Source organism: Martes martes (assembly GCF_963455335.1).
Source record: "Martes martes genome assembly, chromosome: 4".
Classification (NCBI taxonomy): domain Eukaryota; kingdom Metazoa; phylum Chordata; class Mammalia; order Carnivora; family Mustelidae; genus Martes; species Martes martes.
This window is the reverse complement of record NC_137891.1, coordinates 99,183,031-99,248,478: the sequence shown is the minus strand read 5'-3', so window position 1 is coordinate 99,248,478 and position 65,448 is coordinate 99,183,031. Positions and strand designations below refer to the sequence as shown.

Sequence of the window (65,448 nt, the reverse complement as noted above, 5' to 3'; positions counted from 1 at the left end):
GGCTGGTGGGGTCATTCACTGAAATGCAGCAGATTTGCCAGAGGAGAGTCAAAGGAGCAATAGGTAAGTTTTCAGAGGGTAAGTATGAGAAGGCTGAATATGAGACATGTAAAGGGATATGCCAAAAAGGCAGTTGAATATAGACAGAGGCATGGCTTTCAGAAGAGAGGTCTGGGCTAGAAAAGTTAGAGTCATGAACACACAGATTGTATGTAAAGCCATAAGAATTAATAAGAGAGCCTACGGAGAGATTGTAGCATGAGAAGAAAAGAGGATTACAGATGATGTGGAGCTGAGAAAAAATTCGTTGAATTGGAGATAATAAGAATATGAAACTAAGAAGCCATATGGACCTTAATGTTACCCAGGAGAATGGCAGAAGTAGAGGAGGAGAGGAAAGCTATGAGCCAGGTGCTTTTTAAAGAATGAGGAAAAGGGGTGCCTGGGTGGCTCAGTGGTTTAAAGCCTCTGCCTTTGGCTCCGGTCATAATCTCAGGGTCCTGGGATCGAGCCCCGCATTGGGCTCTCTGCTCAGCAGGGAGCCTGCTTCCTCCTCTCTCTCTCTGCCTGCCTCTCTGCCTACTTGTGATCTCTGTCTGTCAAATAAATAAATAAAAATCTTTAAAAAAAAAAAAAAGAATGAGGAAAATGACCAAGAGTTTGAAGGATAATTGCATTGGGAGGGGAGAAAAGATGAGTGGATGAATGATAAGAACCTCAGAAAGACATTTTACAAGAAGGAGAAGGAGTAATGAGAAACAGCCTAAATATCTCAACTATCTACTGTTTTAGATACGAGGATCTTCAGGAATGTCTTCAGAATGTTCAGGTTAAATAGGCTCAAAGAAATTCTACCCCTGCTGTTCCAGAATAAGCCAGTCCCCTGGGGCTTAATCAAAGCAGGGGAGGAGAGGGTGTGAGGCCTAAGCTGTGGGAAGGTGGCATGGAATGAGAGTGGGAACAAAGTGGGTCGTAGGAGAATGAACTAACACCGAGGCAGAAGGGATGAAAAGGAGGAACAGCTTGAGGAAACATCTCTAACATAGCTGGAGATTGAGTTTAGCCAACTAGACAAACATGCTTACGTAAAATCTCAGTAAAATCTCTGGACTCTGCGGCTCAGAGAAGTTCCTGGTTAGTGAGCATAGGGGTGCTAGGAAGGTGGTGCATCTGGATTCCACAGGGAGAAGGCATGGAAGTTCTGTGTTTAAGACCCTCCCATGGGACGCCTGGGTGGTGCTATTGGTTAAGCAGTTGACTCTTGGTTTCTGCTCAGGTCCTGATCTGAAGGTTGTGAGATTGAGAGGCACGTCGGGCTCTATGCAGAGTGTGGAGTCTGCCTAAGACTCTCCTTTTCCCTCTGCCCCTTCCCCACCTTTCTAAAAATAAATTTTTTTAAAAGACCCACCCAGACCTCACCCTGTTTGTCTCTTCATTTGGCTGACCCTGATTTGTATTTTTTAAATAAAACTAATTGTAAGTATAGCACTTTCCTGAGTTCTGTGAGTCATTCTTGCGAATTTCTGAATGTGAAGGAGTCACGAATTTTCACCAAATGGTCAAAAATATGGCTGGCCTGGGGGTCCCAAGCGCGGCCGATGTCTGAAGCAAGGGCAGTCTTGCTGAGGACTGTGCCCTTAAGCCTGCAATGTCTGACACTAAGTCTGGGTGGTTAGCATCAGAATTGCTTTGCAGTTAGAGTTGGTGTCAGAATAACTGGTAACAGAATTCTACTCAAACTCACTTTAAAAAGTAAAAGGAATTTATTGGTGCATATTACCAAAAAGTGAACAAGTATATCATTTCAGGCATGGCATGATCCAGCAACTCAATGTGACCAGCACAACTCAAATCCAGCAACTCAAACAGTGTGACCAGGTTTTCGGTTTTAGTTTTTCTTGAGACTGGCTTCATTCTCAGGCAAACTCTCCCTTCCTGATGGAGATAGGACATGGCTCCAATAGGAGCCATCCTATTGGCAGGATGGCTGCCAATAGTTCCTGAGATTATGTGCTTGTGAATTTATGTCCAGAAAAAAAGGGTGGTGGGAGAGGAAAGAGAAATTCTTATACATTCAAATAGGTGTCCAAAAATTGAGATAATTGGCTTGAATTGGGGCATTTCCATCCTTGAATGAACTGTCATAACCAGGAGCATTGCCATAAATTAATTAGACCCTACCTCAAAAGCCAGAGGTGGGATTTATCATACCCGAACCTTTGGCTATGAATGCCTTTCTTAGGCAAAATGTGGGTGCTATCATTAGAAAAATGGGATATGAATACTGTGAAAGCAATAGGTAGTGAAAGTGTTCCGTTGATAGTTATTGAAGTGACTCTTCCTTTTGAAAATTAGCTGCATCCTGGAAAGAAATCCCAGATTCTTTTAGTTCTTAAATTCTATGCTTAGGAATTGTTCTATCTGTACTCCAGGTGGCTTGAGTATCCTGCAAGGTTCTCTTGGAAACCTAATGATTTGCTGGTGCAATTCTGAAAGGGAGAAATACAGCTTGTCAGATTATGGTACAACTCATCTTCTCCAGAGATCGTTTATGTGACAACTTAATTATTCAGAGAATAAAACCCTAAAAAATGCTTGCACTTAAAGAGCTGACAGAGGAAGATGACTCTGCAAGAACAGCTCTATGCCCACAGGTCTGTAAAACAACTTGGAACTACCAAGATATATGGCATAAAGTTTATATATCAGAATTGATGGACTTTATTTTTGGGACACATTCCTAGATCCTCACTTAGAGCAAATTTGCCATGGCTCTAGATGCAGTTCTAAAGGTTTAGTTATCTGGTGTAATGAATGTCTATTGTTTTTGCTTGTTAACTGTCTATTCTTTCTTCTTCTTCTTTTTTTAAAAAGATTTTATTTATTTATTTGACAGACAGAGATCACAAGTAGGCAGAGAGAGAGAGCAGGAAGCAGACTCCCCGATGAGCAGAGAGCCCGATGCGGGGCTCAATCCCAAGACCCTGGGATCATGACCGGAGCCGAAGGCAGAGGCTTTAACCCACTGAGCCATCCAGGCGCCCCATATTCTTTCTTCTTTAGGCAAAAACACCCTGATTTGCTTTGAGGGAAGCTAGGTCTCTCTAACTTTGAGTTTTGTGGTTTTGGTAGGACTGATATTACCCACAAGGTCCAAGAATGAGCATGTGGCCAAGATCTGGCCAGTACTTGGCCACAGTGACTGATTTTGAAATGGGAATGTGGCCCAAATTGGGACATTGAGAGCCCTACCCAGAACTTTGCTTACAGCCCTTATGGGATTGCTAGATTGTTAAGATGTAATAAGGCCGGATCAGCTTCCTTCGCTGCTTCCTACCACCACAGGAACAGCAGGAGTAAAAGTTTGTTTCTGGTCCTTTCTTTAGGATTAAGTCCTAAAAGTGGTGTTGCTAAGCTCAGAAATGTGTATATTCTAAAGACTTTGGGTACACACTGTCAAGTTGTCCTCTGTATGGACACAACATTTGGCTTCCCAGCACTCCTGCCTTTGGAGGATCCTTTCCCATTCTACAGTAATCCTACCACAAACATGTGGCTCAGATGGAGCTGATCCAGCTCCCAGGCTCCAGAGCTGTCATGGTGACCTGGCCTGGCCATCAAGAGAACTCCATCCCCTTGACCCAGACAGTAAGCAAGAAGGACAATGTGAACTTGGGTCTGTGGCACCTATCTCTTCACCATGTAAAGAGAGCCTGCCTGAGAATATAGCCACACAGAGGCAAGCAATGAAAGGGACAGAGGCAGAGGTAGAGACAGAATGAATCATTTGAACTACTAGATCCATCTGCATAAAGCCACTTCCATTCCTTGAGCTTCTCAATGCATAAGCCAAAAAATTCCCTTTTTCTGCTTAAACTAGTTTAAGCTTAGTTTCTGTTACAACAAATTCCTGCTACTGCTTTCCTGAAAGATTGTCTAAATGTGTTCCTTACCAGCTGTGAATGAGTGTCCGGCCCCCCAAAATCCTTACACACTGAGAATTAACTTTAATAATAGCTTTGTTCATACATAAGCCAAAAAAAAAAAAAAACTAGATTTTTAGCAAGTTTGAATATTAGTATCAACCCTTATCTTTTATTTCATTAAATTGTCAATTTTTACATGAAGTATATCCTATAGAATAATGTTATTTTAAAAAAAAAGATGAAAAGTCAGACTGATGTAGGATAGCATAGTGAGAATCCAGCTGGGAATGAAACCAACATAAAGGAAATCAGAGCAAGGAGTTGGAGAGGCAGAGACAGAGGAAGAACCCAGCTCTGATGGTATAATTTGGGCCTCTGGGACCAGTCATGACTAAAACTCAGACTTTTCAGTTACAGGAGGCAATAAATTATTTTTTCCTTAAGCCTGGTTGAGCTGGGTTTCTGCACTGAAAGAGTCTTAACAAACTCATCTGGTTTTCTGGTCAAACAAATTAGAAGCAACAATAGAAGAGGAATTTTGGCTTGGAGGAATGTGAGTTAGCAGCAGCTTCTCCAATTTTTTTGCGCATTATAAATTCTGAACACTTGGGGGCACCTGGGTGGCTCAGTGGGTTAAGCCTCTGCCTTCGGCTGGGGTCATGATCTCAGGGTCCTGGGATCAAGCCCCCCATCGGGCTCTCTGCTTGGCGGGGAGCCTGCTTCCCCTCTCTTTCTGCCTGCCTCTCTGCCTACTTGTGATCTCTCTGTCAAATAAATAAATAAAATCTTTAAAAAATAAATTCTGAACACTTAATGAAATAGATACCAAGTACCAGTTTTTGGTATTTGGTACTGATAGCAAAGGAAGGCAAAGGAAAACTACAGAATCTCCCTCCCTCTTTCTCTCTGAGAAAGGAAGAAGCGGGGGCGGGGTGGGCGGGGGGTGGGGGGAAGGAAAGAAAGGGAAGGGAAGGGGAGGCGAGGAAAGGAAACAATTTGGGACCCTAGTTATGATATCATATCTTACAGTATGGGACAATGTTCGATAGTACTGATGGCATTCCTTATCTTTATAACTGTCCTCAGTGGTCTCTCATACTTCTTTGGTTCCACTCTCAGTGAGTAATTATGATACTAGGGCAAATTGTATTATTAATGTTTCTCTTTTAATTTCCTGCAAAACCAAAATACTGGATTTTACTTTTTACATGTTCACAATTCATAAAGTTTTTTTAAAAAACTAATAAAACTAAGCATTATTTAATACATTTTATTTTATTTTTTAAGATTTTATTTATTTATTTGATAGAGAGGTCACAAGTAGGCAGAGAGGCAGGCAGAGAGAGGAGGAAGCAGGCTCCCTGCTGAGCAGAGATCCTGATGCGGGGCTCCATCCCAGGACCCCAAGACCATGACCTGAGCCGAAGGCAGAGGCTTTAACCCACTGAGCCACCCAGGCGCCCCTATTTAACACATTTTAAAACAAAAATTGTAAACACATTGCAAAATGTCCTTTTGGTCACTCCTGGCAATGTGACTTTCTTGCAACTTTACTGCTCCCCTACTCCCTGCCACACACATCCATCATCTCTGATATAGCTGGTCTGAAAGAGCTTCAAGGCTTTCTTGCCCAGTTTAGCTCCTCAAGGGATTTTCAGGACTACAGTCTCTGAAAATGATTTCTCCTCCATTAGCCCAAGAGAGATGACCCAAACTGGGTCTGACTTTCCCATCCCCTGTGGGGAGACTTCCTACTTCACAGCCTCCTCCTCCCTAGTCCTTGCTCAGCACTTTTGCTGTGAGAGTGTGGTGAAGGATGAGGGAGTTTGGAAGAGGTGAGGAATTGCTGGAACTGGGTGGTAAAGAGGGAATGGGGGCTTGTGGTTACAGTGATGGGGGAGGGGGGGCAGGAGAAGGAAGGAGGGTTTGAAGAGAGCTAAAAAGAGTAAATGAAGCTGCTGACCAGTGTTCAAAATAATGGTATTGCACCAACAAGGACATCTGCCTTTTGGTACTTAAAAATAGTACAGGACACCAGAACACAGAAATAGAGAAAACAGTAATGCAATCAAGAAGACTCTTTCTTCTCTGATCTTCAGTCAGAGCACCCTCTAACTCTTGTTAATTCAACTTTAGAGACATGAAATTCCACCTCAAGATTCCATCTTCTGAAATGTTCTTGTCACAGACCTGGGAAGACCCTGGTTCTATTTTAAAAAGGAAAAACATATGCTTATACCATCTATGCACACAGCTGCCAGATCAATATTCCTGAAACACAGTTCTAACCAAGTAGTCACTAATATTTATTGAATAGTTGCTATGTGCTGGGCATCAGGCTCATCATACATCATCTTATTTAATCTTCACAATAATACTTTGTAGTAGGTACTATCACTAACCCTATTCTGGAGATAAGAAAACAAAAGCTTAAAGAAACTACATCTCTCTCTTTTTTAAAAAAAGATTTTATTTATTTATTTGACAGACAGAGATCACAAGTAGGCAGAGAGGCAGGCAGAGAGGGGAGGGGGAAGCAGGCTCCCTGCTGAGCAGAGAGCCCGATGCGGGGCTCGATCCCAGGACCCCGGGATCATGACCTGAGCCGAAGGCAGAGGCTTTAACCCACTGAGCCACCCAGGTGCCCCAGAAACTACATCTCTTGAAACCGAATCTCTTGAAAAAGAATAACTACTAAATGGCAGAACTAGGTGGAGAACTTGGTCCTTCACCACTTCTATATTACCTCTTCTACTCAAAACCTGAAAGTAAGTGGTCAATGATATCTAAGGGTTTATCATGCAAGGCCCTTATCTCCAACTGCCTTTCCAATTTTATTTTCAACTACTCCCCTTCATACACCCTATTTTCAGGGCAAGATCTGCTGATCGCCAATATCCCTCAATATTCACACTTCTATGCTTTTATTTGTATAAAATCGCTCTCTCTGTGTCACTAGCTCCAGAGGAAAAAAATTTCTTTAGGTCGTTGTTTTTCACAGTAATTGTCATGACTTTTATTTTTCAGTACAACAGCAGCTATTGACTTTTATTCTCAAATATGTATTTTCCCTTGAACTATTTTCTTCCGAAGCATGAAGATTAAGTGATTTTTGATATTAGGACTTTACAAGTTGTTTATAAATCTCAATCCAACAGAATTAGGATTCCAGACAGTAGAAGTCATTTTACCAAAGTCCGAAGAATTTTTTCATTGTTAAAGATTTATTTATTCATTGAAGGAAGACTTCCAAACTCATTTTATGAGGCCAGCATTACCTTGATCCCAAAACCAGACAAAGATCCCATCAAAAAAGAGAATTACAGACCAATATCCTTGATGAACACAGATGGGAAAATTCTCACCAAAATACTAGCCAATAGGATCCAACAGTACATTAAAAGGATTATTCACCACAACCAAGTGGAATTTATTCCTGGGCTGCAAGTTTGGTTCAACATCCACATATCAATCAATGTGATACAATACATTAATAAAAGAAAGAATAAGAATCATATGATACTCTCAATAGATGCTGAAAAAGCATTTGACAAAGTACAGCATCTTTTCTTGATCAAAACTCTTCAAAGTGTAGGGATAAGGGGCACATACCTTAATATCATCAAAGCCATCTAGGAAAAACCCACAGCAAATATCATTCTCAGTGGAGAAAAACTGAGAGCTTTTCTGCTAAGGTCAGGAACATGGTAGGGATGTTCATTATCACCACTGCTATTCAACATAGTACTAGAAGTCCTAGCCTCAGCAATCAGACAACAAAAAGAAATTAAAGGCATCCAAATCAGCAAAGAAGAAGTCAAACTATCACTCTTTGCAGATGATATGATACTTTATGTGGAAAACCCAAAAGATTCCACTCCAAATCTGCTAGAACTCATACAGGAATTCAGTAAAGTGTCAAGATATAAACTCAATGCACAGAAATCAGTTTCATTTCTATACACCAAGAATACAGAAGAAAGAGAAATTAAGGAGTCAATCCCATTTACAATTGCACCCAAAACCATAAGATACCTAGGAATAAACCTAACAAAAGAGGCAAAGAATCTGTATTCAGAAAACTATAGAATATTCATGAAAGAAATTGAGGAAGACACACAAAAAAATGGAAAAATGTTCCATGCTCATGGATTGGAAGAACAAATACTGTGAAAATGTCTATGTTACCTAAAGCAATGTACACATTTAAAACAATCCCTATCAAAATACCACCAATTTTTTTTCAAGGAAATGCAACAAATAATCCTAAAATTTATATGGAAACAGAAAAGACCTTGAATAGCCAGAGGAATGTTGAAAAACAAAGCCAAAGTTGGTGACATCACAATTCCAGACTTCAAGCTCTATTACAAAGCTGTCATCATCAAGACAGTATGGTCCTGGCGCAAAAACAGACACATAGATCAATAGAACAGAATAGAGAGTCCAGAAATAGACCCTCAACTCTATGGTCAACTAATCTTCGACAAAGCAGGAAAGAATGTCCAGTGGAAAAAAGACAGTCTCTTCAACAAATGGTGTTGGGAAAATTGGACAGCCACATGCAGAAGAATGAAACTGGACCACTTCCTTACACCACATACAAAAATAGACTAAAAATGGATGAAGGACCTCAATGTGAGAAAGGAATCCATCAAAATCCTTGAGGAGGACACAGGCAGCAACCTCTTCAACCTCAGCCGCAGCAACTTCTTTCCAGAAACATCGTCAAAGGCAAGGGAAGCAAGGGCAAAAATGAACTATTGGGACTTCATCAGGATCAAAAGCTTCTGCACAGCAAATGAAACAGTTGACAAAACCAAAAGACAACTGACAGAATGGGAGAAGATATTTGCAAATGACATATCAGATAAAGGGCTTAGTATCCAAAATCTATAAAGAACTTATCAAATTTAATATGCAAAGAACAAATAGTCCAATCAAGATATGGGCAGAAGACATGAACAGACATTTCTGCAAAGAAGACATCCAGATGGCCAACAGACACATGAAAAAGTGCTCCAAATCACTCGGCATCAGGGAAATACAAATCAAAACCACAGTGAGATACCACCTCACACCAGTCAGAATGGCTAAAATTAACAAGTCAGGAAACGACAGATGCTGGCAAGGATGGGGAGAAAGGGGAACCCTCCTACACTGTTGGTGGGAATGCAAGCTGGTGCAACCACTCTGGAAAACAGCATGGAGTTTCCTCAAAAAGTTGAAAACAGAGCTACCCTATGACCCAGCAATTGCACTACTGGGTATTTACCCCAAAGATACAAATGTAGTGATCCAAAGGGGCAGGTGCACCCGATTGTTTATAGCAGCATGTCCACAACATCCAAATTAGGGAAAGAATCTAGATGTCCATCAACAGATGAATGGATAAAGAAGATGTGGTATATATATATATATAGGGAAGGAAAAAATGAAACAAGATGGGATCGAGAGGGAGACAAACCATAAGAGACACTTAATCTCACAAAACAAACTGAGGTTGCTGGGGGAAGGGGGGTAAGGAGATGGTGGTTGGGTTATGGACATTGGGGAGGGTATATGCTATGGTGAGTGTTGTGAAGTGTGTAAACCTGTTGATTCACAGACCTGTACCCCTGGGGCTAATAATACATTATATGTTAATAAAAAATTTAAAAATTAAATTAAAAAATTACAAAAATAGGTTTTATTTATTCATTTGAGAGAGGGAGAGGGACAAGCAGACTCCCCACTGAGCAGGGAGCCTGACAAGGGCTCAATCCCAGTACCCCGAGAGCATGAGCTGAGGCGAAGTCAGATGCTTAACCGAGCCACCCAAGCAACTCCCAAAATCCAAGAATTTTTTAGTGTCTCTTAAGGTTATCTAAAAGAAATGAACACACAAACGAAAAACTATTAGGTCAGAAATTCGCCAAGCTGTCAATCTCCTTTTGTAGGATGGCTCTACTCCTAACAGGCAGAATTTTCAAAAAATGAAGTATCTGCCACAGTGTAATTTCATGGATTAAAAAATGCCGAAAGAGGGCAACACTGCTCACTCTTGAGAGCTTTTTCTGTATCTTTACTTAATAAACATCTCTCGCTTTACTCACTTTCCGTTGTCCACAAGATATATTCTTCACCTCTGCGAGACAAGAACCTAGCTCTCCGGCTTCATTTTGGTGTGGAAACCCAGGATCACTTCCCCCAAAGGGTGAATAAAAGCAGACTGTTTTCTTTCCTTTTCTTTCATAGGTGACCTCTTCTGACAAACGACAAAACTGGACCCCTGTCAGCCAGTTAAAGGTGAAAAGCGCTGCCACAGGTCTTAAGTCTCAGGTGACAAGCTACGGCGTAAAGGTTTGGTCAATCCCCCTTCCTCAAAAGAAGGGTGTGCTGTCCTAACCCTACCCAGTTCTGCTTTCTGTTCACTGGCTTTTCTGAAATGGCTTTCTCCCACCTCAGGGACTTTGCCTATAGTAGGGCCCTTCTAGTCTCTGATGGTCACCATGCCTTTTTTATATATATATATATAAAGATTTTTATTTATTTATTTGACAGACAGAGATCACAAGTAGGCAGAGAGGCAGGCAGAGAGAGAGAGGAAGGGAAACAGGCTCCCCACTGAGCAGAGAGCCCAATTCGGGGCTTGATCCCAGGACTCTGGGATCATGACCTGAGCCGAAGGCAGAGGCTTTAACCCACTGAGCCACCCAGGTGCCCCACCACTTTGCCCTTTTAATCAGGGATTCATTTCAGGAAAAGCAGTTGCCTATGGAGATACAATGTTTTTACATTTAAAGATGCCTTTCATGAGAACTTAGATCAGGAGGAGAAGTTTTTCCTCATTTTTGCTGCCTGGTAAGAAATGGGTTTTTCTGTTAGGTACAGTTTAGTTTTAATCATGGCCAGGAATCAAAATCCAAGTTTTTGGCAAGCAGGATTAGAGCTATCTCTTTATATGATAAGTTGGAGGGAACCCAGTATTTCCTGGGCATTTACTTCCCTTAGAATATTTTGGACATTAAGGAGGAAATTACAGACCCTCAGCCAATTCCTCAAATGGTTGCACTAGTGACTGGGACTTTAATGGGTCATGTAATTGAGGCTTTCTTGTTCCAACAACTGAAATATGAAATGATGATGATGCTAAATCTCGGGGTCTGTACCCCTCAACAGGGCAATGCTTGCAAATGGGACCTCAGGTTTATGGACAGAAAAAAGCACCCAGTGGTAAGGGGAGGGAACACAATGGAATCAAAGATTAAACTGTTAACCTTGCTAAGTCTTTATGATTGGGCCAGATTTGGGGGGAGGAAACCCAGAGAAGAAAAGGAGCATCAGCTGATGGACGAGTAAGGGTGGCTACTTCCGTTGGCCTGATCCCTCCTCAGCCCGAGATGTTAGGCCACTCTTTCACCTTGAGTAGGAAACCATGGGAAGCCTTGGTTCCCAGGGGAGAGCTGATATGCAGGGATGCCTTCATATGACCTCTCTTTAACAGGTACAGGGTAACTCCTACTGGATCATAAGGTGGGAAACAAACAATTCTCTGTGGGGACTCCTCTAGACTAAGTACAGCAAAATTGGGTAATTTCCCCTTATAAAACTTTTCTAGTGTTTTCCATGGGTTAAACACATAAGGTGTTTTTTTTTTTCAATTAACATATAATGTATTATTTGTTTCATGGGTATGGGTCTATGATTCAGCAGTCTTACACAATACACAGCACTCACCACAACACATAGCCTCCCCAGTGTCCATCACCCTGCTACCCCCTCTGCTCCAGCAACCCTCAGTTTGTTCCTTGAGATTAAGAGTCTCTTATAGTTTGTCTCCCTCTCTGGTTTTGTCTTGTTTCATTTTTTCCCTCTCTTCTCCTATGATCCTCTGCCTTGTTTCTCAAATTCGACATATCAGTGAGATCATATAATAATTGACTTTCTCTGATTGACTTATTTCACTTAGTATAATACCCTCTAGTTCTATCCATGTCGTTGCAAATGGAAAGATTTCATTTTTTGATGGCTGTGTCATATTCCTGTGTGTGTGTGTGTGTGTGTGTGTGTGTGTACACACACAGAACATTGTCTTTATGATGTCTGGGTGCTTTCCATAGTTTGGCTCTTGTGGATATTGCTGCTATAGACATTGGGGTGCATGTGCCCCTTCGGATCACTGCATTTGTATCTTTGGGGTAAATACCCAGTAGTGCAATTGCTGGGTCATAGGGTAGCTCTGTTTTCAACTTTCAGAGGAACCTCCACGCTGTTTTCCAGAGTGGCTGCACCAGCTTGCATTCCCAACAGTGTAACAGAGTTCCGCTTTCTCCACATCCTTGCCAGCATCTGTCGTTTCCTGACTTGTTAATTTTAACCATTCTGACTGATGTGAGGTGGTAACTCTTTGTGGTTTTGATTTGTATTTCCCTGATGCCGAGTGATGTGGAGCACTTCTTTGTGTGTCTTTTGGCCATTTGGATGTCTTCTTTGCAGAAGTGTCTGTTCATGTCCTCTGCCCATTTCTTGACTGGACTATTTGTTCTTTGCATATTGAATTTGATAAATTCTTTATAGATTTTGGATATTAAGCCCTTTATCTGATATGTCATTTGTGTGGAGGCCGAGAAAAATTAAGGCCATCCCACCTCAAGTTTAGCCTTAGCATAAGTACAGCCATCTCAGACCCCTGTGCCCAAGGGCTGAACTTTCCTTACTTTACTTTAGTTCCAGGGAGCAGCACCCTACTTTAGTTCTAAAGACCCCCACCCTACTTTAGTTCCAGGAAGCCCCACCCTACTTTAGTATCAGGAAGCCCCACCCTGCTTTATTAATTTTTTTAAAAGATTTTATTTATTTATTTGACAGACAGAGATCATAAGTAGGCAGAGAGGTAGGCAGAGAGAGGAGGGAAGCAGGCTCTCTACTGAGCAGAGAGCCCAATGCGGGGCTCCATCCCAGGACCCTGGAATCATGACCTGAGCCGAAGGCAGAGGCTTTAACCCACTGAGCCACCCAGGTGCCCCCCAACCCTGCTTTAGTAACAGAAACCCATAAATACTCCTGCCTTAGTTAAGCTCGGGGTCCAAGTCCCTACTCCACTGTGTCGGGTATACTTGGGCCCAAGCTTAACTCGGACGCGAAAACTCGGGCACAACAATTTGCAAATATCTTCTCCCATTCTGTCGGTTGTCTTTTGGTTTTGTCAACTGTTCATTTGCTGTGCAAAAGCTTTTTAGATTGATGAGGTCCCAATAGTTCATTTTTGCCTTTGTTTTCCTTGCCTTTGGCGATGTGTCTAGGAAGAAGTTGCTGAGGCCGAGGTTGAAGAGGTTGCTGCCTGTGTTTTTCTCAAGGATTTTGATGGATTCCTGTCTCACATTTAAATTTTTCATTTGTTCTGAGTCTATTTTTGTGTATGGTATAAGAAAGTGGTCCAGTTTCATTCTTCTGCATGTGGCTGTCCAATTTTCCCAACAGCATTTGTTGAAGAGACTGTCTTTTTCCCATTGAATGAATATCCTTTCCTGCTTTGTCAAAGATTAGTTGACCATAGTGTTGAGGATCCATTTCTGAGTTCTCTGTTCTATTCCATTGGTCTATGTGTCTGTTTTTGCGCCAGTACCATGCTATCTTGATCATTATAGCTTTGTAATAGAGCTTGAGGTCCAGAATTGTGATGTCATCAGCTTTGCTTTTCTTTTTCAACATTCCTCTGGCTATTCAGGGCCTTTGCTGGTTACATACAAATTTCAGGACTATTTGTTCCATTTCTGTGAAAAAAAGTTGGTGGAACTTTGATAGGGATTTCTTTGGCTGTGTAGACTGCACTGGATAGCATAGACATTTTCATTATATTTGTTCTTCCAATCCATGAGCATGGAACATTTTTCCATTTTTTTGTATCTTCCTCAATTTCTTTCATAAATATTCTATAGTTTTCTGAATACAGATTCTTTGAGGGCTCTAAATCAGGACCCAGACCTAAGGCCCTCTTGCAGAATGTGTTTTGTGGTAACCAGAATGGTAAATTCTCTCCTAATGTATTTGTTGACTAAAAGACTTCCTCCAATTAAACCTAGGTTGCTGGAAGAAACACTAGTCATCCCTAGCAAAGGGGAGGCTGACTCTCAGTCTCTCTCACCGTTCCTCCTAAGAGTTGTGGGGGCTTCTCCCTCACTCATTTCCCAGGTTAATGGCTATAAGTGGAGCCAACTGGGGTTAGCCTACCTCAGGATGGGAACTTTAAGGAATATTCTCAAGCAGCTGGCAAAACTCCCTTTGTTTACAGGAAATTCCCTGTCTTCTCTGGCCTGACATGGACTGCCTAATCCCACTTGTTGGTAGAAAAACATGGCGTTTGCTCAGCTGTCCAAATGGATGAGCTTTGGAACCGGGAATCCTTTTTCTCTGTCTTCTGGCAGCACTTTGCCCTTCTGTCTGCCCCACACCCTCCTGTGTGGGTATGGTGGGGTATGGTGGGGGCCTGCCTACATTGCTGACTTCAGATTTCCTTACTTGTGTCTCAGGTAAAAACTGACGCTGGGGAACGAACTGATTGACTATTAAAAGTGGACCCAGGGACACCTGGGTGGCTCAGTTGGTTAAGCAGCTGCCTTCGGCTCGGGTCATGGTCCCAGCGTCCTGGGATCAAGTCCCACATCGGGCTCCTTGCTTGGCGGGGAGCCTGCTTCTCCCTCTGCCTCTGCCTGTGCTTGCTCGCTCTCCCTCTCTCTCTCTGACAAATAAATAAATTTAAAAAAAAATCTTAAAAAAAAAAAAAAGTGGACCCAGGTGGTCTTCAAGCTAAGTTAACTTTGTTGGTTTAATTAAGATAGACTGTGTCTTTAAAATTATCTGCACTAAATGTAAAACTTTTATTCTGCCAAGGTTTGCTGAAGGTCAAATTGTAAGGACCTATTTTAGCCAGAGCACTTCCATCCAGGTTAAACAATAACCTCGTTGTTTAACCCTTAAACTGTCCCTGCTCGCCTTTCCCCAGGGGACTTACTTAAAAACAAGTCCCAGAAACCAGCCCCAGGTAACAAAGCCCAAATACAAGGGTGGGTCAGGCCAGGTGGAGACATCCAATCAGTTGGGGGGCACATACTGTCTCCCTAGTTACCAAGGAGTATGGGCCCCACCCTTTGGGAGCCTTTTGGGCGCCAATTCTGACCAAGGTGATAGGCTAATTCAAGTATCTACTAGGGTAAATTGTAATTCAATTGGTCACTTAGGTGTGACCTAACATGACTGTGCAGCTTTCTTTGTGTGTTACAATTTCATTGGCCACCTGTGCGTGGCCAGGCCCAACCGCATGGTCTTTGCCCTTAAAAGCTAGTCTGTGAAGCAGAGAGGGGTTGCCCTCTCTGTAAGAGGTGCGGCCCCGAACGTTAGGTTTGATTCTTGATGCTTGGCGTGAAATAAAGCTTTGCTTGACCTTCACTTTGTATCAGTCTCGCTCCTTTAATCACGGACCCATTATTGGGGGACCTAACAAAATAAGCTTGTGTTATCTCTGTTGCAATTTGTTAGCAAAAAGATGACTAACATGGTGGTTAATTGTCCCATCAAAGTTTTCATAGGAAATTGTTAAAATAGCTTCAAAGTCTTTGGGATTAAATTCATAGGACATCTAAGTCTTTCTGAATAGCATAAGGTGCTAAATCATTGATTACTAGACATAGGTTTGTGCTTTTGACTACTTATTACAAAGAAACTAAAGATATTTAAGTCGGCTGGTAAACATGCTTTGTGCTTAACCAGTTCATAAATTTGCCATCTAAAGAACTCTGGTGTGACAATTCACAATTGGTTACTACTTAGTCTTCACTGGAGACCAAGATTTCTAAGAGTGCAAAATTCAGCAACTCTATATGTAGAAAAGTAGGAGATATGTAAGAAAGATGTAAGGAATGTGAACACATTTTTGTTGAGTGTAAAAGAAGGTAATTTTGTCCTAAATAAGATGTTTGTTTGGAGAAAAATGGCTTGGGACTAAATTTGAACGCAAAAGAAAGTTGTACAAGGTTTGTGAAGGAAAATCTTTGGAAAGGAATTTTAGGTGTAGTCAGGATGAACTAAAATTAAAATAAAGGGATTTTAGAAGTACAGTGGTAGGGGTGCCTGGGTGGCTCACTCATTAAGTGTCTTCCTTTGGCTCGGGTCATGATCCCAGGGTCCTGGGATGGAGCCTCATATGGGGCTCCCTGCTCAGTAGGAAGCCTGCTTTTCCCTCTCCCACTCCCCCTGCTTGTGTTCCCTCTCTCACTATCTCTCTGTCAAATAAATAAATAAAATCTTTAAAAATAAAAAATAAAAAAATAAAAGTACAGTGGTATATAAAATTGGAATTCTCTCTCTATTCAAAAGAGAGTTTTCTGGGGTGCTTGGGTGGCTCAGTGGGTTAAAGCCTCTGCCTTAGGCTCAGGTCATGATGCCAGGGTCCTGGGATCGAGCCCTGCATTGGGCTCTCTGCTCAGCCGGGGAGCCTGCTTCCTCCTCTCTCTCTGCCTGCCTCTCTGCCTACTTGTGATCTCCTTCTGTCAAATAAATAAATAAAATCTTAAAAAAAAGAGAGAGAGAGAGTTTTCTTGAACTATTGGTCTGCTTGATGAGGGAGCAGAAGGCTGGCTGAGGACAAAGCAAAAGGCTGACACCTCACAATCTCCCCCTCACCCCCCAACCCTGGGTGGGACAAACGTGACATTCTCTAGGAATCTCCCAACTATCTTGATGTTAATGGCTTGCCAAAAGGGAAAAGACAACATTGATCAAGCCGCAAGACCTCCGGTATCGTAGGCCCTCTTTAGGATACGAAAGCTCCGTTGAAACCTCCCTTTCCCTCACCTTCCCCCAACCGCAGGGTATATAACCTGCCATCCCTCACAACCCGGGGTAGCTGGTCTTCCTGCCCACGGGTCCTGTCCCTATGCTTTAATAAACCACCATTTTGCACCAAAGATGTTGCAAGAATTCTTTCTTGGTCATCGGCTCTGGACCTCACCCCACCAAACCTCGCATATATTCTAGAACTTCATCATGCTCTTGATAAGAAAATGTAAATAGCTATTTTTTCTTTGCCTGCCGAGAAAACCAGTTTCTATGTTTTTCCTTTATTAAATCTTTGATGATCCCTAATCCTATTTATGCATGTGCTTTAAAACTTTCTAAAGTTTTAACAAACTTCCCCAAGATTTAAATCATGAACAAATTCTCTTTGACTTATTAGGCCTTTTATTGGGGCATGTTAAATTACTCTGACAGCACTGTTAAACAAATGATAAGACTTCAGTTACATTTGGGTAAATGTTCTAACTATTCTAGAGATGATCTACAATTTATAAAGCTTTAATATTTTAAGATAAACTCATCACTTAATATTTTGATTATTGAAAGTGTTATGCAACACAAAAATAACTGAGTATCTTTGTCAATTGCATCATAATGAACTCTCAGATCATTAACAATGCCCATTTCTGAGTTTTTGTCTTTATAATTGTTCTTATTCTCTTGCAAAGTGAGTTTCATCTTCAAGGAGATTCGTTAAAAGGACTTTAGGGCAAATACAGGTATTCAATATCTTTAAAGATTAAAACTGAAATAGGTAAACATTTCTGAAACTAAAACTGCATTCAAACTAAACAAGAATTGGTAACGTGGAACTACATGAACTGAAAAGATGATGATCATTTTGTGACTTTTGTTTGAAACACTGCTGCTTCTTTAATGTTTGCTTTAATGTTCTTTAATGTTTATTTCCAGACTGAGGAAACTTCTCTTAAGATATGACTTACAGAAACGTGATAAAGTATTCACTTGTAAACATATTGAAGCATTTAGCTTTTCTTTCTGCCTGAACCCTTTGAAATTCAAAAGGTCTCAGTAAGCTTTCTTCCCTGGCAATCATGGTCATTTGCATAAGTTCATTAAGAATCTGTTCTCCTTGCGACAGGACACAGTTGGAAATATTGGTTATTTTCTCAAGGCTTTGACTGGAATGTCATGTTTGACAGAAATGCATAGACTCGGATATGACCACACAGCTTTGAGGAATTGAGGTTGACTTTATGAAACCTGGACTCTTAAAGCCCCTTGGAACTGTTGGCCTGGTACCTTGCTTACAGAATTCCCAGCAGCCTCACCAGGTGAGTAAAGAATGTCACCTCCTGGCAGGAGCAGGAACCTCAGGATATACTGGGGACCTCGTGAAGAGGGATCCGCCCAAATCTACAGGCATTGCAGGCATGTCTGATGGCAAGTGTTGTCTGGGCTTCTGGACTGAAGAAGCTACTAAAAGTTAACCTAGAGATTCCTTATGAAAGTTCCAGCAAAGCAGATTCTAAAAGATCTATATGATAAATCATTCTTGCTGAACTTATGTAAATAATTATGCCATTTGTTAAAACTAGACTTGTTTTTCAAACAAATTAGTCTTACTTGGCTATTTCTGAAAATATGGGTTATTATTGAGAGAAAAATTATGTTTAATTATGTTTTAATGACACACCTTTGTGGATGTGATATTTTAGTTCTGATTGTCTTTGAATGGTGTTTGCCTAAGCTAGACAACTTGAGGTAAACCTCAGAGAAATTGCCACACTAGCTCATGTATAGACAATCTCCTTGCTTGTTATTCTGTGGGGATAACAGGACCCCATGGGCATATGATTACTCGAACAACTGGGAAATGGAATAGACACCCAACAATTGTATAACTCAGGTATCACCTTGACCAATTCTATGTGGCTGGGATGACAAAATTACTCTTTAAAAGCCTGAGTATACCCATAGAGATAATAGATGGCCCCACTTTCTTTATGATTAGATTGGGTGATGCACTTGGAGTTGCCCTTATCTCCTGAGACAAGTCTTTTCCCATTTGCCAGTGATTCCTCATAATTAGGCTCGTGTTAAGGCTAGACTTAAAACAAAAAGCACTTCTTGATGATTTCATCCCTCAGAGTCATTTATCCTGGAAGCCACCTCTACTGACATACTAACCAAGCATATTAACAGCCCTCCTGGTAAAAAGAGCCTCAAAGCTCACTATGGGACTTCCAGGACTGCAATATAGAATAAGCCAAACAGTATGCTTGCTCATCAGGACTCTAAATGATACTTCCCAGGCACTGGATGCACTCATCCAAGAACCAAATGAAGTCAGAGAAGGACTTCTCGAGAACCACGCCATGGCTGACTGTCTACTGTTGCTACACCATTTGGGGTGTGAAAAGTTTCCTCACATGTGTTGCTTTAACATTACAGTTAACTCCTGCAAGTTGTCTCAATTAATAAGAGACATTTATAATCAATTAAATAAGATCAAAATATCCACTGATCTATTTGACAAAATTGGTAATTGGGGATCTTATCACATGGACATTTATAGTAGCTTTATTCATAATCACTAAAACTTGGACGCAACCAAAATGTCCTTCCATAGGTTAATGGATACATAAACTGTGGTACATCCATACAATGGGATATCATTTGTTACTAAAAAGAAATGAGCTATTAAGCCATGAAAAGACAGGAAACTTAGAAGTATATTACTAAGGTCTATTACTGAAGAGGTTACATATGAGTGATTCCAACCATATGGTGTTCTGGATAAGGCAAGACTATACAGGCAATAAGATTAATGGTTATCAGAGGGTTGGGGGAGTGAGAGATGAATAGATGGAACATAAGCGATTTTTAGGGCAGTGAAATTATTCTGTATGATACTATATGGGTGGATATATGTCATTATACATTTGTCAAAACCCACAGAATATATGACACACAGAGTAAACTCCAATGTAAACTATGGTCTTTGGTTGATAATGATGTGTCAATGTTAACACATTGATTGTGAAAAATAAAGTTACTGTACTGATTCAGGATGTTGATGGTGGGAGAGGTTATATGTGGAGAAGGGAAAGGGAGATGGGAACTTTCTGCACTTTCTGTCCAGTTTTGCTCTGAACCTAAAACTGTCCTAAAAGTACAGTGTAGTTATATATAGAGAGAGACAAGCCAAGGACTGGGAGATATATGTATCTTTAAAAATTATGTTCTTGTGGTGCCTGGGTGGCTCAGTCATTAAGCATCTGCCTTCAGCTCAGGTCATGATCCCAGGGTGCTGGGATAGAGCCAGATATTGGGCTCCCTGCTCAGCGGGAAGCCTGCTTCTCCCTCTCCCACTCCCCCTGCTTTTGTTGCCTCTCTCGCTGTGTCTATCTCTGTCAAATAAAAAATAAAATCTTTAAAAAATAATAAAAATAAATAAAAATTATGTACTTTACATTATAATTATAGTATATTATTTAATTATAGATCTTTAAATATTCTTAAAAAATACATCAATTTGATCTGCCATACTAATAATCCAAAGAAGAAAAAGTTCAGGATTATTATTAATTGATACAGAAAAAATATTTGACAAAATTCAACATCCATTCATGATAAAAACTTTCAGCAAACCAGGAATAGAGAGGAACATCTTTAACTTGATAAGAAGGATCTATATATTACCTAGAGGTAACATACTAAATGGTGAAAGACTGAACAGTTTCTCCTAAGAGGAATGAGGCACTCTTACCACACATGTTCAACAGTACTAGAAGTCTTAGCCAGTGCACTAAGGCAAGGAAAATAAGTAAAGGCATTCATGTTGTAAAGTGAGAAAGAAAACTGCCCCAATTTGCAGACAACATAATTGTCTATATAGCAAACCCAAAGCAATCTACAAAAACTCATAGAACTAAAACACGAGTTTAGAAATTTCACAGGATGCTAGGTCAATAGAAAAATACAAGTTTCTAGAAATTGCCAAATGGAAACTTGAATTTAAAATAATACCATTTAGGGGCGCCTGGGTGGCTCAATGGGTTAAAGCCTCTGCCTTCGGCTCAGGTCGTGATCCCAGGGTCCTGGAATCCAGCCCTGCATCTGGGCTCTCTGCTCAGCGGGGAGCCTGCTTCCCCCTCTCTCTATGCCTGTCTCTCTGCCTACTTGTGATCTCTGTCTGTCAAATAAATAAATAAAATCTGAAAAAAAAAATACCATTTATAGTGGCTCCAAAAAATTAAATATTCAGGTATAAATCTACCAAAACATGTACATGAATGCTGTGTGCTTAAAACTGCCAATGCTGATACAGAAATCAAATAAGACCTAAATAAATGGAGAGGCATTCTGTGTTCATGGACTAGAAAATGCAGCATAGTAATGATGTCAATTTTGTCTAAATTGATCTATAGATTTAATGCAATTCTAATCAATATCCCAGCAGAATTTTTTTGTAGATATAGACAAACTGATTCTAAAATTTATTTTGAAAGGCAAAGGAACTAGATAACTAAAACAATTTTGAAGAAGACCAAAGTTGGAGGAATCATTTTAGCCTATTTTAAGATTTACTAGAAAACTACAGTATCTGAGCCAATGTGGTACTGGCAAAGGTACAGACACATAGATTAAATAGAAAGTCCAGAAATAGACTCACACAAATATGGCCAATTGATTTTTTAAAAAGATTTTTATTTATCTATTTGACAGAGAGAAAGATCACAAGTAGGCAGAGAGGCAGGCAGAGAGAGGGGGAAGCAGGCTCCCTGCTGAGTAGAGATCCTGATGCGGGGTTCAATCCCAGAACCCTGAGATCATGACCTAAGCTGACTGCAGAGGCTTAACCCACTGAGCCACCCAGGCGCTCCTTGATTTTTTTTTTTAAACAAAAGTGCAAAAGCAATTAAAGGGAGAAAGAATAGTGTGTTCAAAAACTGGTGTTAGAACACCCGGATATCTACATGTCAAAAAATATAACTCAAAAATAAAATAACTCAAAAAATCACTCAAAAAATAAAATTAATAAAAATAACTCAAAAATAAAATTATAAAACATTTAGAATAAAACGAAGGAGAAAATATTTGTGATCTAAGGTTAAGCAGAGAGTGATTAAACATGATGCCAAAAGCATGAGCCATTTAAAAAAATAGTGAAATAGACTTCACCAAAAGGTAAAACTTTGTTCAGCAAAAGACAATTAAAAGAATGAAAAAGACAAACTACAGACTGGGAGAAAGTATTTGTAAATCACATATTCAACAAAGGACTTACATTCAGAGTATATAAAGAATTCTCAAAACTCAGCCCAATTTAAAAATGGGAAAAGACTTGAACAGACACTTCACTGAAGATACACAGATGGCAAATAAGCACATTAAAAGATGCTCTACATCATTAGCCATCAGGGTTAAATTAAAACCACAAAGAGATACCACTACATACCTTTCAGAATGGTTAAAAAAACAAACAAGCGAACACCCCCCCCACCAAAAAACCTCAACCCAACCCAACCCAAACCAAACCAAACAAAACAAAAACCCGAAACAACTAATAATAATACCAAGTGCTGGAGAAGATGTAAAGCAACTGGAATACATTGTTGATGGGAAAGCAAAATGAAACAGCCACTCTTGGGGCACCTGGATGGCTCAGTGGGTTAAAGCCTCTGCCTTCAGCTCCGGTCATGATCCCAGCATCCTGGGATTGAGCCCTGCATGGGGCTTTCTGCTTGGCGGGGAGCCTGCTTCCTCCTGCTCTCTGCCTACTTGAGATTGCTGTCTGTCAAATAAAATAAATAAATAAATAAATAAATAAAAGAAACAGCCACTCTTGAAAATAGTTTGGTACTTTTGTATAAAGTTAAACACATGTATTTACATATAACCCAGAAATCTCACTTCTGGGTATTTACCCTAGAGATAAATACTTAAATTCACTCAAAAATCTGTACATGAATGTTTGTGTCAGGTCTAGTCATAATAGCAAAAAAAAGAAAAAGAAAAGGAACTACCTAAATGTACTTCGGCAGTTGAATAGATACACGGTTATGGATCATATTTCATAATATGATGGACTACTACTCAGCAATAAAACGGAGCAAACCACTGATAAGTACAACAATATAGATGAATCTCAAAAACTAGGCTGGGTGAAAAAACCAGACACAAAAGAGTACATAGTGCATACTTCCACTCATTTGCAATTCTAGGAAAAAAGCAAAATTAAATTATAATGACAGAGAGCAGATCAGTAATTGTTGGGGGATTGATTACAAAAGGGCAAGAGGGAGTTATTTGAAATGATAGAAATATTCGATATCCGGCTCGTGGCGGTGGTTACTTGGGTACAGACATTTATCAAAATTCAAAGGTGAAATATTCGAGTCTTCTGTCCTAGCCCGCTCGCTTTTAGGTATAGAGCAATGTTCATCAAACTGCTGGTAAAGACCCATTGTTAGTGAACCATTAAAGCAATCTAGTGTGACTCTTAGAGGCGTGTTTACTCTGAAACTAATGGTGGTTAAGCTTCAGGCTCCCTCACTTGCAAAGTCTTCTTTTAAGGCCTGGTTTCTAATTTTGTATTCATAATTGTATATTCTTTTTCTACAGGGGGCCCCCAAATTATATAAATTTTAGGCAAATTTAGACAAAACCTAGATTGGCCTCCAGATGGCCAGATTTTTTTTTAATGAAATGTAATAGAAAATAATGAGAATGGTTTATGAAACATTTGTTTCATTTTATACAATGGGTCATGACTTAAAAATTTGTTTTTTACCAGGGTTTGTGTTTAAGGAGGAAAAAAAGAAAGAAAGTTGGAAATTCAGGACTGTGTGGCAACTATGGACATATGTATACATTCAATGCAACACTGCTTGTAAAAGCATATATTTGGAAATCACCTTAATGCCCATCAATATGAGAATAATATAGTGGTATATGTATGTTATGGAATTCTCTATAGTTAAAATGAAGGAACTAAAGGTACATACACCTGGCCAGATGACTCTTGTAAATCCACCACTGAGTATAAAAAAAAAATAAAAAAAACAACAAACAAACCCACAAGTTAAAGAAGTTTACCTAAAGCCCAATATTTAGATAAAATTTAAAATCATGTGAAAAACAATAGTAAGTCTGGTGAATTTTAATTTATTGTTTGCAGATATGGTCATTCTACAGTACAAGTATTAAAATATGTATGAAGCTGATAAAAAAATAGAGGATAAGATAGTGGTTACTTCTGGGGAGGAAGGAGAGAGGGAGGGAATGATATCAGAACACGCTGAGCTTTGTTTTTATATGCCTTTTGTTGTTGTTGTTGTTAAAGAATGGGTTTGAGGCAAAGAAGGAAAAGTGTTAAAATTTAGTAAGGCTACTTGGTAGATGTGTGGGATTTTTGTTGTATTATTCTGAATTTTCTTTCTTTTTTTTTTAAAGATTTTTTTTTGATTTATTTGACAGACAGAGATCACAAGTAGGCAGAGAGGCAGGCAAAGAGAGAGGAGGAAGCAGGCTCCCTGCTGAGCAGAGAGCCGGATGCAGCTCGATCCCAGGACCCTGGGATCATGACCTGAGCCAAAGGCAGAGGCTTAACCCACTGAGCCACCCAGGCGCCCTTATTCTGAATTTTCTGATGGTGTTATATTCTGTATGCATATTGTTGTAAACATTACTAATAGTTCATATTTGTATAGTGTGGGCATTTACACATCACACCACTTAATCCTTATGCAGTAAGTAGGGTAGTTAATATTATTATTATTCCAATTCTACAGTTAAGGAACTAAAACTGGAGAACGATTTTTTTTTTTTTTAAGATTTTATTTGATAGAGATCACAAGAAAGCAGAGAGGCAGGCAGAGAGAGCGGAGGAAGCAGGCTCCCCGCTGAGCAGAGAGCCCGATGTGGGGCTCGATCCCAGCACCCTGGGATCCTGACCTGAGCTGAAGGCAGAGGCTTTAACCCACTGAGCCACCCAGGCGCCCCATGCAGAACGATTTGTTAAAAATTGGATCGGGAACTCTGTTGTTTCTTATTTCGTCCATATTTGCAAGGAAATATGCTGGAGAAGTTTCCTTCAAGTCCAGCCACGCCCTCCTACCCAAACCTTGGTAAGGCACTTACTCAATGGGGGATTGAATTGTCTTAATAATAGCTAAATGTTTGTTCCAAAAGTAGTCATTCTAAAGTATCAGAAGGGACCTCCAATAATTATTTGTGAGGGAAGGATACATACTTAGAAGTAAATTCTTCGGGGGTACAGGCAGGTTTTGTCCTGGCCGCTGCCCCCTGGCTCACTCAGTGACCTTGGACAAATCACTTAACATTTCACTATTTACAATAAAGTAAACCGAACGTGTAATATTCATGACTGGCCACTCAGGGCTCCTGCCAAACACTTTTTCGAAAATTAGGGAACGATTTAAGGTCAATCATAATACAACAATGTCAACTTTTCAGTGCAAATATTCTCCAAGCCCCCTATTCCTCAAAGACTGTTTTCACTCTCATTTAAATGGTGATGTCTATTATAAAGGAGAATGGATTTATACTTTCTAAAGATTAATAATTTTTGTCACCAACTTATGAATATCTTTTGTTAAAAAGAAATTAAACCGACACCTAACTAGACGGAATAAAAAGTGAGCAATCAATTTCTGTTCTATTGCCCTTCCCCTCTGCAGGGGCTCTCAGAGCTTTTTGAAAGCAAGCAGTTTGTTAACCGTAAGGTTCAGAACCTTGTATCAACGCTGATTATGCTTTATGAAAATGGTGTAAGTTCTGGGTACTGTGGTGCGGAAGAAGAGAAAAACGGCGCAGAGCGGCCCCAAATCCAGGCCAAAGGGGAAAGATGAACTAGGAACCGCGGTGCGTCCAGGCTGGTTCCTACTTCTGCCGCGACTTGGAGCGGCTGCGGTGTAGGGCCTGAGGCTGGCCCCTGGCCAGGAACTTGAGCCCCCTCGCGGCCGAACTGTCCGCGGAGGCCACAGGTCCCTTTAAGGCGCCCTGCGGGCCGACCCGGGGCAGAGGGGGCGGGAGGAGGGTTCGCGAGCGCACGCCACGTGACTCCGCTGCCAAGTGCGCTCGCGAGTTTGACAGAAGTTTGAATCGGACTCGGGGGCTTTCTGCAGCCGGAGGGGCAGAGCCGCGGTCCCGGCCTCGGCGAGCGCCAGCTGCAGTGCCCCCGCCATCCGCCCCGCCAGTCTGGAGCCCCGGCCGCCGACGGCCGCCCGCGCTCCCGCACAGCTCGCTGCCCCCGCGGCCGGTCAGCAGCCCCTCGTCCCACCGCGGTACCCGCAGCCTCCCGGCCAGGGAGCCGAACCCCGGCACTTCGCCCCAGCCCCGTTCTGCCAGCATGTCTTCGACGGAGGGCTCCAGTCGCGCTGCGGACAAGTCGCCGCGCCAGCAGGTACTACCCGCGCGCTCCTGGGGCTGTCTTACCACGCCATCTCCACCTGGGGGTCAGGCCGGACCTTTATTCCGCCCCCTTCCCCGAATGTGAGTGGGAGGAGGACCAGCGCTTTCCTGGGTCCCCCACGGCCCTGACCCTCCGCCGGCCCTGTCTCCGCAGGTGGACCGCCTCCTGGTGGGGTTGCGCTGGCGGCGGCTGGAGGAGCCGCTGGGCTTCATCAAAGTTCTCCAGTGGGTGAGTCGACGCTCTAGCTGCGGGCTATTTCGGGAACCTGGGCTGTGACGCTGACCCGAAGCAATGTGGCCGGAGTGGGGGGCGGGGAGGTGCTGCGGCCCGCCATGACGGAAGGGTGGGGGGCGGCGACAGGTGGGCGGGGGAGGGGCGGGCTGGGGCTGCTTCTCCAGCACTTGGTGGCTGGAGAGCGAGGAGCAAGGCATGCGGAGTCCGGGATTCGGTCCTTCTATGTGCAAGGAGCCCTTGCCCAGGGCGCTCACATTTCACCCGGGCGAGAGAACCCGGGTGTAACCTTTCCAGAACTCTGATCCTGCACATACCACTCCTCCGTGGAGGGAGGGGGGAGGAGGACAAGCAGGACGAGGAAAGCTACGGAGGGCAGAGGAGAGGAGGAGTGCGATGGAAACCATCCTGCCCCCAAACCCACCGGGACCTGGCTGATCTTGAAGGTGGGCTCCAGGGACAGGGTCCTGGCTGGCAGTTGTCCTCTTGAGGTCACTAGAGTGATCTGGGTTCTTGTGACTGTGTGAAAGTGTGAATGAATGAATGAATGAAGACTAGGGTTCTAAGATTAAATAAAAGAAAAAATATTAAGACAATAAAAATCACACTGTGGCCAAAATGTGGCTTGTAGAATAAGAGAAAACATTGAGTAGGGAAGCTGGGGCTCTGGGTTTCAGACGTGGACCTGCCTTTTCCAGCTTTGTGACCTTGGGCAAGTCACTTCTTTGGACCTCAGTTTCCAACATTAGTTAACTGTTGATCACACCATCCCCAGGATCCTCTTCTGTTCTAAATGGGTTGGTATGCCAGAATATTGCCCTTCATTAGGCTCACCCCGTGACCTTGAAGAAATCTCTTGCCCATAGCCTCAGTTTCCTCTGTAATGGTCGACGGGAAATATATCTCCTTACCTCACTGGTACTTTGAGATATTAGTATATTCTCTGTCCTTACCAGTGCCCAAGGCTTCCTGAGTGTAAGTTAGGAATGGGGGCAGGTGTAGTCACTCTTTCAAATCATGAAAACTTGTTGGGAGCATTTAGTGCACTATAACAGAGGAGATTTAAGTTAGACAATCTACACACCAAGTGGTGTGTGAATAACTTAATTAATGTGCTTCCAGCACAGAATTCAGCTAACGAATAAGTTACCATTAAGACTGAGGAGGATTGAGTTCTAGAGGGCTTTTAACTCATGGGAGACAAGAGTGAGCACCGTGTCACCGACTCCTGAATCATCGTTTGGATGGGAATCATCAGACCTGGAATTCAGGGGCAATAGTGCATTTGGGGTTATCTCCAGATATCTGAGACCTTGACTGGGGCTATAGGCCAAGCAAGGAGCTCCCGAGTGCAAACTGTGAGACTTGGTAGGGACTTTCCACCTTCCCTACTGCCTCAAGAGCAGTTGGATGGGCTGCTGACTGAGCAATTTCACCCCCCCCCAACACTTCCCTGTTCTGATCCACCACTTGAATACCAGTGGTGGCCATATAAGAATGTTATTAAGGCTCCTTGTGACTGCCATCCAGAACTAGGGAGCCATTATAAGGAGCAGAACCTGAAATGTAAGAGTACAATTTTATCATTAAACTAGACAAATAATCTAGGGGAAATTTGAGAAAGACTGTCAAGGGATAAGGGAAACAATGAGGTTATTAGACCATGGAATCATCCTTTGTTGGGGGGGGGCGGATTCTGAAATCCTTCCGTCTTCAATCCTTCTGTCATTTTCTCAGTGCCACCCCCCTCCCAACCCACCAATACCACATTTCTATAAAGGCTGCACAAAGCAATGCCTAGGAAAATACCCGGTTTCCTCCCAGGGTCAGCACTGATCCCTAAGAGTTAAGACCCATTTGACTTTTATGATCTTCAACTTCTTAGAGAGGGTGATGCCTTTCTCTCATAGTGCTAAATCCGGGGGCCCAGGGCTAGACTCTGAACTCAGCCTTCGTGGGAAGGGCAGCATCAAAGGGAGACATGATTTGCTTTTACTTCCATCCTGGCAGCCTGAATTCAGAGCGTGAGTTTCACTATTCCTGAATCCTGCAGGATGAGCTCCTATAAACGAGCACAGGAACCAGCACCAGAAATGACAGTGAAGATGTCCTTTGGGATTCTCACTCATTTCCTGCTTGGGGGACTCAAATGCTCCTGGGCTGGAAAAGGAAAAAAAGAACACACAGGTCTTGCATTTATCCTAATGGTGCTTGAAAACTTTTATTGTCATTGTTATCCAAAAGTAATTTTGCTGGAATCCTGGTAAGAAGAAAGCAATGTTAGACTTTTATTAGTCAGGAGCTTGGCTTAGAGTGTCTTTTTTTTTAAATACAGAAATTCCTCTCATCTCAATTCCAATTCTAGAGTCTCACTAAGTCTTCACAAAGCTAGCAAAATAACATGGGTCTAGACCAATTATTAAAGAACTGGTTTCCTAAAAAAAAGGGCAGATTTTGAGGTTGATGGGCTTTGGTTTAAATTGAGTCTCCTCTGCTTTCTAGCCATAGAATCTAGGGTACCTAGGGTAAGTAACAAAATCTTAGTGGGCCTTGGTTTCTTATATGTAAGTGAGGGTACGATCTATCTTATTATCTTAATTATTATCTTAATTTCTGTAAAGCATCCAAGCATTCAGTCCAAGCAGCCCAGGAGTTATTCAGTGAGTGTTGGTTCCCCTTCCTCCCGCTCCTAAACCTCCCCTCTCCCCTAAATTTCTTCTTTATGCAGTCTGTCAGCTAGACTTGTCCTTTGGTTAGATTACTCAAATGTCACTGCCAAATCCTCACTTTGAGGGTAAGGCACAAAAGAATTTCCTGAATTACTCAGTCACTGTTCCCATAGTAAGTCATATTATCATCAACTGGGTGTACTCCTGATCAGTAATTCACCTTTGAGGTACCAAAACCACTTGCTTGGCTCTGGGGGACTCTGTAATGAAAGTAAACCTGTTTCAGTTGGTGTGGGGAATGCGAAAGAATCCCATCAGAGTCCATAAAACCAATGAGATGACTGTAGGGGTGGGAGTAGGGGAAGAACTTGTCTTCCTTGTGCCCTGCACTAACTGGGGATGGGAGTGTTCTCAAAGGATCATCACCATCAAGCAAGTTGGCACCAAACTGGTGAGGTTATTCTCACACCTTTCCCAAAGAGAAGCAGAGACAGGAGGAGGAGGGTGTGGAGAGCAGCGTATGACCATCGTGTCCCCAGCAATACAGGACCAGGAGGAGGAAGGCTGGTTGGCATCAGAACTTAAGAGATTCCTCCCTCCCCCGCCCCCAACCTATCCCCAGCTCAGGGACTCCATTTCTCCTTGGTTCCTGTTCTTTTTGAGCAGTTTGCTCAACTCAGATCCTCGTGTTTGGTGACATGGATGGTTTCAGTTCTTTCCTGCTCTTCCCTGTGCCTCAGTCTCCTGGCACATTTAGGGAAGAAGGCAAATCTGGTGCCAAAAGGTCGAGGGGGCCAGGTCATGGTGTCTTTGTCTGCTCCTGCATCCCAAGTACAGAGCCACTCCCTGCCTCCTTATAATCTTTGCTGAACATAAGAGATGTCTCTCTCTCTCTCTCTCTCTCTCTTTTTAGCCTTAATAACTTTGTGATGCAGAATTTTATTTTGTTTGAGCATGACACTTTTTTCCTTGTCATAAACTTGAAAGAGAAGGTACCACGTCTTATTCATCTTTGTGTCACTAGCACTTGGCACGTAGGGGATGGTCAGTAACTGTTCATTAATGAATGAATGAAGTAGAAAGAGCACTGGACAGGGAATCAGGAGATTTGAATTCCAAGGTAGGCTCTCACAATGGCTAAATGGGACCTTGGGAGAGTCACTTGATCTTCTAGGACTTTAATTTCCACCTCTGTGAAATGAGACCATTGGGCTTAATAATCTCTGAGATCTTTTTTTTTTAATAAAGATTTTATTTATTTATTGGTCAGAGAGAGAGCAAGCATGTGCGAGAGAGCACAAGCAGGGGAAAAAGGAGTAGAGGGAAAAGCAGGCTCCCTACTGGGCAAGGATCCTGACATGGGGCTCAATCCCAGGACCCTGGGATCATGACCTGAGCTGAAGGCAGCTGCTTAACCAACTGAGCCACCCAGGTGCCCCCATCTGAGATCTTTTTTGCTCTGCTGTCCTGTGAACCTGTGAGGTTCCCCTCAGATTTTTCCCTTTGTCCACTTACCTAGCAAACTTTACATTTTCTGGCGTCATATGGCTGTATGATGTTCAGATTTAATTATATATTCTGATTGATAAAGAGCTGTGTAAGGTGGCTAGGGATTCCTGACTTTCAGAGAATCAGAAGAGAAGAGGATACAGCTAGTACTAAAGCTCTTGTGGTATATTTCACTCTTGGAGGAATCACAGAACAGGGTCAGGATTTTCAGAACTTCAAGGTTGTCATCTAGCTATAGCAGAACTTTGGACAATGATGGTGAAGTTCTGTGGTCTTTGTTGTCCAGTATGGTACCTGCTAGCCCCATGTGGCTATTAAAATGTTGCCCTTGGAATGTGGCTAGTGTGATGGAGCGTCTGAATTTTTAACTTTATGTAATTTTAATGAGTTTGAATGTAAATAGCCACACTCAGCTACTACTGGCTACTGTGGTGGATAAAGCAGCCCTAGAGCACGAGTTCCACAAAGACAGAGATTCTTCTCTTCTGTTCACTACTACTAAATGATAGTGCCTAGAACGGTGCCTGGTACACAGTAGGTGCTCAATAAGTATCGTCTTTTTGTAGATGTGCCTGTCAAAGAAGTGCTGGTGAAGAGAAGGCTCCGCAACTGACCATTCATTGCCCAAAGTTAGGAATATCTATTTTCTTAGGGGACCTAGATAGAGCTAACTGCTGATGGGTAAAAATATATCCAACTGTGCTCCCCTTCCTAGAATGGGACACCCTAATTGTATGTCCACTTCTGAGGGCCAGAAGCTAAGAGGAATAAAGAAACCCATAAGAGGCTCACAGAGCTGACAAATATTCTGGAATTCCTATGAGGGAGAGCTAGAGAGGCGCCATTGTTATGTCAGTGAGGAGGCTGGGGTCTATATGGGGTAATGAGGCTGAGGCTTTGGGCAAATTCTCTTCAGCTCTGTCAACAGGAGCCAACAGGGCTCCACTTCAGCCTCTGTAAATTAAGCCAGATGAGGAGGTTATTCAGGTCCTGGAGAGAGTGATGCTCTCTCCTTTCCTGATTTTTTTTTAACAATGGAGACAATTCTCATTTGTCTGAACTAAACCTCCTGGAAACAGAGGTGTTCACTGTGACCTTTAGAGAGGGGTCAATGGCTCCAGCACGGAGAAGCTCTGCCAGGCCGGGCAATGCGAGGTGGGGCAGTGGCGCCGGGCACTACCCAGGGGCAGAGCACAGCTGCTGGCCAGCGCAGCCAAGAGCACATTGACAGCATTACCCTCATCCTGTGAGAGCAGGGCCTCTCGACTGCCCGCTCCAAACCCCTCCTTGTACAGATGAGAAAACGGAGACTCAGAGAGCGGAGCGCTTTATTAGAGTTCGCCTGGCTACTGAGTGACCGGACCCAGGCTAGAACCCAGATTTCCTAACTTCTAACCCAGGTCTCTTCTCACTCCACAACACTCGGAAACATTAGGAAAATCACGTGCACACAGCTCTATTCTAAACGCTGGGTGCAAGCCTGGGACGTAGATGAGCTGTCTTCTAGGTGCTTAATGTCCAAGACACCAAGACATGGAGAAACACACAGAACACGATCATTAGCAGAATAAGCTCTGTGCTTACTCAGAATGATTCCATCATGTACAAGCCTGTACGAGGTAAGTGCACAGGAGATGGGGCCTGGACCGACGATGTGGGACATTTAGAGAGTCCAGCTTCTCGTCTCCTTTTCTAACCAGTGTGTTTTTCCCAGAAAGAAATTTGAAAACCATAGGGTAAGGAAATTTCATCTCACTCAAGACAGGAGGTTTAGTAAAACGTGATGAAAAGTGGAGAGGAAAACAATTCAAGTGATCTGAAATGCCCCTATTTCTTAACACTGAGTGATGGCAGCATCAACAGATTACAAAGGGAAACACCACTGGGGAGTGAGTGGAGGCTGATAAGGCAAGTGGAAGGTACTTTCCTCTGGGCTTGAGCCAGGACGGTCAGCAGAGAAGTGGCCAGCACTCTGGCTGTGAGGGAAAGAACCTTTGGGGGAGGAGGAGTTAGGCTGGCAGAGCGTGGGACAGCTCCCTGCCTAGTTCCCCTCTGAAGGCTTGGCAGAAGTTGTCCCTTCTAGCTATACCTCCAGTGAGGCAGGAAGCCACTGGAAGGTAGTGACATGGTGACAAGATTCAATGACAGCTTCAGAGGAGAAATGGAAGGAATTCCAACACATGCCTGATCCCAGGTGGCACAGAGGAATCTATTTCTAGGGTCTCTCCCCCTGGGGAGGAAATTCAGGTCCTGCTTTATGCTAGACGTTTCGAAAAGCCTGAATAGCTTTGAGTTCATCATCATCTTAAGGAGGTTACCTGTCACTTCCAGTGAGGAGATGTGGAAACTATCCATTTGTTCTCTCTACGTCTCCCTTCTGGACACCACTCCAAATCAACCTCATTCATTAGGCTATTTGGTCTGGCACTCAGGTGCAGTGAGCACAGCAACCTGAGGCCAGAAGGCCAAGGGAAGCCATGAGTCCCTTCCTAGGAGGGACTTGATTAAAGGAAATCCTTCCCACCCCTGTAACCGCACCTGCTGAGAGTCAGAAGGTGGTTCTGAGGAGATATTCCTTGGCCAGCTGAGGTCTTCCGACTCTCAAAGGGCCTTCCCTCTCCCTCAGCTCTTTGCTATTTTCGCCTTCGGGTCCTGCGGCTCCTACAGCGGGGAGACAGGAGCAACAGTTCGCTGCAACAACGAAGCCAAGGATGTGAGCTCCATCATTGTTTTGTTCGGCTATCCCTTCAGGTGAGCAGGAATTGATTCTGACCCCACACAGCCTCCCTCGCTGGTTTAACAGGACCTGCTTGGTCTCTTCCTCCTCCAGAAGCCTAAGGAACGACATTCTACTGAACCATGCCAGGTTCAAATAGAACTACAAGACTTGGGTCCTTCCCACCCTTTAGGAATTTCAGACGCACTAACCATAGAAAAATATCAGGGAAACTCAGATGGGTCATTGTTATAATAACGTTCCAGTCCATAGATAACCAATAGCAGGGAACAAGTGTTCCTACAGAAAGAACTCATGCAGTTTGGGATGGAGGCTAATTGGGTAGGTCTCTCTGACCTTCAGCAACCTTCTCCTTGCCTTGAAGTTTAGGGAGCTTGTTAGTATTTAGATCTAAAAAGTTGATGTGGGGTGCTCACCTAGTACCCTAGAATCCAAGGAGATACACCTTGACCAGGAGGTAGAAAAGAAGATTCTTTTCTGGCTATTTAAGAGCCTATGGAGTGGAGTCCCAACTGCTCAGAAGAGAACTGGGGACAGGGCTTGCCTTCTCAGAAATTTTTAGTACCAATAGTCAAGTTAGGTTAACTGTCTCTCATATATAAAAGGGTGTTTGTTTGTTTGTTTTTTCCCCTGTCCTTTTTGGTCCCATATAGTCTCATGGGGGAGGGGTGCTAAATAAGGCCTGAAAATGAGCAAGTCCAACCCTAACCTGGCCACTGTGGACCTGTACTCTCCCAGGGGCAAAATGAAGCTGATCTCCCTGGTGGTTTGGCTACCAGAAATAGATGGCACTGTATATATATTGTGGTTGTGACCTAAAGGGCCCTGGAGACACTTGTAAATACACGGTCTCTGTATCTGGGCAAGGTAGATGAGGGGTGGGTAGCAGCCGAATGGGAGGTAGAGTTGGACCAGATTTCTGGGGATGTTCCTGTCTTGACTGATAGGTTGCCTCTAGAAACATTCCTCCCCCCAGGCCCCCTTCCTTGGCTCTGTAAGAGTCCCAGGGCGAGAAGCAGCCCATGATGACTCCCAGCTCGGGCTGGTCCCCTGCCTCCACAGGGAGAGGATTGCCCTGAGCTTAGGATGGCACCCCCTGCCCCCTGCAGGTTGAACCGGGTCCAGTATGAGATGCCCCTCTGTGATGACGACTCCACCTCCAAGACCATGCACCTGATGGGGGATTTCTCTGCTCCTGCCGAGTTCTTTGTGACCCTGGGCATCTTCTCCTTCTTCTACACCATGGCTGCGCTAGTCCTCTACCTGCGCTTCCACAACCTCTACACAGAGAACAAGCGCTTCCCACTGGTGGTGAGTGCACATCGGCCAGAAGGGATGTGGTAGAGGAACTGAGGAGATGCACCTTCTGGGACAGATGTCCCATTGAGGAGGGAGGACACCCCTGTGTCTAACCTGAGGGTCTCCCTGCCAGCTCTTCGCTGTTCATCCCCTTCAGGTTCTGTGGCTCCCACAGCTCTGAGGACTCTGCTTCTACCAAGCCCCCATCACTTGCTGTGCTCACAGATGGCATAATAGCATCAAGAAGTAGGCCCTGGAGCCAGACTACCTGGGTTCAGATTCCAGGACAGTCCTTTACTAGATGTGTGTTCTTGGACAAGTCACTTCTACTGAGTTTTCTCAATATAAAATAAGGATAAAAGAATACCTATCTCATAGCATGTGAGGGGGTTAAGTGAAACTGCATGTACTATGGAAAGAGCCTAGATGTCCATCAACAGATGAATGGATAAAGAAGATGTGGTATATATACACAATGGAATACTATGCAGCCATCAAACCCTGAAATCCTGCCATTTGCAATGACATGGATGGAACTAGAACGGATTATGCTAAGCGAAATAAGTCAATCAGAGAAAGACAATTATCATATGCTTTCTCTGATATGAGGAATTTAAGAGGCAGGGTGAGAGGTCATGGGGGGTAGGGAGGGAAAAAATGAAACAAGATGGGACGGGGGAGGGAGGGAAACCATAAGAGACTTTTAATCCCAGGAAACAAACTGAGGGTTGCTAGGGTGTGAGAGGGGAGGGATAGGGTGGCTGGGTTTTGGAGATTGGGAAGGGTATGTGCTATGGTGAGTGCTGTGAATTGTGTAAGACTGATGATTCACAGACCTGTACCCCCGAAGCAAGTAGTACATTATATATTAATTTAAAAAACTCAAAAAATTAAAAAAAAAAAGAAAATGCGTGTAAATATCTGGTACCTAGTTAGCTTCAGTGAGTGTTAGCCATCATTAACATTCTTCCGCCTCTACCGTTTCCCTATCCCAGGCATGCAAGGTGAAGGGGTAACTTAGAGGACCCCATTTGTCTCCTGCAGTCTGCTCTCACTCTACCACCAGCTGTAGCTGAGCAATGGTGATCAAAGAAAAGGCTTGAAGTCGAGAGTGGGGGTTTAGGCCACCTGGGTTTGGGGGTGGCAGTGACCAGCAGGTGCCTTGATACATTGTTGCCTGAATTCAGTTCTGAGGGACTGGGCGGGGGTAGCCCTGGGTGGCAGCGTTCCTTGGGTGGCAGTGAACAGATTCCTTAAGATGACTTGGGCTCCCTGAGGCTCCAGATGTTGGGTAGGACGGCAAGAGGTAGCTGTCCTAGCACCGCAGGATCCCAGTGCCGTATAGCCAGAGGAAGAGAAGTAGACAATCAGGGAGGCCTTTCTGAGTACATTTCCTGTCCCTCTACTCCTCCCAGGACTTCTGTGTGACTGTCTCCTTCACCTTCTTCTGGCTGGTAGCTGCGGCCGCCTGGGGCAAGGGCTTGACGGACATCAAGGGGGCCACGCGGCCATCCAGCCTTACCGCAGCCATGTCTGTGTGCCACGGAGAGGAAGCAGTGTGCAGTGCTGGGGCCACGCCCTCGATGGGACTGGCCAACATCTCTGTGGTGAGACCTGCAGCCGCTTCAGCGGGGTCTGGGGGAGGCAGTGTTATCCCAGATACCCAGGGTTGTCCCAGCTAGCAGGTTCTGAGAGGAGCAGAGGGGTGTCTCTCCAGCTGGTATCCCCTGCAACTGGAGAGGGTGACCCCGGCACCTAAGGATGGCTGCTGGTCCCTGGATGACCCTGAGAGGCCATTTTGTTTTTTGGGGGGGGGAACCCAAGAGCCACTTAGCCTCCTGTTCTTTCCTCCTTCTGTACTCTGCCCTCCTATCTCCCTTCTCCCCACATCCAGGCATGCTCCCACCCCTCCTGCCTCTTGACAATGTGTGTGTGTGTGTGCACGTGTGCGCATGTGCATGCGAGCATGTGAAGGGGCGCACAGGCTGTGGTGGGGCTCAAGACTGGGAGCACACCCAGAGTGAGAGAAAGGGGTTCACTGTCACTCAGGTCTCCAGGCAGGAAAGGGGCTTTGGGCAGGGGTGGGTCCAGCTGGTACACACTGGTTTGGCCATCCTGGTTGTTAGAATGCGGAAATCTTTCCATATCAGTTGGCACATAGCTGAGGCTTTGACCTTTTCAGATGCCCCTTGTTACCTTAGCCCTGCTCTGAAAATGGCCTGGAACTCCCCAAGGCCCAGACACTGAAGGGGTTTCATTGCTGGCATACCAGGGAGCCTTCCAGACCTTGCTGGAACCCTGCTGATAGGTTTTAGCCCCCAACATTTTATTGTAAAAAATTTCACACATACAGTAAACTTGAAAGACTTTTACAATGAACACCCACACACTCGTCACCTAAACTGTACCATTAACTTTTTCCTAGACATGCTTTATCACATATCTATCTGCTCCTCTTTATCCATCAAACCGCTGTATTCTTTTGTTTTTTAGATTTTATTTTTTAATTTATTTGACAGAGAGAGGGAGATCACAAGTAGGCAGAGAGGCAGGCAGAGAGAGAGGGGGAAGCAGGCTCCCTGCTGAGCAGAGAGCCCAATGCGGGGCTCCATCCCAGGACCTGAGCTGAAGGCAGAGGATTAACCCACTGAGCCACTCAGGTGCCCCAAACCACCATATTTTTAATGCATTTCAAAGTTAATTGTGGACATCAGTATGCTCCCCTCCCCCAGTACTTCCTGCTGACAGGTTTTTAAGTATTTTTGAATAAATGTTTGAATACAGCCCTGGCTGGGTCCCTGGCCCCAGGAAAGGAGCACCTTGGACAGCTCTGGTCACACCCACCCTCGGAAAAGGCACTCAGGACCCTGCTGTGGAAAGCGCCTTGCTCTGCTTTGCGTGATGCTTCGCTCCAGGGGCCAGAGTCTCCCAGCGATCAAGCTACAACTCAGGTGCATGCTGTGGACAGTGAGAGACTTTGGCCCGAGAACCGCTAGTGGGAATCAGCACTGAACCTGCCTCTATGTCCAGTTCTCTGTATTTTAGTCTTCCCAACCCTCTGCCTTCTCCCCCATCCACCCCAGGGACTCCCCTTCCCTGTTCCCACAATGCCCTCCTTACCACTCTCACAAACTCCCCTGATGTTTTTGCAGCTCTTCGGCTTCATCAACTTTTTCCTGTGGGCTGGGAACTGTTGGTTTGTGTTCAAGGAGACCCCATGGCACGGGCAGGGCCAGGACCAGGGCCAGGGCCCTAGCCAGGAGAGCGCAGCGGAGCAGGGAGCAGTGGAGAAGCAATAAACAGCCCCTACCTGGCTACTCCCGAACAGGACAGCACCTCTTCAACCACCTCCGGCTTCCAGGACCTCCCTCTTCATCCTTCTCCAACTCCCCTCCCCCATCATTCTGGGCTCTGAGCTTTGAGACGTTGCTGATGGATGGGCAGGCATCAGCTGTCAGAAACCTGGGCAGCCCTCCCAGTGGCTTCCTATCCTGCCTCTGGCTGGAGCCTCGGATGGCAGGAGCTCAGTGCTTCTTGTCTACTGCCTGAAACCCAGCATCTTACTTGGGGTCTTACTCGTACCCTTGCAGCATCTGAGAATGAGCATCTACTGCAGGGGGCTGGAGAGCAGAGTCCTGAGACTGGTTCCTAGCAGCCACTTCTATCAACCTGTTGGCTTCAATAAAAGTGGGGGGGAGGGGAAATTGGCTGGCAACCTTTTTCCTGGTCCCTTGCATGAAGGGCCCACCAGTGGTTCAGGAACCACCCCCCTCAGTGGCTGTCATCTAAGCCTTGTGTCTCCCTAATCACCAGTCAGCCCCAGCTCTCCCACTTTTCCCTCTGGCCTCTGCTCACCCACACAGCCTACCGGGTGGGAAGCCAGGAGGCCAACTAGCCTAGAAAAAAGCTCTGTAGAAGGTCCTGATGAGGTCTGGACTTAGTGGGGAGCAGAAATATTGCAACTGGGTTGCAACTTTAAGACACTGAAGCCAGGACACTTGCTGGGGAAGCATTTCTTCTGTTCCCTTTGTCCTCCCAACCCTCCAGGCTGGGGCACTTTCTACCAATACTACACTTGTACTTGCCCTAGAAATCTGACCTTCCTTCCTGTCCTCCTTCTTGGGCTTAGTTCCACATATGGGACACAAGATGAGGGGTCTAGGAACATCTCCATTTCAGTCCTCCCTGCCTCCAACCTCTCTGTCCATCTCCCTTCCCCAGCCTCTGGGGTCTGAGGCATTCAAGATCCTTTTCCATGTCTGTCCAGGCCTTCCTTTCATTCCTGTGGGTCCAGATAGGGACTTTGGAAGGGTCCAAAGGACCATCATGAGGCTAAGTTGCCCAGAGCCCCAGGACATGGATGGATGGGCCCATTTCTTCCTCATTTCCCCCCAACCCACAATTCCTTCTCTGGCCTCTTTTTCATACTTCCCTGTCTCACCTTTACAAAAGGACATGCCCTCTTGGTTTGCCCTCATTTCCTCCTCTGCTTCCTCATTTCACCCAGGCTCTATCCCTTCCCACCTGAACCCTGTCCAGGGCAGGCCAATGCTATTGGTGCTTCTTCACTTCGGGACCCAGTTCCATATTTGTCTTTGATATGTCTCCTCTTTCTGACACCTCCTTCAGTCCCTCTCTGAACCCCAGGGCCTAAGAGCCAATGCTGACTGGGAAAGGGACATCCATTTCCTATGCAACTCGAAGCATTTCAGTCAGCCTTGGCCATACAGCTCCTCAGAGAAGGATGAAGAAAGAAGAATCCAGCCATTTTCCAATCCGGTGCCAGTTAGCCCACTTATCATCCCAAAGGTGAATGTGCCCTGTGCCAATTTCTCCTCAGGACTGAGACAACCCCTCCAACCTTCTCACCTCCCTAAACGCCATCCATAGTAATGTGCACATGACTGGGGTACCCAGAAGACAGGATCTTTGACTTTGGACTATCACTTCTTCTTTGGGTCAGAGTTTCCCCACTTGACAGGGGGGTGTGAAATTTATATCCTCAAATGCTCCAGAACCTTTCAGTGAAAGAATTGGGTTTTCTGTTTTGTTTTGTTTTTAGATTTTGGGGAAGGGATTTGAGGAGAGAAGAGAGGAGTTGGGGATGAGTGTTTCTAAGTCTGAACCTCTCTCTGTCCTGAGCTGTCCCCATGGTTACTCAAGGAAGAGGGGGAACAGTTTTGCCTGCAGCTCCAGAGACACAGAGAACAAAGAGGTGACAATTTTTCTTTAAGCTGGCCCCTGTGAGGGTCTGTGAGCAGCTTCTACTGGAACTTTGTTTGGATTCTGTGTATATATTTATAATTTATTTGAAATGTGATGAATAAAATGTTCTCATTTGGGGGCTGAAGTTAGCAACTGGCCCTCGAGCTAGGGGAAGGGGGCTGGGGTAGGTATGAACTTCTGCCAAGGACTCATAGCCCAGAACTCTCAGGAAGCTCTTTCTCCTTCTCAAGAGCTGCCTTGTTCTCTTCCAGAAGGGCCTTGATTTTGGCTATGGCCTTGCTTTCCATGACCTAAGAGGAAAGCCTACTTCACCTCATTACCTCCAGAGCGCTGGGCTCGGCAAAGAGCTGAAGGCAGATCTGTCCTCATAGGATTCATGCCCCTCCAACCAGGGGTGGCACCACTGCTTTGCCTAGTGGGGCCTGGGGTAGGAGACTGTGTCTGGTTTCTCCAGATTGTAGGAGGCCAACAGGCAGGGCACTCACCCTCCGCCCCACTAAACTCTGACACTGCCAGGGTGCACATGAAGGACATTTTCAGAATTTTGAGTTCCCTCCACTATCCTGATCATAGGTCTCCTACTTCTGGGATTGAAGATCGGGGCTGGGTGGGGGGAGAATGTTGCATGTTGTTTTCTGGTGCTTGTTATTACACATTTAAATAAACAGTGCTTCAAAACATTTGCTATGACAGAGCTAAGACTAGAGCCCTTCCAGGGATTTTTATTCTCTTCCTCCCATTGCTTTACATTCTTGGACAAATATCAGCATTTCTGCCAAAACATCATTCCACTTCTCTCCACTCTGCATCCCAAGCAATAGAGTCTGCGTTTTCTCTTTTGGTAGCACCAATTAGTCCAAAGTAACTGAGACTCTTTACCAAATTTGAGCAAACTCAAAAGGCAAGAGATAGTAGCTTCCACTATGCTGTTTTCATCTGCTCTCCTAAGCTTCCTGTCAGGAGGTGAGGGCCATATGTCTTGCCCTTTTAACTATAAAGGTTCTTCCTGAACAAACTTGCACCTCTATCCCCCTTCGGACAAGTGACTCTTACATTCTCCAGAAAAACACACTTGGACACGATGTCACAATTTCAACAAGTTCCTGGTCACCGCCCCCCACCCCTGCCCAGGGATCATCTGTAGTTCTCAGCTTAAGAATCACTGCCCTCAGAGATTATTTTTGCAGTGCTTAAACCTTCCCTGAGTGAAAATGAGAAGAAAGTCTGAGGTCTTGAAGTCACACCCTCCAATTTGGTTTCCTCTAGCTGAAGGAATAAATATGGGCTGAGCTGTGAGGTTTGAAGAGGGAAAAGAGAACTAGTCTCTCTTTTCTGATATGAAGGGTGGGGGAGGCTTTTGTCTTTTGATTGTGGGAAGGTGGGAAGAAATGTTATCAGCTGAGAAGAAGAAAGAGGATGATTAAGGTATTTTCCAGGCCTTAGCAAAGAAAATGACAGATCTGATGAGAAATCTCCCTATGCTGAGCCTCTGGTAGCAGCCCTTCCAGCAGAGAAAATATTCATTAGAAAAAGAAGCCAAAGTGATGGATGGAGTCAGGGTCCAGCCAGGGTTTGGGAAGAGGCGGTACAAGGTATTGATCGCAGTTCTCACGAGGAGAGAAGGATCAGCAGAGATGCTGCAAACACCAGCAGCCTCGGGGCCACCCCAGTTCCGGGGCTGGCTCTGGCTCGGAGATAGCCTTCTGTCATCCTGACAGGTGATCTTGATCAGCTCATCTACGTCCTCCCAAACCCAGACAACGCCACTCCAACCCTCTACCCTGCATCAGGGCACCGTGGGTTTCCCACAGAAGAGGCACAACACGGGAGCCGAGGACCCTCCCCCACTCCAACCCATGTGTCCTTCAGCACATCCTACAGACTCCCTCCCCTTGCCCTTCTGATTCACAGCGCCCACCTCCCTGCACCTACCCTATTCGATCTACAGGGGAGCGAAGTCGCTTCTTGACCGCCAGCCCGGGAAGGGGCGCCAGCCAGCTGGCGAAGGCACGGCTTAGAGGGGCGTCTTGGGCAGTGAGGTTTGGGGCGGGGGTGTGTATGCAGTGAGCTTGGGAGGGCGGGCTGGTAGCACAAAGAATGTGTGCACAAGGGTCAAGAGACGAGGTCCTGGGGCTTTGGTCTCTTCGCCCTCCGCAGTTGTGCATTTTGGAGGGGCTCTTGCTGCAAGCTCCGTAGGCAACAGCATCCCCGCCAAGACTACACTTCCCAGAAGGCTATGCGAGAGGGAGAGTGAGGGGAAGCCAACCTGTGCTGCGCTTGCGCAAAGAGTGAGCTGGAAAGGTGGGAGGGAGAGGGGAGGCGTGCCCGCGGCGGGGCTAGGGGGAGGGGGCCGCGCGGCGGTGGCGCCGGGGCGGGCGCGCGTCCGCGGCGGTGATGGCGGTGCGTGAACGCGCGGCGGCAGCAATGGCCGCTCTGGAGCGGCGGGTGCCGAGTCTCGATGACTTCGCGGGACAGAGCTGGAGCTCGTGGGTGGAACGGGCCGACCTGCCCGCGGCCGACGGTGAGTGAAGCTCCCGTAGAGTCCGGGGACCCCAGCACTGTCTCCCCTCCCCCTCTCCGGGCCCCCGCCGGCAGAGGGGAGCCGCCGACGGGAGCCGCCGTCCGGCTCCCCGGCCCCCCAAACAAAGGACCCGCCGGGTCCTAGTGCCCGCCTGCTCCGTCACCTTCGCGCCTCCGGGTCCTAGCGCCGGCCCACCGCCCGCAGCCCACCCTGCCCACCTCTGCCTCTGCCGGTGCCCAGTACCTGCCCCCATATCTGTTTGCCTTTACCTTTCTCTTCGCCTGCTGTCCTCTAGCTTCCGCCCCTCCTGCACCTGCCTAGGGCTTTCCCCGTCCGCAACAGTCCTCTCCACGTGTTTCCCACGCACCCCACTTCTGTGCCCCCCTCCCAACCCCCCTTGTTCCTTCGCCTTCTGCCCCACACCTCCTGCTCCTTTTCGGCGTTTGCCTGCGGGTTGCAGTACCACTGGACCCCCGCCCCCTCCGCATTAGTTCGTCGGTCCATCCATCTATCCATCCTCCCTTCCTCCCTCCTTCCCTCCTTTCCGTCCATCCATTCCTCTGTGCCTCAACCCTCAGTCCTTTCCCGGGCCTCTTGCCTGCCTCTTGGCTCTCTCCCCTGACCCCCACCTTCTCTAGGCCCCTGAGTGCCTTTGGTATGCCGGCTGACATCCCCTTCTGCTGATCTTTGTTTCCTGGGCCCAGGGGGCACCTGGCCTCATGGCCTTTGGGGTGACAGCAGGCATCACAGCCCTGAAGAAGTTTGCAAGTGAGAAGAGGTGGAGGAGGAGACCGCATGGAGCGGTCTCTGATGACACTTGTTCTCCTCTGAGACGTCTGACTCCCAGCTCAGTTCTGCCCATCAGTGCATTTTAACGGACTTAAGAGTGGGAGCTGCCCCTTGTCTCTTGCATGCCTGACCCACTACCCCTCATATCTGGAGATTATATAAGACTGTCAGTGATCTTCTCATCCTAGAAAGGGGCAAATCTGTCAGTAGGTGTTAGAAGCACATCTAAGTGGATGCCCAGGCCACCCTAGGGCTGTCCCATGCTGGGTGGGCAAGGATGGGGCCATTGTCAGGGTCTGGGTGCTTTGAGAACCGGAAATGGAATCAGACGGGTTTGGTGACTCAGAATTGATTTTTTTTCCAAGGGACAGGGAGGGGGCATAGAGGAGGGAGGGGAGAGGAGTAGGGTAGGGGGATGGGGGAAAGAGCTGCTTTGCACAGCTAAGATGTTTTTGTCATCAACCCAGAAACTGAGGTATAACGGCAACCCTTGCCCAAAGCCTCTAAAGAGGGGACGGGCTTGCATAGCTGACCAAATGGACTTTGAAGATGCCAGAGGACCCCCTGAGATGGCAGTTTCTCTGCTCTGTGACCATCCTGTCAATGCAGGACCTGAGAAGCTGGGTGTAACTTTGTCAGTACCACAGTAGCCCAGGTGGAAGAAAGTCACGTTCATGGGGATTGGGACCTGGGAGATATCTGTTTGGTGTGGCACAGAGTAGCAGGAAGGACCATCTGAGAAATCTCAAGAAGGGACTTCAAGATTTATGGCAAAATATGTTAAGGATTGTTTCCCATTTAAATGGGGAAGTGGCCCAGAAAAGAGATCATACTTATTCACAATCACCCAGCTACTCAGCAGTGGAACCCTTGGAGTGAAGGGTCCATAAGAAAGGTGGCAGGGGCTCAGCTCATTCCGGAGGTAGCACCTGAAGGAAGAATGGGCACTTGAGAATGACCCACTGAAAGGCTCTCCAAGGGGTCCTGAGCACCAGGAGCTTATTAGAGAGTGTGGGCTTCCTACTGCTTGGCTGCCAGTGCTGGTTGGGTACGAGACGGGGTTTCTAGTGGGGATGGTCCTTCTAAGCTGTGTTTCTCCTCCAGGGGCTGAGCTGGAGGAGAGTAACAAAAACACGAAGAAGTTGGATGCCATGACCCTCATTAAAGAAGGTGGGAGTTGACACACATTAGGTCTGTGGCCTAGAGTAGACAGGACCACCTTCCTCTCTTCCAACATATCCCAGGAGGTGGCTGCTTGAAGCAGCAGGTCTGGGGATCCTCGCTTTGCTAGGTCTGAGTCAGTCCATTCCTCTGCCTCCTGTGACCTGTTGTGGGAGATCTTAATCATAGGTGATTGGGCTCACTCACCTGACAGCCTATGTTCTTAGGTTGAGCTCTAGAAGCTGAAGGCATGCAGCATAAAGCCCGTCATGTCAGCTGGGGAGGGGAAAGTGTCTTCTGGGAGTTGGGGGGAGTGCTGTCTGATCTTACAGGGAAACCCTGGGATCCCCAGCCCCAGTGATAAGGGCTTCTGTCATTGCAGACATGTCCATCTTCGGGCACTGCCCTGCCCATGACGACTTCTATTTGGTTGTGTGTAACCACTGCAGCCAAGTGGTGAAGCCTCAAGCTTTCCAGAAGCACTGCGGTGAGGGGAGCCCTAGGGAGGAGATAGAGGGGATAGGGAAAGGTGGAACGTGGAACTCTGAGGACAGGGTCAGTTGGGAGGTCATGTGGGTCATGGAGGGGGAGGCCTTGGGGATCAGAAGGTCCTGGGGGTGGCTTCAGATGATTGTGGCCTGTCAGGGTGATTGTTTGAGCAAAATTCTAGGAGAATTTTGGGGAAGAATTAGGGGAAGAGTGGAAAGGTTCAGGAAGCCGAGTCCTAGAATTTTGAGTCTTGGAAGGGTCAGATTCAAGTGGGAAGATGGCAAATTTAAAATCTCAGGCTTAGGCAATTGCAGATTTTGGTATCATGAGTCTGGGAGCAGGGTTAGGAGGTTGGGGAAGGAAGCACTTGATACCACTCACCTCGATTACTCTCTCCACCTCCTGGTGACAGAAAGAAGACATGGGCCCCTCAGCAAGCTTTACGCCCGGGCCCCACCCCCACCTCCAGCCCCTGCCAGCTCTCAGAAATGCCATGTAGTGAATGGGCAGGGCCCAGCTTGTAGGGCCCCGGGTTCCACCAAAACCTCCTCCAGGGAGAAGGGCCAGGGGTCCCGGAGCCGTGGCCATCCGCCTCCTGAGAAGACACAGAAGGACAACCTCTGGTAAGGAGAGGCTGGAGACTCCCTGAGACCAGCCTTGACCCTGACCCTAGTCCAGGGAGGGGTTAACACGAACGGAGACAGCTGTGGGGCAGTGGGCACTGCTCACAGCAGGAGGCAGCCACTCTCTCTGCAGCTCCCTTCCATGTGCTCTAAGGAATATGGGGTTCCCTGTCCCCATGTTCTGCACCCCTGCTGGAGCCCACCCAAGTTTCAGGGCTGGGAAGGAGATGGCTCTGGGCTAGAGTCCAGGGCCCAAGTCCAGCCCCCCTGCCCCCCAGCCCATACCCTCTCTCCATGTGTAGCCTTTTCGTGCCTGTGGTGAATCTGGAGAAGATGTCCAGTCTCCCGAAGCCCGATGGACATGGAATCAGGGTGGCCCCGCCCTCTGCTTTCCTCAGCCAGCCTGGTGGCCTCACCAAGGACTCCCCTGGGAAAAACCCCATGGCACCCCCTTCTAAAGAACCTCCGGGGAGAGAGAGCATCGAGATGACCCCCAGCGAGGGCCCCAGTCACCGGGCTGAAGGCAGCCCCCCTGAAAAGGAGCCCGGTGGGGCCAGGCTGCCCCCCAAAACCCATCGGAAGATGGCCCGTGAGTAGTCATTGTCTTGGGAGTCAGGAAGGTAGAGTGGGGGACCCCTTTGGACTGCTTTGTCCTTGGGCCTAATGGAGAGGGTCAGGAAGGAGTGGGCCTGGCCATCCCTGGTCACCACTTGACGTGGGCATACACTTGAACTCCTTGCTTTCTAGGAAGCTTCTTTCCAGCTCAGGTCTCCTGACCAAGGCTAAGAGAGCTTATGCCCAAGCAGGGGAAGGTATTCTTCCTTACCCTGGGCCATTGACCTTTATCTCTCCTCTCACCTAGATCCAGGGCACCAGACCACTCCCACAGCTGGTTTCCCTGGCATCCCAGATGCCTGTGGCTGCTTTTGTTGCTTGATCCGCTTTGCCCTGTTTTGGCCTTGGAGTCACCAAAAGGAGCGCCTGGGCCGGGAATGGGGGCGGGGATGGTTCTTGTGCCCAGCAGAGAGTTTCTCTCTGATGCCCAGAGGAGTTTCTCTGGAAGGCTACAGCCTGGACTTGAAGGCTAGAGGTTCTTCTGCCTTAGGCCCAGCTCTTCCCAGGCCTTCTGTGGGCCTCCTGGAAATGGCCTTGAGGTTCATGGGAATTTTCCCCACAGGGAAGGAGTGCGACCTCAACAGGCAGTGTGGGGTAATAAACCCAGAGACCAAAAAGATCTGTACACGCCTGCTGACCTGCAAGGTAATCTCCGTCCCGCTGCACAGTGAGGGAGGACAGCACAGACATGGGCCCTGGGCAAGGAGAGAAACTGCAGTGTTATCCAAGATTCAGCTCAGGGTGGGGTGAAGCCCAGGTAAGGCAAGGGGGAGAGAAGGCTGCCCCCAGTGGGGCCAGGCTGCAGGCAGTAGGCAGACTGCCCCACTCCAAAGGAAGATTCTGGGCCTGTGGCGGCAGGGAGTGAAACAAAGACACAGAAGTACCCCTACAAACACACTCAAACCCCTCTCTCTGCTTGCCTAGGCTTGCACACACTGCTGCCCCTCACTCCTGCTCAGCTCACACGCCCTCCCCACCCTTCACCCTGCTCTGTTCTAGATCCACTCGGTGCACCAGCGCCGGGAGGTCCAGGGCCGAGCCAAGGACTTTGACGTGCTAGTGGCAGAGCTGAAGGCCAATTCCCGCAAAGGGGAGTCTCCCAAAGAGAAGAGCCCAGGGCGCAAGGAGCCCACTCTTGAGCGCCCCTCCCAGGAGCCCCCCTCCTCAGTCCAGGCTGTGGCAGCGGCCGCCCCCAGCAGCACCTTCTCTGCTCGCGCCAAGCAGACCTACCCATTCTGTGCACTGCCCAGGTACGTCCAGGTCTAGTCCCCCACCTGGGGACACTTGGTCCCAAGCCATCAGGGACCCTGGGAGACAGGCCCAGGGAGTCACACTGCACCCCGAGTTGGGGAGCTAGCTGGGGCCCCTGGTAGCTGTGCAGAAGCAGGGGCCTCCCCGCTCCTACCCCAGCATGCTGAGGTACCTCAGCCTCTGTAGGGGCCTGGTTCCAGTGCCTGGGATAAAATCCTGTACCTGGGGAACTGAAAGGGTCAGGGTCCTGGGTGAGGCAGTCCTACTGTGTGTTCATTCACTGGCCCTTTCATGTGCAGAGGCTGTGCCAGAGTCCAGGGAGAACCCACCTTGCCAAAGGAGACAAACACACATCTCTGCCCATAACACAGGGGGCAGACCCGAAACAGGCTCAGCTCCCAGAAAGGCTGACAGGAATATGTGATGCGAGAGGGGGTTGAGAGAATTGACGGGGCTGACCAGAGCTGGGTGCAGTTAAGCTCAGATGTTCTGGAGGAGGCAAATCTGGAGCAGATTCCCCACTGCCCCAGGAGGCAGGGCCTGGGAAGCGAAGGGGCTGGGGAGAGGATCCCTTGGGAGCTGTGGCCCTGACCTTTCTGGCTCTCACTCTTGTGAGCTCTGTTGTTCTCTCCCTTCCCGTCCTCCTTTCTCTTTGTCTCATTGCCCAGCAGGGTGTCTGCCCTGGCTTTTTTTTTGAGCTTGGCGGGTTCAGGGACACCCCCACCCTGACCCACTCCCGTCTCATCGCCCTCACGTCCCCTTTGGCCCTTCCAGGTCCCGGGCCTCCTCTGAGAGTGAGTTGGATGATGAAGGCCCCTGTGGTGGTGATGGGGACCCAGGCCTGTTCCCCTTTCCCCTGCCCCGGGGTGGGGCCCAGGCCTCCAGCGAGGAGAGTGAGGAGGAGGGGACATCTGACGACCTCCACCTCCCCCCTGACTGCCATTATGCAACCCGGCCCCCGCGGCCACAGGCGGTAAGGACCTGGGGCAGGGACCTGGGGTGGGGGGTGGCCCAGCCGTCCCGGCCCACAGCGTGGGGAGGAGGTCAGATCCTTTGCACAGGCACCCTCCCTGCCTCCCAGGCCCCGCTAACCATGGCCCTTCCTTCTGCCTCTAGTTCTGCACCTTTGGGAGCCGGCTGGTGAGTCCAGGATGCTATGTGTTTAGCCGCCGGCTGGACCGGTTCTGCTCAGCACTGAGCTCCATGCTGGAACGGCACCTCAGCTCACACATGTGGAAGTGAGTCTTTTGGGCCTGGAATTGCCCTCCCTAGACCCCGTGCCCCAGACATCCATGGGCTTCAGAAGCCCTCATTCTTCTCACCTACCTGTAGATGCGGTTCGGCTGTTCGGGCGAGACCCCAGATAGAATGAAGAGGAGGTGAGGGAACTTGACAGCCTGAGGCTGGGCTGAGACAGGGCCGAGGCAGGGCAAGAATGGGGGATGTGGGAGTGAAGCCTGACTCTTATCTGTCACTTCCAGTACCTTTTGGGTAACTAGGATTAGGGGTGCCCAAACTGAAATTTGAAATAATGTTCTTAATGGGTCCATATACTAGTTCACAGCTGTCTACCTCTGTGCTTTCTTCCTAAGCCTCAGTTCCAGCATCTCCCAGCAGATGGCAGCAAGGCTGGGGCTCTGTGGGCCATTTCTAGGTGGGGCAGAGAGCTGGGTGGAGGTTGGTGGGGAGGTCCTCTTGCTTGCTTGGCGTCACAGCAGAGCTCTCTTTTTGTGGCAGGAAGATCCCACCCGCGGCTGAGCCTCCGTCCCACCTTGTCAGCTCCCCACTGTCTGCTCCCCTGAGCCCGTCCTCTACAGGCAGCTGCCCCCGCCTTCCAGGCCTGCCCCCCAGACCTGCCTGCCCAGCCTCCACACCCCTTGCCAAGGACAGCCTGGTCCCCAGCTACCCTGCAGGCTCCCCCAGTGTGGCCGCAGCCTGCAGCCAGGCAGAATGCATGGGGGGTACCCAGGCCATCACCTCACCACTGCCCGCCAACACGCCATCCCCATCCTTCAGCAAACTCCCGCCTTCGAAGGCCAGCAAGTCGTCCAAAGGCAAGGACGGGGTCGAGATGGAGGCCCCTTCTCGAAAGCGAAAGTTATCTCCCGGCCCCACCACCTTCAAACGGACCTGCATCCTGGAGCCCACTGGAAAAAGCAAACCCTCTGGCTGCCGGGGCCTCTCGGCCAAGACTAAAACAGCCCTGGGCATGGGGCTCAATGGGACGGTGGGGCCAAGAGTGAAGCGGGCAGGGCCTCTGGACTGTCGGGGCTCCCCTCATCAACCCCCGACACCCGTCAAGTCTTCTCAGCTGGACAGCCGGGGAGCAGCCGGACACCCAGCCAAGGCCCTGCCCACCAACTGCCTCTCCGAGGAGGAGGTAGCCAAGAAGCGGAAAAACCTGGCCACTTACTGCCGGCCGGTGAAGGCCAAGCACTGCCAGGCTGGCGCCCGTGCTGATGCGGCCTGCTCCGTGCGCCGCAAGAAGCCGGGTCCTGCCATGGCCTTTGAGGAGAAGTGTTCTACACTGAAGGTACCAGCCCAGCTCTCTGGAGAGCATGGGCAGGGAGAGATCAGGATGGACCAGGGTAGAGTGCACAGTGGGAACCCGGTACAGAGAAGGTGCTAAGTGTTTGTGCAGGGAAGGGATTCTGAAAGGGGAAGTTGAGAGAGTTCTGGGCCGTCTCCTCTAGGGAGAGGTAGGTCAGCTCTTTGAAAGGTGACCCAGCTTTTGCTTGATGGGCCTTCCCCCATCTGTCTCTCCCTTGAGCTGAGGAGATGCTGCCTGTCCCCTGCCCCCACACCTCCTTCTGTTTTAACAAAAGGGCCACTTTCTGATCTGGCTGTGGCCTTCACACCAGGAACTGGAGCCACCCCAGTCCCCCGAAGGAAAGGAAGCTGGACTTCATGAACTCTGATGGGAAAGGTTTGGGCAGTGGGGTTGAGCGTGGGTCCCTAAGCAGTGGCCTGATATGCTGGGTGGCAGAGTGGGTAGCCTGGTCTTGTTCATGGGTTCTGCCTCTGGGCCTCAGGGCCTAGAAGGCCAGGGACACCACCTGAGGTCCTTGTAAGCATAGGTGCCCGCTTCCAGGATTTCATGCACCAGGCAAGTCCTCCAGGGTTTCTGGGAAAGCCAGCAGCTGGTTTATGTGCCTCTTCTGACGGGAGCCCTGGAGTAGCACACTCTGGGCTGTCCATAGGAGGGCAGGAGGGGCTTGCCTGTGGCAAGAAGTTGGGTGCCCTCCTGGTGTAGGCACAGGCCAGATGCATACCCACTCCTCTGGCACCCTTATGAGAGTAGTGAGTTGGACCATGCCCCCATGTGTGTGCGTGGACATTCTCAGGCTGTCCCCGCTCCACTGGCATTCATTTTTCCCCTCGCCCATCTTTGGGCAGCAGCCCAGCCAGGAAGAAAGCAAGCTTTAGCTCTTATGGTCCACACAGTTCACTGGGTAGCAGGACTGGTAGGCCCCCAACCTGACCTCGTCTCTTGCCTCTTGTCTTCCTGCAGTCGAAAGCCCATTAACAAGAAAGTGCCTGCCCACCATGATGGAGCCGCCAGCACCTCCTCCCCTCCAGATCCGGGCCCCAGGCTGCTGCCGCTTTTTATAACTTTATATTATTTTTTTTAAGAAAAAAAAACTCTTTAAAATACCTCAAGACTGTCTCCCTGTTCTGTTGCTGCTAAGAAAATGTAAAAACAGAAACAGAGAAAAGGAAGGAAAAAGATGTAATAAAATGAGTGTCCTTGCTGTCCCCATCCGCACCCCAGGAGGTGGAGATGATAGGCAGCCAGACTCCAGCTCCTGGTGCTTGCCTGCAGAAGTCTCTTATGCTCCTATATTTTTGTCTAAACGGTGTGGGAATGACCAGGGTTTGTGTCATGGGGGAGTCTTCTCTCCAGAGAGGATGATGAGGCATATGGCTCAGAGCAAGAAGGGCTCACCAGAATCTTTATCCCAGAGATGACTCCTGCCACGCGGAGAAGGGTAACAACAGGGGTAAGGGAGCCACTCCCCCTGCTCTCCTTTCAGGTCTTTGCCCTGAGGGCTTGTAGGCGTGGGCCTGGGCCCTTTTCCAGTCTTCCAGCACTGCCAGGCCTCCATCCTGTCTCTGAACTATTGCCTCAGTCTCTTCAGCTGTTCCTGCCCTTGCCATCTCTCCCTAGCAGCCTCATTTTCTCAACCACTGCGGGAGCTCGAATTAAGGTGGTAACTGCTCTAACGATGTCCGTGACTTCCGTGGGACAGGCTGTTTTGGTCCCTGGTCCCTGTCCCTGTGGGTTTGCTCTTCAGGAAGGGGTATAGTCTCTCCCAGGTAGGCCTCCTTAAGCTGAACTACACCTTTTTGGAGGCAGGAAGGGGAAAGGTATGATCACTTATGAAACTTATGGTGTGGGAGGCAGCAGGAATGTGGGAGGTCCTGGTCCCTCAGGATCACCTGGCTTCCCAGGGCTGAGCAGATGGTGTGGAGGTGGGAAGGGCTGGGAGTGCCCTAGTTCTTCCTTGTATGTCACTGGAGGCTAGTGTGCCAACAGGGGTGACACAGTTGTACCCCCCTCCTTTGGTCCTCAAACCTGAACTCACCAGGCATGGACAATATTTTCTGGCTTGGTCCTTACCTTCCAGTGTCCTTGCTTTTAGGCAGGGAGGACTCTTAACTCCCTTAACAAGCCAGAAGAAGGGACGGCAGGAGGGTGTGGGCAAGCTGAGAAATCCAGTGTTTCTGGAAGACAGTTCAAAGCACTGGTTTCACACTCTTGGTTCATCGTGCGAAGTTTGTGATTGGGGTATGGGTGGAATCAGTTGCCTGAAGTGTAATTTCCACGGGCTACTTGAGACGTAAGCCCTTGTGGACAGAAAGGTACAAATGAGGTTGACAGAAGAAAGCCGGCTGGTCACCTGCTGTCTGGTCCCCTTCTGTCCCCGCCTCACGGTTCTCCAAGGCGGACGCGCTTTCCCCCCAGCCCCCAGAGGGCGCTGTGGGCGAGGCCGCCGTAGTGTCGGCGGCGGCCGGGGGAGGGGCCTCTCCCGCAGCAGCGGCCGCCTCCGCGATCGCAAACCCGGAAGACACGCTCCAGCCGCTGGGAGTGTGCGCCGGCCTGGCCCGGCCATGCAGCCGCTGGAGGCAGGTCTGGTTCCCGCTCCGGCGAGGGAGCCGAGACTGACCCTCTGGCTGCGGACAGGCAGTGGGATCTTGGCGCACCTGGTGTCTTTGGGTTTCACCATCTTCCTGACTGTGTTGTCCCGGCCAGGAACCAGTGAGTGTGCAAGGCGGGGCGGGGCCTGGGAAGGGGGCGGAGCCGGGATGCTAGAGGAGCGTCGCTGGGAGCGCTCCGAGACCCGGCGTGGGGACCCCCGCAGTGGAGGGGCGAGCTGTGGAGAGGTAGTAACGGCGTGGTGGGGCGGGCCCCGGGAGGTGGGTCCTGGAAGGGTGGGGCTTTGGGCGCGGGGGTCGGAAGGCAGACACTCAGTTGAAGTCACCAGTTCAACAGAAGCGGAGCCCCTCGTGGAGGATGCAAGTAAAGGAGGCCAAGGTCCACCCTCGGACTGGGCTGACAGCTGCGAGCTGCCGAGCTGAGCTGCCGAGCTGCCGGATGGGGAAGCCAGGCCAGACTGGTGTATATTTGTCCCCTTGGTTGCTCACCTTAAGCCCGATTGGCTGCTCCACTTTGCACGGAGTTCCTCATTCGGGCTGGGAATAGTACACTGACCTGTCCCCTGTAGCCGGATTGTTTGGGTTTCAGCCAGCCACAGGGGCAGAAACATGGTGCCCAGCCGTCAGTCTGTTCTCTTTGATTCTTAGGTCTTTTCTCCTGGCACCCTGTATTCATGGCCTTGGCGGTGAGTCTGAGTTTCTTTTCTGCAGCTGATTTGTTTGGAAATGCCCCGTAGGGAAGCATCAGGTCTTCAGAAGCTCAGCCTTTTTCTAAGGCTCAGAGAGGTGGAGGAAAGAGCGAGGGTTCCATCGTCCCCTGCAACTCAATTGGGAGACATGGAAGGCTGGGCTGTAATTAATGTTAGGTGGTTGAGGGGTGTTGGGAGGGTATGGAAGATGTGTCTTTCTCTCCTAGGGTCTGAAAGGAGGAAGCAGTAGTAGTGTTGTGCAATCACCTCTCCTCCCCAATTCCCATATCGCCCACCCCCCACTTGCAAAATTCAGGAGGCAGTTTAATATTTGCTATAGATTTGCTTAACATTGGTTAAGAAATAGGGAGTCATTGCCTGTGGAGGAGGTCAGCATGCCAGTCAGCCTGAATGATAAGACTTCCACTCAAGTGTTGATTCCCACTTGTGCCCAGAAATGCTGACCTGTGAGGCAGGAGGTCGGGGGGCGGGGGTGGAGGTCTTTAGCCATCACCCTTCGTCGTCCTTGTTTGGATGTATGAGAGCACCTCCTTTTCCTTAGGCCTCCACGCTGGGCCTGAGGCTCACTGGCCCTCTCCTGTGTTCACAGTTCTGCCTCTGCATGGCTGAGGCCATCCTACTCTTCTCGCCTGAACACTCCCTGTTCTTCTTCTGCTCCCGCAAGGCCCGGATCCGGCTCCACTGGGCAGGGCAGACCCTGGCCATCCTCTGTGCAGCCCTGGGCCTGGGCTTCATCATCTTCAGCAGGACCCGCAGTGAGCTGCCCCACCTGGTGTCCTGGCACAGCTGGGTAGGGGCTCTGACACTGCTGGCCACTAGTGGTCAGGCACTGTGTGGGTTCTGCCTCCTCTGTCCTCGAGCAGCCAGGGTCTCAAGAGTGGCTCGCCTCAAGCTCTACCATCTGACTTGTGGACTGGTAGTCTATCTGCTGGCTACAGTAACAGTGCTCCTGGGGATGTACTCAGTGTGGTTCCAGGCCCAGATCAAAGGCACGGCCTGGTACCTGTGCCTGGCCCTGCCCCTCTATCCGGCCCTGGTGATCATGCACCAGATCTCCAGCTCCTACTTGCCAAAGAAGAAAATGGAAATGTGAGTTCCTCCGAACTCTGAATGTAGGTGGGACACTTGCCTCGGACCTAAATGTTCCCTTTGATGACCTTCAGGGGATCCATTTCAGAAGTAGTAGGGGTTTTGTACTTCTTAGTTGGGCCGGCAGCTGCAGAAACCCAAAGTGCTATTTCTGATGACGACTCAGTGGGTCAAAGTAGGGAAGTATATTGGGTGCCAGTGGAAGGTGGTGGGCGGGGCGGGGGGAGGCTTGATCCTGAAGCCTCCACTCTTGATTGGAGACAGAAGTTTTGGATGGTGGTGGTGAGGGTGTTCACAGTCATTTCTTGCCTGTGTGTCTGATGGAGAATTGGGTTCCGGTAACTTATGAATGACAACAGTGGTTTTGGCGGGGGTGGGGGGTCTTCAGGAAAGCAGTGTGGAGGGAGACCATGGGTTATGGCTCTTGTAGGGTCTGTTGGGCAACCTTAGGCAAGTCACACATCTCGGGACCAGTTTCCGCATCTGTGTCATGGGTGAGTGTTTCTAAATAATCTCCAACATTCAGTGTCTGTCAGGTTGATGGCACAGAAACACACTCCCCTCTCTGGACCATGGTCTGGACTGCTAAGCAGACTCAGGATGTCATTCCTAAATTCATTATCCCGTTATCCCTTTGGAGGGACAGGTCTGCCTCCGTGGCCTTCCAGGAATCTGCTGATTGGGCTCCTGGACTAGGGCACAGGGGGTCAGGCACTGTGGAGAGAAGAGTCCCGGACGAGGCTCTCTTGAACTCCAAGACAGTTAAAAGCACTGAAGTCACTTTAAAGCTTTTGTAGGAGCGGAAGGGCATTGGCTTTAGCAAGCCTCTGGCTCCTGGCTGGGCTTCTTAGCTCAGTTAAGAACATCCTTCAGCCCACCTCAGAATCTGGGCTTGAGGGCTGCAGGACATGGGTGAGCGCCTTTCCCTGCAAGGTGTTCTGAGTGGCACAGTTGTCCTGAACCTCTCATAGCCCTTCCTAGGGCTCAGGTTCGTGCCCTAGCACATATCTTTATGGAGGTATTCCAAAGTTTTTAGAACAAAATAAGAGTTAAGGAAGTGGGGTAGGGCTGTTCTGATCTAGGAAAAACAAAGTCTCCCTGGTTCCCCTTCTCAACTAAGCTCTTCTCAGTTGCTGTCTCTTGCCAGCTCTTTGGCCCAGGAAGGGGCTGAGTGTGGTGCCAGTTGGCAAAAAGGGGCTGGTCCCTCTTCCCTGCAGAAACCCACTCCTTGTTCCAAACTGAAGGTAGTTCCCCAGGCTTTCCTCAGTGGTGAGCTGGGTGCCAGACTGGTTTAACTGTGGTCCGGCTCGCTGGGGGGTGGACCTCCATAGATCATGGCAAGGACTGAAGACAGCCACGCCAGGAAAGCTGGTGTTGAGGTGGATAGACAGCTCAGTGGGAGCTGCAGGAGGCCTGGGTGAAGGGGCTGGAGCCCCAAGTCCCGGGAGCAGGGCAGGAGTTCCTAGATGGCAGTAATTTAGATGCCCTGGCTCTTCCTAAGATTGAAGACCTCCCTCCCTGAGTGGTTCAGAAGCAAGGAGGTTGGCATGGTTTAACAGTCTAGGAATGGGGACTGCAAGGGCAGAAGTCCTCTGAGCGGATCTCACTGGGTCAGATGGCGTCTCCTGGGAGACCTCCAGATTTGGAGCATCTAAACTGAGGGTCTCTGCACCTTCAGAGGGTGATTATTCCTGTCTGCTTGCCTTCTCTCCCCTAAGACTACCCAGTGTGGTCTGAACTTGGTAGAGATGGTGCCCGGCACGGCATGTAGGACATTGTTATTGAGGGTCACTGCTTGGGGACTCCGTCTCCTCTCCCCCATCACAGCCAGTGCTGGGAGTCTCGCTCTGTCTACGGCAGGGTGACAGAGTGGGGTGAGGTTCACCAGCTTCCGCGAGCCAGGCAGCCAGCGCCATAAAGCCTGAGCCTGCCTGAGGTGTCGCCTGCTCCCAGGTGGTGCGGGGGCTGCTGGGCGGGCGGGCGGGCTGACAGCCGGTAGTTTGCGTGGGCTGTGCCAGCTGATGTCTATTCCCAGCCCTCGGAGGAAGGGGGAAGTCATTTATATTCCGCAGGAGAAAGGGGCCCCAGCTGTCACCTCTCTGACCAGGAGGCCTGGAGGGCAGGGGCACAGGGTGGAGAGGAGGGCACAGGTGGTCTTCTGCAGAGCCTGTCTGACTGCAGTATGGGGAGTAGGTCACCAGGAGGAGCCCTTCTTCCTGGTCCGCCAGATTGTCGGGGGGACTTCCCTCCCCCTTCTGCATCTCTCCCTCCATCGCCACCTGCCCTCACATCCTGGGGCAGCAGCTGGACAACCATTAGACCTCAGTGCCAGGGCACTCTTCCTCCAGCTGGGAGTTGGGTGGCTGCCGGCTGCACACGCCTCCTGCTTGTGTGCGTTTCCTCCTCCCTTTGCCCTCCTCCCTCTGTTCTCCTCACCTCTCTGTATCTCCCCATCTGGGATGTTAGCTGGGCACCTCCACAATGAGGCAGAGGCCTTGGGGGGAGGAAGCAAATGGCTGCCCTTTTGCCCTTGTTCCCTGGCTAGGGAAAGCTGCTAGTAGTCAGCCTGTTTTGCCTTTAAAAAAAAAAAAACAAAAACCAACCAGGGTGCTCAAATTAAAAAAAAAAAATTGCATGTCATTTGCACAGAATTGCATATCAGGCTCACTAAGACTTGATTCCAAATATGATTATATTTCAAACTCAACCTTGAGGACATTAGAAATGTCAATGTTTTTTGTAACCAAATCCAAATGGTAACAGGATTACTGTTTTGGGTTCAGACCCCTCCCATCTCCCCCTACCACCGACCACGCCTTCCCTGGAGCACACCCTCCCCCACCCCCCACCTGCCTGGGGCTGGGGTTTGTGTTGAATGGCAGGGCGCTGTGTCTGGGGAAGTCTTCCAGCCTCCCCTTGGCTGTTGAGCTGCATCAAAGGTGGGCTGCTGTCCCTTGCTGGCCTGTTCCTCCTCTCCCTACAGCCCCCCAGGGCACACTGCCCCTCCCGGTTCCTGACACCAGCCTGTCCCTTCTTTCTCATTGTCCCCACCCTTCCACCCCCGTGCATGGCTGCTCTGGGTCTTGTTTTTCAAACCTCGCTGTGGGAGATCTAGGCATCCTCCCTGAGCCAGCTGGCTGCTGTGCCAAGGCCTGCTCAGAGTTAATAATAATCATTAGCTGCACAGTGCTGGGGCCTTTCAGCTCCAGAGCTCCAGGCACTTGCAGGCTGAGTCAGCCAGCCCTCACCTTCCCTCTCCTCCTGGGCGGCTGGAGTGTAATGGAATGGGGAGAGCAGGGGGGCAGTTAGAGGGTCACTTCTTTGCCGTGGCTTGAGGCTTCTTTCCTCCGGGAGTAGGCCCCGAGCACCCCCTGAGTAAATTACTAAGGCCTTCTCACTTGACAAAGGCAGACGTGGGGATCACAGTGTAGGCTCTGCTGAGAATGGCAGTGCTGGCCCTGATGCCCCAGTCTCAGCATTACTGGGAGCTTAGGGAACAGGGAGGCTTTTGGGTTAGTACTCTGTTGCCCCCGTATCTGGTTGACGTAAGAGCCTGTGGATCAGGCAGTGAAAAGCACAGCACTGACCTGGGAGCCAGGACTGGGTTTGCTGGGCTCCTAACAGTGGTTTGGCCACAGGTGAGCGGCTCAGTGCTCCCCCTACCTCACAGGGGTGTTGTGAGGGTCAGCAGAGAACACACGTTAACAGGCACTGGAAAGTCCAAAGCATTAAACAAATGGAAACAGGTGTGTTTCTAAGTATGTTCTTGTCCTTGACTCTCTCTTACTCGGCCTGGCTCTGGGTTTGATGCTTCTTTCAGGGAGGCGGTCAATGGTTACGGATACAAGGCCATGGGGACTCAAGTCTCAGGTTGTTTTCTTGGCCATCAAAAGGGAACACACGCACATTTCTTCCTGCTAGGTGCAAGGTCAGCTGTCGTGCACTCCGTGACCAAAGTTATGACCCTAGCGAAGCCAGCCCTAAGTGCTGCCTGCCTGGTGGTTTCAGGGCATGGGGCTGATTGTAAATTTGGAAGTCAGTGCACTTGTCCCCTCATCCAGCCTGAAGTTCCTAGAGCAGGTCCCCTGTCTGTCTAGTCTCTCCTACTTAATTCTGCACTTCTGAAGGAAAAGCAGAGTGGAGCAGTCCAGCCAGGAAGGCAGGAGCAACGGTAATGGACACAACACTGCTCCCCTCCCTCACTCTGGTTTCCCCTGTAGCCCCAGACTGGGCAAGGCCAGCCTCAGACCTTCATACCAGACACTGGAGATGCAGAGGTGTGACATGCGGCACCTAGCTTGGTCACAGGCTTCTTTCCCTGTTAGAGGCTTGTGGGGGAGGATCCGGTCCCCTCCTCCTTAAAGGACTTTATAGGAATTAAAACACACACACACCAGGAAGGCAGTTCTATTTAAATGTTAAATTAGGGGAAGGATACTTTCCATTCCATTTGTCTGAGAACTGCCCGCAGTCCGCCTGGGGTGCACGCAGAGGCAGGAATCACAGGCGTGCAGAGGCTGTGTATTGTGTATTCGGGTTTTTATCTTTTTTTTTTTCTAACCTGGGATCTGGCAATGAGACACTAGTCAGGTGTTGTGGGCATAGCCCTGGCACGTCTCACCAGCACAGTCACAGAGAAGACCTAGATGACGGTGCAGAACCACAGGGCCCCAGACTCAAGGGTGGTTTGAAGGAGACAGTTCCCAGCACGGGGCTAAGCTTAAAGCAGACCCAAAATACCTCCAGTAAGACAGCCTTCCCCCACCCATCCACCCAGAAGGCTTGGCTAGTCACCAACATGCAGGGAATAAGAGCCCCAGTTTTTAATCTACCCATTATCATCAGAATTTCCCAGATGATTTTTTCAATCTCCACTAAAAGCAGATTAAACAGCTACTTCAGGCCATTCTGTGGTACCAGAGGCCCCAGCTCTGTCTCACTGAGTATGCATGAGGGGCCCCCAGCACCCCTCTTTAAAGCAGATTGTGAGTTATCTCCCCATGCTTTCTAAGGATGCCCAGGATGGAACTGGGCCTTTCCGGCTGGACCCCACCAAAAGCCAACTATGACCAAGCGAGGGAGCAGTGGGAGGTGAGGGGAAAGCAGCCACCAAGCTCTGTCCAGATATGATGATCCTCACCCTGCGGGCATGTTTGTGCAAGACACACACATATGCATGCACACATCCCTAACTTTGGTGCCAGTGATTCTCACCTTATGTATGCCAGTGCCATAGGGTGCCTGGAGGGCTCCCTGCAGGGCTCTGTGTCCTGGCTCACGGAGAGATGGTTCTCTTAGTCCACGGTTCCACGCCCTCTATGTTTCTGGGACAGTAACCGCGCTGATGGAGATTGGAAGGCCTCAGGGCAGGTTTATGTATCTTTACCATTTGGGATCTCCTACCCGATGGCATATAAACCCCATGAAGGGGCTTGATGTGGCAGCTGCCTTAGCCTTCCTCTCTCAAGCCCCAGGAGAGGAAGCAAAGGCTCACTGTAGCAGACCAGAAAAGCCAACCTTCCTACTGCACAGGTCTGAGCCTTTTCTACAGTGTGGATGGGGAAAGTGGTTTCCTGGGAGACAAGGTCAGCGGTACAAGAACTACAACTGCAAAGGGAAGGTGAGAGATCAAGAGGAAGGGAGACGAGGCTGGCCAGTGCAACTGAACTCTCAGGTTCTGTTCTACAAGGCAGCTGTCCTATTAGCCTCCCCTACTCCCCTGAAATGCCACCTATGAGGAGCTAAGGAGAGTGCCGTAAGACATGGCAGACAAAATTGCAATCTTGACCAGAACCTTAGGGAGTTTCTTGTGCCTTGGGGATGGGGGCGCTGAGATGCAGCCATGGACTTCTTTGGCATGATGGTGGAAAGGAGCACCAAAACTTTCAGGCTCAGAGACAGGGCTAGGCACAGGCCATGATGGGAGAACACCCAGGAGTCTTCCCAGACCTATTCTCTTTACCAGCGTCCTCTTCTTGGCCAATGTCAGCCACAGCAAAAACTGCTTTAAAAAGATGAAAAAAACGCCATGTAAATGTAGACTATGGGGGCACTCTGGCATTGACATCTGCCATTTCACTTGCCTGCCAAGGTTGATTTGTCTGATGTGGCTGGTGAGTGACTCCATCCCCTCATCACTTTGGTGGTTCCTCATGAAGAGAACAGGACAACTTTCCAGACAGAGGAGGGCTGCCCTTTGGGCAAGATTTTATCTATACAGGAAATTAGGTAATGATTCAAATTCTGGTTTTTAATTTGTTTTCCTTATACCATTTCCTCTCCCCTTTTGGATTCCACCATGACAATCCCCTTCTAGAAGTACCGGGAGAATAGCCAAAGAATTTGTATGTTCAGAGTTTAGTAGAATCTGGTCCAGTTTCTGGTAGGCTATGTCTGTACCAAGAATGTGGGGGTTCCATTTCTCTGTTCTATGCAATGCCTAGGACACATTAAACTGTCAATGAATATTAATCTGCCCATTCAATTAATATGCTCTGAGCCAAACTAAGAGAGTTACCATTTACAGTATGAAAAAAAAAATACAGGTAATAATCAAAATACTGAAACTGAGTTGCTTTCCACTGACTTTTTTACTCCAGTGCAAGTGGTTTTCCATAGCCCAGTCAGAAGGCTTCATCCAGACTTTTAAGAGAACTCTGTGGGAGGCAGCCCTCCTCCCCAGGGATCCAGGAAGACTCCACTATCCATAGGCAGTAGCCCCAAGTGAAGGAATTTCTAAACTCTCTCCTCCTACAGCATCAGTGACATTTCTTTTGAGAATCTATCAGGTCGGGAAACTATGGTCTGCTGGCCAAAACCAGCCACTGCTGGGTTTTATACGGTCTGTGGGCTAATGAAGTTTTTATATTTTTAAATGGTTGAAAAAACTCAAAAGCCACAAGAAAATGATATGAAATTCAAACTTCAATGTGTGTAAATAAAGTTTTACTGGAACAGAGCTTCACTCATCAGTTCACATACTATCTGTGGTGGCTATCCTGCTACCATGGCCCGACTGAGTAGCTCTACCAGAGAGCATCTGGCCTGCAAAGCCTAACGTATTTACTGTCTGGCTCCTCACAGAAGAAAGTTCGTTGACCCTGGTCTATTTTCATGCCCAGATGTGGATTCTACCCTTGCCTTTAGAACAGCATTTAAGCGGCACCTGGGTGGCTCAGTCATTAAGCGTCTGCCTTCGGCTCAGGTCATAGGTCCCGGGATCAAGCCCCACATCGGGCTCCCTGCTCGGCGGGAAGCCTGCTTCTCCCTCTCCCACTCCCCCTGCTTGTGTTCCCTCCCTCACTGTGTCTCTCTCTGTCAAATAAATAAATAAAATGTTAAAAAAAAATAGCATTTAAAAATCCTCTCCTTAGGCCACACACTTAGGAGGCACAGTGAGCCCCACCCACAGGCTGAAAAGATAAATAAACCAGTCACAGACTGCCCAAATGGAGACTCAAGCCAGGTTTAATGATCATGGTCTAGTTTTCAGAGCCCAGAGGCTCCAAGGTTTGCCAGCCTGGGTGTACATAAGTGGGAGGGACGGGGTCCTGGACACAGGGAGGCCTCCTGGCTTTGCCAGCCGGGCAACAAGGAAGTACAGAGGTAAGAACACACAGAAAATGGCAATCCGTCAGCTTTACTGTCCCCAGCTGGGCTGTACCCTCTCCTGGCCCCTTCCTAGGAGCCCCATAAATACAGGCAAAAGAAAAAAAAGATCACAAATAATCACATAGGCAGATTGTAGAGCCCTGCCATATTCTGTCTCCAGGGACACCTGCTTCCTGGGAGATATGTCTGGTTTATGGGTTCAGGGTGGGGGGAAGGGAGGGAGAGATTTCTCAGCTTGTTCTTATGATCAGACCTGGCAGTTTCCTACACAAGGTTCTAGTGAGCTTATATATGCTGAGTACCTAATCCCCCAAGTGGAAAGCTACCTTTGGGTTCTATCAACTGAAGCCATGGGAAGAGGCTAATCAGTTCAATGTCCTGGTGGGGCAGCCAGACACATCTACCAGTATTTCAAACGAGGGGCCGACCTAGTGGATACAGTAGGGAGACGCAGGGCCTCAGGGTCTTTTCTTATTCCCTAAGCTGGGTAGGACTTCTGAAGAAACTGGCCCTCCTAGTCCTCAGGAGCTCAAAATGCTTTCAGAAGGCCAACTTCACTCGACATCTATTTTAAAGATTTCAGAGCCCTAGGTGGTGCCCAGTGGGAAACTGCAGCATGGAGATGAGATTTCTCCCAGTGCCCTAATAAGTCTGAGGAGGGCGGCCAGGACTAAAATCCTCAGAAGTCTCTGGAATATAACAAGATGACTTTTCCTTCATGCCCCTATCTTTCCAGGGCAGTTAACGAAGGAAGAACAACTTACAGCTGCTTATTCCCCTGTCTCCTTCTGGGGCCATCATTGACCTAGTTCTGCATTTATTTCTCATGTATATTGTCTTTAATCTGAGAAGGTTTTTGAGGGGTCTGAAGAACCAGCCAGCTCCTCAGCACCCCTCCTCCCCAGGTCGCCAGCCTGAGGTTCTCCTAACTCCAGCCTTCATAGAGAAGTTACTCAGTGCCACGGATGTATGGGGAAAGCTTCAGGGAGTTCAGAAATTAAAAGTACAAGAGCTTGTATCTGGGGAGCCTGGCGTGGTCACTGTCTCTCCTATGGCGCAAGATAGCTGTGTGCATGAGGCTGGGCACATAGGTGGAACCCACTGTGACCGGGGACTTTAGCGGGGACTGCAGAGTCACTGTCCTGAGGGGAGTCAAGGCGCTAGTGTGCTCGCGCACTTGGAAGCATGCATACCCAGGAGCATGCAAGTACTTGAGGGAAATGCTGCACCTCTCTTGACAAACTAGGTTACTGAGAAAGGATGGACAGCAGTCTTGACATCCCAGGAACAGACAAGGAAGATGTTGAGTTCCAGTCCCCTTTCCCAATCTTAATAGGCAGCGGGAGTCAGGCCCTCCTAGCAAGCAGCCCTCACCCACAGGTAGAGGACATACCCCTTGGAACCTGGAGAGCAGGTCCGAAAACCAGAAGATCTGGAGAACTTCCAACGGACAGGGAGCTTGGTTGGGAGAAGGGGAGACACTGAAAAAGACCAACGTCAGAGAACATTTTCACCCTTGCCCTGCTCATCCCTTTGCCAAAGATCAGAGCACCAGTCTCCCTGGGCCTGCGGGACAGTCAAAGGGCACAGTCATCTCCATACCCAAAGTGTTCTGCAACCCTGGATGGAAGGGAATGTTGGGTCTGCTCTTAAGTTCCCCCGGCCTGACCACCAGCAACTGCACAGACCTTTGGCTGAGAGGGATGGCGGCGGCAGAACTTTCCTGTGGAAAGTTTAGTGCCAGTGTCTCCGTTAACAAGACTGCCTGGAACCTTGTGGAGAGGGGCAGAACTCTAAGCAGCACTCCAGCTTGTCATTCTGGGTCAGAGACCATCCAATTCCACCCCCCTGGGTGATGAAATCCCATGCTTTGGCTTTGCAGCAGAATGAGATCTAAGAGAGGACCAAGCCTGCTTTCTCAACATAGAGATCCATAACCGGTCCCCTCCATCCCCAGGCCCAGTCTTACGTAGCTGCGGGCCAGACTCTCCAGGCTTCCTCCACTGGCAGAGCAGCATATTAGGGAAAACTCAATCCCACCTGAGCTTGCTAAGGAGACTGAGAGAAGAGATGGCATCAGGAAACCAAGTAGGCTCAGCTGAATGCTACTTAGCAGAGGCTGGTTTACCCTCCTCCTCCTCCTAGCGTTGAAGTGGCCCCCCCTTCCCAGGTCTGTGGCAGGCATGCATAAAATCTCTGCCTTCAGCAGCCCCTACCCTGGTCTAACACACAGATGCTGGGAACCAAGTGCTAACCAAGGGTTTCACCAACCAGAGAATTAGCAAACCTGGAGTTTATGCCCCATCTACGAGTTTTGTGCCGGCACCCATGCCATGATACAGACCCCTCAGGTCAAGCTGTATCCCTCTGTGCCCCTGGTTCCAGGGCCTGGCACAGAGACCACGTCTCACGTTGTTGCTGTACCTCATAGGCAATAGGCCAGGCTCCCGCAAAGATCCGTCCGTCCAGGACTCATCGGGAAAGAGAGGCATTAGTGGGAAATCACAACAGCTTTGGGAAGCGTTACTGATTGAGGTCTCAGCCTTTTCCTGACTCATTTTTCCAAAGGTTTCCAATTTCCCCAGCTGTGAAGTGTGACTTCCTGGCCAAAGAAGACACCCCAGCTCTTCCCCAGTGTGGCTCCTGTGGAAGATCCGCCCCCCAACACACACAACATCACAGGTGTGGGTGGGCAGAGATAGAAAAAAAAATTTTTTCCCCCAGATGATTTTCTCTTAAGGAGCTAAGGATGACCTCGAAAAAGTTTAGGGAATCTGCTCTTCCCCCCACCCCTTCCTCATTCCCACCCAACTCAGACATGCTCCTCTTCTTTCACCGCATGGAGAATTCCCAGGGCTTGGGGGGTAAGGGTGTAGCACTTGCCTGAGGATTAGTATATCCCTATTTGGAAATCGTGGCAGCCACACCCTGGTTGAGGACTTGCCAGCTGTTGTACCCGTGACCAGTTCCCTGGAGGTCGGGGGGAACCCACTCCCTTGGGCAGCCAGCCCGCTCTTCCATCCCCTCATATCCTTCAGGGGTGCGTTACCTCTCCTGGGGCAGAATCTCCCCACCAACCCATCCTGCTCACACCACAATGGGTGTATCAGAGAAGACCGAGCTGACCGACTCCGGATCCGACATCCTCCGCTGGCCCTTGCCAGTTGCCTCGGGCACTGGCAGGGTGTTGCCTGGCTTGAGCTTGCCATTTTGGCCCTGCCCGGGACCAGCAGGCTCCAGGAAGGCCACCCGGCGGTCAAAACCATCATCCTTGTCCCCGCCAGCCATAGGATCGTGGTTGGGTGTGGTGCTAAGCATGGACGAGCTGAGGCTGTCTCCTTGATGGCTGGACGGTTTCTCGACACCCCGGCACCAGCATCGGCAAGGGGTAAGGTACAGGTATATGAGGACCAGGACCACACTGAGGATGCAGCCCACGAGGGTCGTATAGGCTGTGTTGAGGGTGTCATGGTGGCCGTGCAAGGTGAAATTGTACACTTTCAACTCCACAGACAGGGTCTCGTTGAAAGCCTCCCCCATGGCGTAGCAGGTATACACACCTGCATCCTCAACCCGCACCTGCTGGAAATGCAGATTG

At 48.2% G+C, this 65,448-nt stretch overlaps 4 protein-coding genes across 6 annotated transcripts in view; 3 read left to right on the top strand and 1 right to left on the bottom strand.

Annotated features, from left to right (window-relative positions):
• Positions 1-25,776: 25,776 nt before the first annotated feature.
• Positions 25,777-40,527, top strand: SYPL2 (synaptophysin like 2). The gene is made up of 6 exons (XM_080802555.1): positions 25,777-26,154; positions 26,317-26,391; positions 33,199-33,323; positions 34,419-34,620; positions 36,024-36,215; positions 37,761-40,527. The coding sequence occupies exons 1-6, from the start codon at positions 26,101-26,103 to the stop codon at positions 37,905-37,907; spliced, it is 795 nt and encodes a 264-aa protein (XP_080658681.1). The 5' UTR covers positions 25,777-26,100; the 3' UTR covers positions 37,908-40,527.
• A 1,681-nt stretch (positions 40,528-42,208) lies between these two features.
• On the top strand, positions 42,209-50,941 carry ATXN7L2 (ataxin 7 like 2). Its single transcript, XM_080802866.1, has 11 exons — positions 42,209-42,355; positions 44,249-44,314; positions 44,688-44,792; positions 45,207-45,417; positions 45,720-46,006; positions 46,595-46,677; positions 47,032-47,282; positions 48,058-48,256; positions 48,400-48,521; positions 49,021-49,816; positions 50,795-50,941. Exons 1-11 carry the CDS (start codon positions 42,229-42,231, stop codon positions 50,807-50,809), a joined length of 2,262 nt encoding a protein of 753 aa, XP_080658992.1. The 5' UTR covers positions 42,209-42,228; the 3' UTR covers positions 50,810-50,941.
• A 1,454-nt stretch (positions 50,942-52,395) lies between these two features.
• On the top strand, positions 52,396-54,357 carry CYB561D1 (cytochrome b561 family member D1; the record flags this gene model as incomplete). 3 transcript variants are annotated; one of them, XM_080800898.1, is made up of 3 exons in its annotated part: positions 52,396-52,543; positions 53,089-53,126; positions 53,740-54,357. In XM_080800898.1, the coding sequence occupies 3 exons, from the start codon at positions 52,396-52,398 to the stop codon at positions 54,241-54,243; spliced, it is 690 nt and encodes a 229-aa protein (XP_080657024.1). In that variant the 3' UTR covers positions 54,244-54,357. The 3 variants fall into 3 exon arrangements, with proteins under 3 accessions (XP_080657024.1, XP_080657023.1, XP_080657022.1); XM_080800897.1 differs by having other exon boundaries at positions 53,089-53,150; XM_080800896.1 differs by lacking the exon at positions 53,089-53,126 and having other exon boundaries at positions 52,396-52,668.
• Positions 54,358-61,688: 7,331 nt separating this feature from the next.
• Positions 61,689-65,448, bottom strand: part of AMIGO1 (adhesion molecule with Ig like domain 1) — a 5,435-nt gene continuing 1,675 nt past the window's right edge. The window contains exon 2 of the mRNA XM_080801284.1: positions 61,689-65,448. This exon is cut by the window's right edge and continues 1,036 nt beyond it. Within this exon, the coding sequence (XP_080657410.1) occupies positions 64,938-65,448 (511 nt within the window). The 3' untranslated portion in view covers positions 61,689-64,937.

Bases quoted from the DNA above. Each gene is read 5' to 3' on its own strand.
- SYPL2 (XM_080802555.1), top strand. From the start codon at position 26,101: ATGTCTTCGACGGAGGGCTCCAGTCGCGCTGCGGACAAGTCGCCGCGC. The intron at 26,155-26,316 runs GTACTACCCGCG...CTGTCTCCGCAG, and splicing joins ACAAGTCGCCGCGCCAGCAG to GTGGACCGCCTCCTGGTGGG. The intron at 36,216-37,760 runs GTGAGACCTGCA...ATGTTTTTGCAG, and splicing joins GACTGGCCAACATCTCTGTG to CTCTTCGGCTTCATCAACTT.
- ATXN7L2 (XM_080802866.1), top strand. From the start codon at position 42,229: ATGGCGGTGCGTGAACGCGCGGCGGCAGCAATGGCCGCTCTGGAGCGG. The intron at 46,678-47,031 runs GTAATCTCCGTC...GCTCTGTTCTAG, and splicing joins CACGCCTGCTGACCTGCAAG to ATCCACTCGGTGCACCAGCG. The intron at 48,522-49,020 runs GTGAGTCTTTTG...TTTTTGTGGCAG, and splicing joins CTCAGCTCACACATGTGGAA to GAAGATCCCACCCGCGGCTG.